The sequence below is a fragment of the Chiloscyllium plagiosum genome, unplaced genomic scaffold, assembly GCF_037043375.1.
Source record: "Chiloscyllium plagiosum isolate Xiang-an unplaced genomic scaffold, Cpla_swu_hap1 HiC_scaffold_30, whole genome shotgun sequence".
Lineage (NCBI taxonomy): Eukaryota > Metazoa > Chordata > Chondrichthyes > Orectolobiformes > Hemiscylliidae > Chiloscyllium > Chiloscyllium plagiosum.
Window position 1 is genome coordinate 54,764,785 of NW_028270168.1, and position 60,948 is coordinate 54,825,732.

The 60,948-nt window shown below is 43.4% G+C and overlaps 1 protein-coding gene and 1 long non-coding RNA gene across 13 annotated transcripts; one reads left to right on the forward strand and one right to left on the reverse strand.

Moving 5' to 3' along the window:
* Positions 1 to 7,505: 7,505 nt before the first annotated feature.
* On the reverse strand, positions 7,506 to 27,349 carry LOC122563765 (uncharacterized). Of its 6 annotated transcripts, XM_087976954.1 has the most exons (7): positions 27,256 to 27,349; positions 22,247 to 22,389; positions 21,236 to 21,371; positions 12,574 to 12,657; positions 11,692 to 11,983; positions 8,848 to 9,013; positions 7,506 to 8,728 (listed from the first exon to the last, which is right to left on the reverse strand). In XM_087976954.1, the coding sequence occupies exons 4-7, from the start codon at positions 12,636 to 12,638 to the stop codon at positions 7,554 to 7,556; spliced, it is 1,698 nt and encodes a 565-aa protein (XP_087833080.1). In that variant the 5' UTR covers positions 12,639 to 12,657; positions 21,236 to 21,371; positions 22,247 to 22,389; positions 27,256 to 27,349; the 3' UTR covers positions 7,506 to 7,553. The 6 variants fall into 6 exon arrangements, with proteins under 6 accessions (XP_087833080.1, XP_043573906.2, XP_043573905.2 ...); XM_043717971.2 differs by having other exon boundaries at positions 21,236 to 22,389; XM_043717970.2 differs by having other exon boundaries at positions 20,651 to 22,389.
* On the forward strand, positions 27,151 to 36,788 carry LOC148142196 (uncharacterized). Of its 7 annotated transcripts, none has more exons than XR_015752183.1 (2): positions 27,151 to 27,399; positions 34,139 to 36,788. It is a non-coding gene; the product is annotated as an uncharacterized LOC148142196 (long non-coding RNA). The 7 variants fall into 7 exon arrangements; XR_015752181.1 differs by having other exon boundaries at positions 27,151 to 27,394; XR_015752184.1 differs by having other exon boundaries at positions 27,397 to 27,442.
* Positions 36,789 to 60,948: the final 24,160 nt, after the last annotated feature.

A 60,948-nucleotide genomic window follows, 5' to 3' on the forward strand; every position in this document is an offset into this window, starting at 1 on the left:
TACCCATTTATTATCTAAACATATGACCGTACTAGCTGCTTGCTACCTCTTGTTATCCAGAAAACAGTAAAGATCACATAATTAGATCACAGCTAAAAGTCATATTACACTTTATTTATAGGTATGAAATTACAGACAACCACAACAAGGAACATTACAATACTTAATTTACACAATACTTAAAACCGTCCCAAAGTATTAAAGTATCCAAAATCTTGGCATTGTGGAATTTGGTTGTAATGATTGAGTTGCTTCATAATCCTGACAATAACAATAACCAACCTCAAGAGAAATAAACTCACTTTGACTGGAGCTGTTCAAAGTGAGTGTATTTCTCACTTTGAACAGCTCCAGTCAATTGTTCAGTCTCTCCTCTTAGCCTCTCCATTTAAAACAGTGACTTAAACATTAATTTACATAGTTTAACCCCATTCACAGTGGGAGTGAGGTGACTAGTGTCACCAAACAGTACTGACCAGCAGTTTGGTAAAATATAAAATTATCAAATCCATCCTGGATGCTAAACAGGGTCCTGTACTTTACATAGCAGCTCTAACATTCCTTGCAGTGAATGGTGCAGGGAACCAAGGGTACGAGAGTGCTCTTGCTCTCCAGCCTGTGGTACTCATTGTAATTTCTGCAAGTGGCACACGTTCTGCAAGAAACACACATTCTGCAAGAAACAAAGTGTTTTGCTCATGGTTTAAAGTACATTGCATAAACCAGGGTAGCAGATGGGTAAAAGCGGGAGGAATAATGTACAAATTTTAAATGCAAATGTTTCAAATGAAGGACAAACAGTGATAGTCTGCCACCTGCAGGATTTAAATGGTTCCTCGAAACTATCATAAAGGTTGTGGGAAGAAAGCACAATAGCACAGGAATAGTAAGACAGCAGCAGCACCTGGCCATCCAGTCATACAGCACTGATACAAGTAAACCATAACACACAGACAGGTCAGGTATATCACACTGAAGGTAGGGTGTAACACACGGATCCTGGTTTGGAGTTCCACAAAAATGTAAGAATTGAGAGTTGGGATACTGACCCTGGGACAGGAGTGGGAAAACATGATTAGTCTTGAGCTATGCAATGACAGTATCACACTGATCCTGGGACTAGGAATGGGGAATATCACACAGATTCTGGCACAGTGCGGAGAGAATATCAAACTGGGACCAGGAATGGAAAGTATCACAATGACGGTGTGACTGGGAGCAGGAATTATAGGAGGGTATCACACTGACCTTGAGGCAAGGTATGGGGAGGGTATATCACGGACCATGGGTCAGGGGTGGGGGTTGTATCACACTGACACCAGAGCAGTGTGTGGGAAGTACCACACTGACCCTGGAAGTAGTAATGGGGAGTATCACAGTTAGAAGCGGGAATAGGGACCATTGCACTCATCCTGGGAATGGGAACAGGTAATATCAGACTCACCCCAGCAGTGGAAATAGGGTGTCTTCCACTGACTCTGGGAGCAGGAATAAGGAGTACTGCACTGACACCATAACTCTGAGTGGGAGTGGGAATTCTAACACTGACACCGGGAGTGAGAGGAGTATCGCAGTGATCCTGGGACTGGATATTGAGAGTATCACACTGACCCTGAGGCAGGAAGTGGGGTATTTTGCAAGAACTCTTCAGGCAGGGATTGGGAATATCATTCTAAGCATAGAATGTCACACCAGTCCTGTGATTGGGAGTGAGAATTATAACACTGACCTTTTGACTGGGGAGTATTTGGAACTGGACATTAGGAATATCACACTGACCTTGTGAGTGCTAATGGGACAGGGATTGGGAATATTACAATGATCATGGCTCTAGGCATAGAAAGTCACACCGATCCTTTGACTGGGAGTGGAATTATAACACTGACCTTTTGTCTGGGAGTACTTGGAACTGGGCATTGGGAATATCACACTGACCTTTTGAGTGGTAAAGGGGCAAATGACACTGATCCTGATCAGAGTATTGGGGTGTCTACACTGACCCTGGGACAGGCTATTGGAAGGGTGGTTTCACACAGACCATGGGGCAGTTTGGTGGGGAGTATCACACTGAACCTGGGACAGGGTATTGGGGAGGCGGCGGCGGGGGGGGGGGTATACCACTCATCTTGGGGAATATGAGGAGTATCACAGTGACTCTGGGGGTGGGAATTGGTAATATTATACTGACCCCTGGGTGCAGATGTAGGGAGTATTACACTGACCCTGGGAGCTGGAAGAGGGAGCATTACACTGACTCTGTGAGTGGGAATAGGGTGTATTACATTGACTCTGGGAACAGTATAGAGTATCACACTGACCCTGGGAACGGGAATAGGGAACAGGGAATAGGGAACATCGCACTGACCCTGGGAGCAGGAATAGGGCATATCACATTGACTGTGCAGCAGAGCTTAAGTGTCCAAAGGCACTATAGTCACTATGACTTGTCAGTGATTCAGACTGGCAACAGGAAACATTTCTTCTTTCCGTGTGTAAAATAAATGTTAACTGTTGTACTACAATTCAAGTAAATTGTCATAGTCCTAGAAGACCACAGGCTGCTATTTTATCAGATAAAAATGAGTAACGCTTACATTGTCAATTCAATCCCCTTCAGAAGGTTCTGAATAAGACTCATTCGACCCGAAATGTTAACTCTACTTTCTCTTCACAGATGCTGCCAGACCTGCTGAGATTTTCCAGCAATTTCTGTTTTTGTGTCTGATTTCTAGTTCTTTTGCAAAGAAGGCAGTGCTGGGGGTGGGGGGTTCATTGAATATTTTTAATGATGTGGAGGAGCCAGTGTTGGACTGTGCAGAAAAAAGTTAATAATCACACAACACCAGGTTATAGTCCAACAGGTTTATTTGGAAGCACTAGCTTTTGGAGCACTGTTGCTTCAGCACATAGCTGTGTAGTAGACCATAAGATACAGAATTTATAGCAAAAGATTACAGTGTCATGTTACTGAAATGGTATATTGAACAAACCTAGATTGCTAACCCTAACCGCAATCTAGGTTTGTTCAATATATCAGGTCAGGCAGCATCCAAGGAACAGGAGAATCGACGTTTCGGGCATAAACCCTTCTTCAGGATTCCTGAAGAAGGGCTTATGCCCGAAACGTCGATTCTCCTTTTCCTTGGATGCTGCCTGACCTGCTGCGCTTCCAGCAACACATTTTCAGCTATGATCTCCAGCATCTGCAGTCCTCACTTTCTCTCTTGTTCAATATATCATTTCAGTTGCATGACACTGTAATCTTTTATGATAAATTCTGTGTTTTATGGTCCTGCTCCACAGCTACCTGATGAAGGAGCAGGACTCCGAAAGGTAGTGCTTCCAAATAAACCTGTTGGACTATAACCTGGTGTTGTGGAATATTTTTAAAGCAGAGGTAGATAGATTCTTGGTAGGCGGGGGATCAAAATTATTGGGGTAGATGGAATGTGAAATTTGGAATACTAACAGATCATCTACGATCTTATTGAACGGCAGTGCAGGTACAAGAGGGTGAATGGTCTATTTCTGTTCCTAATTCCTATGTTCTAGGCCTGAGTGGCTAATGGCACAACATCTAATAATGGGTGAAACTAGGGTGGTGGGGAGCATAGGCATGTGTACATAGAGTACAAGGCTGTCAGAGATTACAGAGTTAGGGAATGCAAGATCATATTTGAGACTAAAGCAGAGAGATTTGAATTTTAAGTTTGAGTAATTGGGATTGGGAAGCAAATTTAAGTCATTGAGAACAACAGTAACTTTATCTTTTGTGATTTGGGAATGTGAGGGTCACTGGCCAGGCCAAAATTTACTTCCCATCTGAATGGCCCTTGAGAAGATGGCAGGTGAAAAGGGTCTGAGTAGCCATTTGGATACAGTCAAAGTTTGGATGAAATGATGTTGATAATGGATGGAGACTGGAAGGCTGGTCAGTAGAACACTGGAGCAACAGAAAAACAAGAAGTGCTGGAGAAATTCATGGCTGGCAACATCTGTGGAGAGAGAAAAAAACTTAATGTTTTGAGTCCAAAATGATTCTTCTTCAGAGCCCTTCAGCTATGAGAGTTTCTTTAGCACTTTTGGTTTTTATTTCACATCTCCAGTATTCACTTTTACTTAGAGCACTGGAACAGGTGATTCTAAAGAGAATAAAGGTATGGATTAGAATTTCAGTAGCAGGCGTCTTCAATGGTAGGCAGGTTTATGGGAGAGGAGGTAGGTGGTTTCGTGATGGGTGAGATGGGATTGTGATGTCCATTTCTTAACTACACCAAGAATGTGCAAAGTATATTTAAAGGTACTTCCAAGAAAAATAAGACTTGTATTTAAAAAGTGATTTTTAAGACCACTGGATGCCTTTTGGAGTATATCTACAGATGTACTGTAGGAAACACACCAGACAATTTGTCCACAACAAACTTGTCCCAAGTTTGTGATAACAATTAAGAGATGAACATTGACCAGAACACTGGGTATAAACCCCTTGCTGTACTTCAAATAATGCCATGGGATCTACTTCATCCACCTGAGAAAGCACATGGGCCCTCAGTTTAATGATTCATCTGAAAGAGAATACCTGTAAAAATGTTATGCTGCTTCAGCACTGTACTGGAGTGTCAAACTGCAATATAACTCAAGAGTAATATTATTAAAGCAGTTGATAAGATTTAGTTACATATCAAAGGAGCAGTGTAGTTGAGATTAAACCAATTTAGACATAAGACGGTCAATTATGTTGGCAAAAGATCAATAGATACACTTAGATGAGAAGAAGACATTTACCAAAAAAGACTGTTCAGACATTGGGCCATTGTAACTTACTCCCAACAGTAGGAGGCAGAGTGGCTAAGTTATAGCCAATCTTGAAATGGTGTGACAGTTCCTGGACTTAGACAGTGTGTGAAATGCTTCTATCACACTTTAAAATCATGTAAAAATAGCAATTCTCAAAGGAACAGAAAACATGACCTGTCTACTAGGAATCAATATATTTGACCTTCCTAAAATATCTACAACTAAATTGGGAATAATTCATGAAGTTGTAGTCAAAAATCATAAGAAAGGTGGATGAGAATATACTGACCGGAACAGCGGTTAATGATAGTTAAGGTGCAGAGATCTTAAGTGTATGGCTGAGAGATCAGGACAGCAGAGTGGATTCACAATGGGTTTAGAAATGTAAATATTAATCCTGTAAATGTTCTCCTGAGGCAAACAGGGGTTTGGAAAGGATTGTGACACGGGGATGTCGGAATGCATGTGGATCAAAAACATAAAAGAGCATTCTGAATGTCTGTAATACGTGCAAAGTGGGATCAAGGATACAAATTAGAAAAAAATGAAGGTTCAAGCTGTTAAAAACATGGACTAAATGGAAGCTTAGTGCAGTCATAGAGTCTTACTGCACAGAAACAGACTCTTTGGCCCAACTAGTCCACATCAACCATGAACTAGTCCCATTTGTCCGCGTTTGGCTCAACACTGTCTAAACCCTACCTGTCCAAATGTCTTTTAAATGTTGTAAGTCTGGTAGCTCGTTCCATATACATACCACACTCATAGAATCCCTACAGTGTAACCCACCCAGAGTAACCCACCCAGACCCATTCTCCCACCCTATTAGTCTGCATTTACCCCTGACTAATGCACCTAACTGACACATCCTTGAACACTCTGGGCAATTTAGCATGGCCAATTCACCTAACCTGCACATCTTTTGTCTGTGGGAGAAATCCGGCGCACAAGGAGGAAACCTGTGCAGACATGGGGAGAATGTGCAAACTCCACACAGTCGCCCAAGGGCTGGAATCAAACCTGGGTCCCTGGCACTGTGAGGCGCTGTGTGAAAATGTTGCTTGTCAAGTCCCACCTTTCTCCTCTCACTTTAACTCTATGCCCTCTCATTTTGGAGTCCCTTATCCTGAAGAAAAGACCTTGACTATTCACCTTATCTATGTCTCTCATGATTTTATAAACCTCAAAAGTTTACCCCTTAGTCTCCTCTGCTAAGGGAATAAAGTCGCAGCTAAACAGCCTTTTATCATTTCAAACCTTCCAATCTTACCACATTTTTGAAAAATTTATTGTTATTTTTGTGGTACAAACTCAGGACAATTGCATGTACAGTACTATTATTCAAACAGAAACTTAAGCCATGTGCTGATCCGCCCATATTCTAGCACTAAGCCTCACTGAAGTTCACTGAAATCTATTTGTTTGAGGCCACCAGACATGGAGCAATGATTCCAGGAACCGATGCTTCCATCATATTGAGGCTCACACAGAACTAAGTTCTGAATCTTCATTACTCTGAAGATGAGCTGAGACTGGGAGATGTTTAAGGCTGACGAGGGACAGGAATTTCGTCAGGTTTCTGGTATTGGAAAGCTTTGTAGAGGATGGGATATTGTTCTGCAGCTTTTCTCCATGGACATTCCTTTTGTTTCTGACAGCTTGAGGAACAGAGAGATCCCAAAGATACCCAGAATTCCTTTGTTTTCCATTATGTTTATGGAATAAGAGGCGAGGATGGAGGAAGAAGATTGAGGCAGCTTCTGAGCAGTGTATTTCCTTCCTCTTAAATAATTTACAGACTTAATGCAGATATGAGCAAGGAACACTGTGAAATGAGTAACCTTCAAAAAGCAGACGGTAAAAGAACAACAAAAGGTGCTGATTGAAGACCTGCGGCTAAAATTAGGTGTCCCAGGTGGCTGTCTGTAGCTGAGAAAATGATAACTCAACTTTTGAGTTGTCTCAACTCAGTCACATTTGGCAACCAGAGGATCAGTGTAATGTCACTTAATTTGGCATCAACATGGCTTTGTAAGTTCCCATGATTATCAGTTACCTTCTCTGCCAGTGACAAACCCGTGAGCTTTCATACCTTCAACGTCAAAATCATGTACAACAGTATGCAAAAGAATTCTCCACAGGAGACATGTATGAAGTTGCCATGATGAATTAATTAATTGCCATTGTTGTTCAACAATAATGCCAATAATAGCTTTGAGGGATATTGTCTAACCTTTGCTGCCATAGTTAATGACCTCACTAAGAGGTATCGGAATAATGAGGATCAATATACCAAGGTCTGCACTTTTACCGGAATGGTCACTGAGAGGACCACTAGATCTCAGGGCAGTAGGTCCAGCATGCTCCAGCTTGTATGCTCCATATACTTAAAACACAGCAATCTAAAACATTAGACTTGGACATTGACAGCCACATGCCTGGGAAGTTAGGCTTGGTTGTTCTGGAGGCAGAGCATTATGGAGGAGAGGATCTGACTGACCTTCACTATAAGGACTCCTCAATGATCACACAAACTGAGTTTTCATCCTCTCATTGGAGGATAGCATCATTGCCGCAACCTCAAGAACACCTCCATACTCCTCTCCATCTTCAGACAAATGGTAAATTCATTGCTCTGGTACCCATCCTTTGTTTGCTCCACATGACCATCATATCTTATTTGATTGAATATCTCAGTACAAAGAAAGTGCACAATCTCTTTTATTACAAGCAACCTATACATTAAATAGATCATCCTACTTCCTTTTCATGCACGGTTTTCCCGGAGTAGTTAAACGGGCCTTTCTGTCTCCTATTCGACTGTTTCTCCTCGGTGCAACCTGAGTATCACACGAGGGCATTGGTAGTTCCTGTGCTGCAAAAGGCTCATGGGACTGAGGTGGTCCACCACCTAGGGCAGCTTGTTCCTGACAGGGAGTTGCCACTGGCTGTATCTTGTGGGTTTCTGTATGGGCAGTCTGGTATTGCTTCCTAAATTCTGCTGACTTGATGCTATGAGAGGATAGGTCAGAGGTCTGCCACATGTGACTGTCCTGAGAACCAGCTGTTCCAGGTAGGTTACCTTCAAACATTGGCATTGCACTAGGTCCTTTATTTGCATTCCCATTGACCAATGGAATAGTTGGTTTAATGGCAGCTATAAGATCCTGAAAGCCGTGAGACACAGCAGCTTGGATCCCAGCTCCAAGAGTTTGAAAACCAACACGTAAGGTGCTGTCTATTCTCTCCCCAATTACTGCCAATGCAGCATTTTGCACATCTGAGGGGGTGGGGGCATGGACTGGTTCCTGTGCACTTCTGAAGTGGGGGCGTGCTGCAGATTCTAATGAAGCTGCCACGTGTTCCATTGATGACTGCAGTGAAGTGAAAGCTTCTTTGATGCTGTTGCAAATGAGGGCTGTAGACTCCAAAGTCACAGCTGTCAGATGCTGCACATCTTCAAAGACTGAGCGCAGAGCATGCACATATGTATGATGCTCATTGAACATCCTTCTCTTCGGGCGAGTACCCATGAAATCAGATTCCCAGGGCTCTGAGTTTCGGGGCATTCTTCTCCTTGGCCTCCTCTGGGGAAGTGGTATGTCCTCACCCATTCCCCACTCATCCGATTCCCTGACACCTTGGGAATCACCTCGTGCCACTTCCTCACTAACACCGTCTAACCGTGCCCTGGTGACCATATCAGAGCTGGACTGAGGGAGTGAGAAGGCCAGGGATGCAGGGGGTGAAATTGAGGGTATGGGGACAGTGGAAATTGGAGCTGCATCAAGCTGCAGGGACTCACGATCTGGCTTGTTCTCATCATCCACTTCCTCATCATCATAATTAACGAGGAAGCATAGCTTCTCCTCTTCTTCATCATCATCATCGTCGTCGTCATCATCCTCTAACCCCCACTGCTGTGATGGCTCTGCAGGACAAAGAGGACAAGTTCAGAATCTCTAAACATAATCCCCAAAAGATTAGGGAGTCAGCTTGTGGCTGGAGCACTGGCATTTTATTCTGCCTAACCACATATATGAAACTAACCTGGAGTCTGTACTGTTACACCGATTTCTCCATCTGCCACCACGGCAAGACCACACTGCCTGCCCAGCAGCTGCACGGCCTGTTCCTCATAGGGGGTGAGCTCCTTAATGTTGGGAATGCCCCCTCTGCACTCCTGCCTTTCGCGGGCATTGTGCATTAGCTTCTCCTGTAAAAAGAAATAAGTTATTAGGTTTCAGTCAGCAGCTGAGAACATTCTTCCAGATAGAATCAAACAACTGAATCAGATAGTTAAAAGTCAAGGACATCTAAAGTTATATGTGAGGAATTAACATCAGGTCATTAAAATACATATTATGAGATCTCAAATTAGTATCATCACCTCTCCTTTACTGCAGTGGCAGTATAGATATTTTCTAAACAACTTGTTCAGAAATGTTAATTACACACCTCTGGAGCAGAACGGACATCAACCTGCATCTCCTGGCTCAGTGATAGGGACATTACTGCTCCAAAAGAGTCCTTAAAACACAACTGATATACAATTAACCTCTGCTGGGATGAACATGAATGTGAATGAATCATGTGCATGATATGTTATTTTAAGCTGTCTGTTTGGTCGCTGAGCTGGTGGGTTTGTTCTCAGATGTTTCGCCACCATACTAGGTAACATCATCAATGAGAATTGACGTTTCGGGCCTGAGCCCTTCTTCAGGAACACTACCAATATGCCACAAGTGCACAGCGGCAGTGCAGGAGCAGTTATGCAGTTGTTAACTTCTTCAGGGCTCATGCCCGAAACGTCGATTCTCCTGCTCTTTGGATGCTGCCTGACCTGCTACGCTTTTCCAGCAACACATTTTCAGCTCTGATCTCCAGCATCTGCAGTCCTCACTTTCTCCTAACATCATCAATGAGCCTCCAATGAAGCATTGGTGTTCTGTCCCGCTTGCTATTTATATGTCTTGGTTTGTTGTGGTGGGTGATATCATTTCTGGTACTGTTCCTGAGTTTGGAAAATGGGGTCCATATCTATATGCTTATTAATGGAGTTCCTGTTTGAATACCAGGCCTCTAGGAATTCCCACAAGTGTCTTTGTTTGGCCTGTTCCAGTTTGAATGCATTGTCCCATTCGAACTGGTGTCCCTCTGCATCTGTGTGTATGGAGACTAGTGATAGTTGGTCATGTCTTTTGGCAGTCAGTCCATGCTCACATATCTTGTTAGCTAATTTCCTGCTGGTTTGTCCAATATAAGGTTTGCAGGGTATTTTGTACATTACATTCATTCTGCTGGCTGTGCGAATCGGATCCTTTAGGTTGGTATTAGGTTTGTGGTAGGAAGTAGCTCAGCGAACAAACTGATAACCTGAGCTACAAACTTTATCCAAAATCTCATACACTATTTTAATCACAGTGTGCAGACATGTTTTGACACACCAGCGGGGTATGTGTGACTTGAAACCAGAACTGCTGACTCAGAGGTAGGAACACTACCATTTTGCCACAAATGCACAGTGGCAGTGCAGGAGCGGTTATGCAGTTGTTAACTTCTAGTGTGTGTTATAGAAGCAATATACTGTGAATACTGGAAACCTGAACTAAAAACCAAATGTGCTTTAAATACTTAGAACAGGGTGGCATCTGTGAAGAGTGGCACAGAGTTAACATTTGAGATTGATGACCCATTTAGGGAACTAGAAAAGAGTTTAAACATAATCGATTTTAAGGGAAGGTCTGTGATGGGTGAATACGTGGATTCAGATCAGTAAGCCATCTTGTCTCTTAACAAACACAGAGATTAGTGGAGAAACACAGCATGTTTGGCCGCTCAAGCCTGGTCAGCCAAAGAATAAGATTGTGGCTGATCAACTGCACTTTCATGCCTACACCCACACCCTCTGACTCATTTGTTAGTCAAGAATTTATCCAAGTCTGCTTTAAAAATATTCAATTATTCTGTCTCCACTGCTCTCTGGGAAGAATTCCAAAAACCCATAAGCATCTGAATACATTTTTTCTCTCCCATCATAAATGGAAGACCCCGAATGTTTTAACTGTGCCCTTAGTTCCACTTTCCCCCACAAGTGTAAATATCTTTTCAGCATTCACCTTGTTAAGTTCCCACAATGATCTGATATGTCTTAATAATATAATTTATCATTCTTCTGAACTCCAATGGATTCAGGGTCAACCTGTTGAACCTTTTTCATAAAATAATGCTCTTGCTTGTAAAACAAACAAGAATAAGAGGGCACAAATCTAAAGTGATCTGCAAAAGAAGCAAAGGTGAAGTGGGCTTTTTTAATCTCAACAAGTGATCAGGTATGGAATGCACTGACTTGAAATGTGATGGAGGCTGGTTCAATTGAGACATTCAAGAGGGCTTTGGGTGATCATTTTGATAAAAATAATGTACACGGAACGTGGAATAAGCAGGAAACGGCTCTGGGTAATGATGATCATTCAATGAGCCAGTGCATGTACAATTAGCTGTATGGCCTTCTTCTGAACCGGCAAACTTCTGTAATGCTGCAGTAATCTCTTCAGCCCGGTCAGAAAAAATAAATTGCAGAAGTGTTAATAGGACAAGTCAAAGTGAATGAAAATGGAACAAGTTAAAAAAAAACAGAAGATATGCATGACATGTGAATGGCAGAATGTTCTTTCAAAGCAAAATAAGACAGGAAGTTTGCACTGAAAGCAAAATCTGCAACAAAAATCAAAGCAAAGATTCGTTTGATCTGGAAATTGTAAACTGAGTTCAACGTTTCTGTCATTTCCATCCTCCTTGACTTCACATTCACTTGTTAGCATTCTTCACTTTTTCCAGATTAAAAATCTTCAACTTTAAATGTTAACTGCGTTTCTCTTGCCAGTATTTTACCTTGCCTGCTCTTGTCAGATCATTGAACTTCTTCCGGCACTGGTCTGCAGTCCTGGAGGTGAGAGAGGTGGCATTCAGTGCCATTGCCACTTCCCTCCACATAGCACGTGAAATAGGCTTTTGAGGTTTCCTGCCATGCACACCAAGTAATCTGTACCTTCTTGGCTGCATTTCATTCAGAAGGGTTTGAAGGTCATTATCAGTGAAATTTTGAGCCCTTCTTCTCTGTCTTTTCGAGCTGCAATGCTCTCTTGTTTGGCTGTAGATTCCAGATCCTCCATTAGAACACATGCTTGAGAAAGATGCACAAGATTAACATGTCAGATAATTGTGACTACTATCTGACGGTCAGCAAGTTACTGCAACTCAAGCCGGAAGGTCTCAACTCTTTAGAGGGATGCAGCACTTCCAACACATTGCAAACAATTCTCCCATGATGCACACAATTCATGCAAAAGAAATACCAAAATGCCATGTGGGATTAGCACTAAGCAATCCTGGCTGAATGGGTACAGACTAGTGTAAACAACTGTGGAACTCCAATTATAAATATTTGCAATTCGGTGCACAGATATGTATATATACGTATAAATCTAATGTATTGAGAGGAAGTAAGTCTGCAGGGGCCATCAGTACATCAGTTTATCAGTACACCGAGCAATTATTGAGTTGGTTACAATGCAGGATGCCGAACAAACTGACACTCCCATATTCAATGTACTCGTGCTGATTCAGGAAATCTACCAAGATGATTCATATAGCAAATTACAAATACACGCTTACACTATCTAGTTATCATGGAAATCTCCTACACTGGGCAAACAGCACTGGCTATGTGTTGTCATCAAAGATGTCAATCACAAAATTGCAATGAGTACTTACCCATTTAAAAGGTCCACTGGCTTCAGGCAGTTTGTCAGCTGATCAAAACTGCCTGGAGTCTCCATTGGCCTTTTGCCCTGGTAACTACATAAGAAAATATATCAAGTTATACATATCCCTCTTTGGCAATTTCCTAAAGACTTCACACAGATTCAGGAGTTCCAACTTTGCATTAATTTTATTGCCCACTGTATGGTGCATGATCCCATACACTATATATGTTGGGGACTCTATGGCTAAATTCCTTTTATTGTACAATATCCACATAATTCTAAACAAACCCTGCCAGCTATCCATAATAAAAAAAACTGGAACTTAAAAGAAAAACAGAGACAAATGGGACATAAGGGGAGTGGAGTGAGGTTCAGAGGGGAAGCAAGTTATAAAATGGTTCAGTGTTAAAATAAAATAGCTTGAATTTATAAAAATTTAAGTATTGCTGAAAAAATACATTTCATTAAACATTTTTGTCTTGCACTCATCAGAACATTCACAACACTATTAATGTAAAGAGGACAATATTTTCTATACTACGTGTTGATTGGTTGGCATGGGGACTCTGATTGGTCAAGGTGAAGTAATAGTTAATACTGCATTTGTAAATGTTGATTACTAGTTTCAGTCAAATTTAAACCGACAGCTTGACTCTGACTAGTCAAAGCATTGCCCTGAAGAATGAATCAGAGACTGGCTGTAACCTATTTTAATTGAAACTGGCATAATATAGAACATAGAACAGTACAGCACAGAACAGGCCCTTCAGCCCATGACGTTGTGCCGACCATTGATCCCATGTATGCACCCTCAAATTTCTGTGACCATATGCATGTCCAGCAGTCTCTTAAATATCCCCAATGAGCTTGCTTCCACAACTGCTGCTGGCAACGCATTCCTTGCTCTCACAACTCTCTGTGTAAAGAACCCACCTCTGACATCGCCTCTATACTTTCCTCCAACCAGCTTAAAACTATGACCCCTCGTGTTAGCCATTTCTGCCCTGGGAAAAAGTCTCTGGCTATCTACTCTATCTATGTCTCTCATTATCTTGTATACCTCAATTCGGTCCCCTCTCTTCCTCCTTTTTTCCAATGAAAAAAGTCCGAGCTCAGTCAACCTCTCTTCCTAAGATAAGCCCTCCAGTCCAGAAAGCATCCTAGTAAACCTCCTCTGAACACTCTCCAAAGCATCCACATCTTTCCTATAATAGGGTGTCCTCAGGACCAAAGTTAAAAATCACACAACAACAGGTTATAGTCCAACAGGACCAATTGGAAGCACCAGCCCCCGAGCACCGCTCCCTCACCAGGCGGCTGTGATGAGGCAACCACCTGATGAAAGAGCAGCGCCCCGAAAGCTAGCGCCTCCAATCAATCCCGCTGGTCCACAATATATGTGTACTTTCTGTCTGGAAAGAACAGGATCCTGTGTTTGATAAATGTTGCTTCCAGTATAGACAAGTGTGCAAGCCCAACTGACAATCTTAAATTGGCTATTAGCATAATTGTTAGGATTCTTAGGATTTAGCAAATGTTGTCCAATCACATAATCATGACTAATGTTGGACCCTGCATTTTGAGTTTTGCAAGCATAGGTTGATTGGGTAAGGTTGATTGGGTGAGGATCTGCCAATCTTTGGGACATGCAGCCTATGTCACACTGGCACTGAAATTTATATACCATGTGTGATAGCAACATCTTATTGCCTTGATGGCAGCATTCTGTTAGTGGCAAATACCATGCATGTTACACTGCACATTAATCATCATGAGACAGTTAGCTTCACATGTGGCTCAAATGGTTGAGACAACATATAATCAACTCTTCTACTGCACTTAGGGTTGTGTGGGGGTTAAAATAAAAAAAAAGAAAAAAAAACATGCGATTATGTTTTGATCACACAGCATTAAAAAAAATTAATCGACTCTTGGATAGGCACATGGAAGAAAGTACAATGAAGGGCATGTAGAGTCTTAGATAAAAGGCCAACACAACACTGAGGGCCGAAGGGCCTGACTTGAGCTGTACTGTTCTATAGTCTATAATCAGAGCGAGATGGCACGTTTTCGTACTGCAAGTGGCAATCTTGGATCCATTCATGAGTTTGCACAACATACAGCAAGAAATCTGATCAGGATAGCATGATTCCACAGGGTGGCTTTGATGTATCCTCTTTCAGCAACAAGCTTCCAAGGTGAACTACAATTGAGCTACAATTGTTGATAAGGCCAATTTTGAACTGCAGGAATCTCAGTACATATTCTGACTAAAGAAGGTAGGCTTGCAGTAATCAGTGAGAGGGAACCCCTTTGACATGCTAGTTTACAAAAGGAAGCTAATTTGAGTGTTCCATTTGAAAAATGAATCTGAGCACATTAAAACATGAAAATAAATTCTAAAATGCAACTGTGGACACTAATCTGTCCAGCATATAAATTAGAAATGCAATGTGCTGAAAATATGTTGCTGGAAAAGCGCAGCAGGTCAGGCAGCATCCAAGGAGCAGGAGAATCGACGTTTCGGCATGAGCCCTTCTTCAGGAATGAGGAAAGTGTGCCAAGCGGGCTAAGATAAAAGGTAGGGAGGAGGGACTTGGGGGAGGGGCGTTGGAAATGCGATAGGTGGAAAGAGATTAAGGTGAGGGTGATAAGGTGAGGGTGATAGGCCGGAGTGGGGGTGGGGGCGGAGAGGTCTGGAAGAAGATTGCAGGTTAGGAAGGTGGTGCTGAGTTCGAGGGTTGGGAATGAGACAAGGTGGGGGGAGGGGAAATGAGGAAACTGGAGAAATCTGAGTTCATCCCTTGTGGTTGGAGGGTTCCTAGGCGGAAGATGAGGCGCTCTTCATCCAGCCGTCATGTTGCTATGGTCTGGCGATGGAGGAGTCCAAGGACCTGCATGTCCTTGGTGGAGTGGGAGGGGGAGTTGAAGTGTTGAGCCACGGGGTGGTTGGGTTGGTTGGTCCGGGTGTCCCAGAGGTGTTCCCTGAAATGTTCCGCAATTAGGCGGCCTGTCTCCCCAATACAGAGAAGGCCACATCGGGTGCAGCGGATGCAATAAATGATGTGTGTGGAGGTGCAGGTGAATTTGTGGCGGATATGGAAGGATCCCTTGGGGCCTTGGAGGGAAGTAAGGGGGGTGGTGTGGGCGCAAGTTTTGCATTTCTTGCGGTTGCAGGGGAAGGTGCCGAGAGTGGAGGTTGGGTTGGTGGGGGGCTGACGAGGGAGTCATGGAGGGAGTGGTCTTTTTGGAATGCTGATAGGGGAGGGGAGGGAAATATATCCCTGGTGGTGGGATCCGTTTGGAGGTGGCAGAAATGACGACGGATGATACAATATATATGGAGGTTGGTGGGGTGGTACATGAGGACCAGTGGGGTTCTGTCCTGCAGCACCACCTTCCTAACCTGCAATCTTCTTCCTGACCTCTCCGCCCCCGCCCCCACTCCCACTCCGGCCTATCACCCTCACCTTATCACCCTCACCTTAACCTCCTTCCACCTATCGCATTTCCAACACCCCTCCCCCAAGTCCCTCCTCCCTACCTTTTATCTTAGCCTGCTTGGCACACTTTCCTCATTCCTGTAGAAGGGCTCAAGCCCGAAACGTCGATTCTTCTGCTCCTTGGATGCTGCCTGACCTGCTGCGCTTTTCCAGCAACACATTTTCAGCTCTGATCTCCAGCATCTGCAGTCCTCACTTTCTCCTAGAAATGCAATATGCAAATTTCTGTGCAACAGTGATGCTAGGTATGTAGGCTATACTTTCCAAAAACTAGCAGATTATATCAAACACATGCACAAAAACAACAGAAAATTAATATCAGTTTAGAAATTTTAATTGTTCCACATTCCACTGGGTTTTGGGGACAGCGGGGTGGGGAAGAGTTTCAGATTTCCATTCTCCTTTGTTGACATTCCAGATTGGTCTACCTCACATTTCAAGTCTTTGTCCCCTTATAGACAATACGTACAAGAGTAGGCCAGCACCACCATTGATTATAATCATGGCTGATCATCCACAATCAGTATCCCGTTCCTGTCTTATCCCCATAACCCTTGATTCGACTATCCTTAAGAGCTCTATCCAACTCTTTCTTGAAAGTATCCAGAGACTTGGCCTCCACTGCCTTCTGGGGCAGAGCATTCCATATATCCACCACTCTCTGGGTGAAGAAGTTTCTCCTCAACTCTGTTCTAAATGGCCTACCCCTTATTTCTAAACTGTGTTCTGGACTCATCCCATTAGTGGAAACATGCTTCCTGCCTCCAGGGTGTCCAATCCTTTAATAATCTTATATGTCTCAATCAGATCTCACTCATCCTTCTAAACTCAAGTGTGTACAAGCCCAGTCGCTCCAATCTTTCAACATATGATAGTCCCGCCATTCCGGGAATTTACCTCGTGAACCTACGGTGCACTCCCTCAATAGCCAGAATGTCCTTCCTCAAATTTGGTGACCAAAACTGCACACAATACTCCAGGTGCGATCTCACCAAGGCCCTGTACAGCTGCAGAAGGACCTCTTTGCTCCTATACTCAATTCCTCTTGTTATGAAGGCTAGCATGCCATTAGCTTTCATCACTGCCTGCTGTACTGCATGCTTGCTTTCATTGACTGATATACAAGAACACTCAGACCTCATTGTACTTCCCCTTTACCTAACTTGACTCCATTTAGATAGTCGCTGAAAATGTGTTGCTGGAAAAGCACAGCAGGTCAGGCAGCATCCAAGGAAAAGGATGCTACCTGACCTGCTGTGCTTTTCCAGCAACACATTTTCAGCTCTGATCTCCAGCATCTGCAGTCCTCACTTTCTCCATTTAGATAGTCATCTGCCTTCCTGTTCTGGCCACCAAAGTGGATAGCTACACATTTCTCCACATTACACTGCATCTGCCATGCATCCATCCACTCACCAAGCCTGTCCAAGTCACCCTGTATTCTCATAACATCCTCCTCACATTTCACCCTGCCACCCAGCTTTGTGTCATCAGCAAATTTGCTAATATTACTTTTAATACCTTCATCTATATCATTAATGTATATTGTAAACAACTGCGAACCTTGTTGTACCCCACTGGTCACCGGCTCCCATTCCGAAAGGGACCCGTTTATCACTACTCTTTGCTTCCTGTCAGCCAGCCAAATTTCAATACAATTTGCCCCCAATACCACGTGCCCTAATTTTGCTCACTAATCTCCTATGCAGGACTTTATGAAAGGCTTTCTGAAAGTCCAGGTACACTACATCCACTGGCTCTCCCTTGTCCACCTTCATAGTTACATCCTCAAAAAATTCCAGAAGATTAGTCAAGCACGATTTCCCCTTCGTACATTCATGCTGACTCTGACCTATCATGTTACTGCTATCCAAATGAGTCATAATTTCATCTTTTATAATTGACTCCAGCATCTTTCCCACCACTGACGTCAGGCTAACTGGTCTATAATTTCCTGTTTTATCTCTCCCTCTTTTCTTGAAAAGTGGAACAACATTAGTCACTCTCCAATCCGCAGGAACTGATCCTGCATCTATAGAACATTGAAAAATGCCTTAATCTGGCTTTCTGCAACCATTTTATCTCTGACTGTTCTATCAAATACTTCAATCATAAATGTATTGGCATCGCTAAAAATAAAGACATACTGTTGATGTTTTGTCTTGCATATATTTTACAAGCACAATACTGAATTTTAAACGGAGCGACAATTCTTTACTATATGTGAAGATGTTGATTGGTTGGCAAGTTAATTCTGAATGGTCAAGGCATTGGAATACCATAAGAAACAGCTGTCTCCTAAGCTTTTGTTCAGTTGATAAAACACAATGCCTGGACATGTTCTTTCTGTCATCAGAGGACAGTGGCCTGCCTAGTAATATTGCAGTTTGTAGCACACGTAAGTGAGTACTGCAAGCCTGACTATTGGTTTCAAAATTGTTTGTTAGTAAAGGTTTTAGCACAATCAAGATTGCATTATAAGTATGGAATCACATCAGATGTTACACACTCTGTGTTCAGAGTTTTGCAAGTCTGAACTGGTTGAGCATTATCACTATTCTGCCTTTTGTGAACTGTTGAAGAAAGGTGCTGTTTGGTATTGTCCACCAATTGCTGAGGTGTTCGACCTACATGTCTAATGTGGCATAAGTACTGTAGGAATCCCAAAGCGTATGTTTACCATTGAAGGTAGGTTGCGGTAGACAGTAATAGATAGAGAATCCATTACATAAGTCTATTTGCACTGGTCAATATGCATTGGGATTCCTACAATACCATCCACTATAAGGTGACTTCAGGTAACCTCATAAATAAAGTCCAAGCTATTTGCCCATTGTGCAAACTTAATGCTGAAATAAAATATATCAAAGCCATCCTGTAGGAGAATGGCTACCATAATCAGATCACTGATCATTGTATATTGCACAAACTGATAAATGGGGCTGAAAAGTGCCCAATACATCTCAAATTTAGTAAGGTGCTGTAAACATTTGAGCCAAGGAAAAAGCCAGCTGATTTTCTGTTGTTATACGATATTATTAACATGAGTTGTATTCCTCACTAACAGGATGCTGCTGTCAAGTCAGAAACATCTCTGTCCATCTCACAAATGAATAATGTCATATGAATTTTAGTATCAATATGATGCCGGGTATGTGGGCTGTATGTCCCAATGACTGGTGGATCATATCAAACAGATTCCCTTTTGGAGTTCACAATAGACAGGAAACTGAGTGTAAACAAGTAGCCATTTCTTGCAAAACCTAATGGTGTCCAACTATAGATGTGAATCATAATTGGACAGTACTTTCTAAACAATCCAGATTGTGCTCAGAGTTAATTAAGAGTAGCAGTTGAGCTTGCAATGTAGTTCACTTACATGTGTTAGAAAAGCTACATATATTCACAAATAAGGCCCTGCATTTTGCCAATAGAAGTAAAATATCTAGACATTACAACATTTTACTAAACAAAAGCTTAGGGACAAATGTTCGCTGGTGAATTCTTAATGATAATGTCTCTATCAAACAGCACCCTTTTCTCATACATTCTAAACAGTTGCTCCCTTTGAAATTGGCATTCTTGTATCTGTCTTGGTGAATACAATAAAAAATTTCAACAGCATATTTCCTTTTTCCACCAATACCTACTGCATTTGGTTAGACGTTAGGATATGGAAAGGAATTTACTTCAGGGAGACCTGAAAAATGTAATAGAGGTGCTAAGCCAAGTTAAAATGAACCATAAGAATATTAAGATTCATAGAAAATAGCTAAGAAGATCTAGAAATGGCTCCACAAATTAGAATTCACAGGAAATTGAAATAGATTGGTCCACTGCAATCAAGTAGTGCTGTGATAAAGTGCTGGGAGATGCACAATGACTTTAATCATGACATCCCATTGATGAAAACCAGGAGACTCAAATCAGGTCCATAACATAGGATTTTGGGAATCGAAAGTTTGTAAATATGTAAGGAATGTAAATACAAAATGAGGAGCTTTCCCGTGACAATGTACAGACAATGAAAATGAAGTATAATAAAGTCTGACTGTAGATAATGTTCATCAGTGACAAAGACTGTATGGGATGCACTGGATGATGCTGAGGCAAGTAACAAAATTCAGACAGGGAAAGGCCTCAATCTTCCTCTGATACAGAAGTGTTGCCAGAGTAGCAGAGAATTACAAGTGTTACACATTGTTCAAAAAAAAGAAGAGTCTAAGGAAATGTTTTAAATAATGATGATCTGCTTCAAAATTAATAGTTACATGCAAACATGAAGGAAAGCCTGCACAAATCTGTTAAGAACAAATCATGTTTAACAAATATGATTTGAGTTTTTTTGAAGCGATAACAAAGGAAGTTGATGAAGATAAAACTGCTGATGCAGTGCACATGATTTTCAACAGGCACTTGATGAACTTGGTAAGCTTATCAGTAAAGTTAGAGCTCAAAGAACACAAACTCAGTGCAATGAAAGGAAACAGAGAATACAGTTGTGATGAATTATGTTTTTCAGAATGAAAACAGGCTTACAGCGGTGTTCTCAGGGGTTAATATACCAGGACTGCTGCTTACCTCCATATACATTAACCATCAAGTCCGAGGCACAATTTCAAACTTTGGAATTAGCTTGAATATTTGAAGTATAGTAGGTTCCTGTTTTGAGTTGCCCTGCTTTAAATTGATCCTTTTAAATGTGTGCAGTTTGAAAACCAATACTTGTGCTTTATCTCTTTAGTTTTAAGTTAACTTTTCATTTGCATCTACTGCATCATTTTGTAGCGTGGTGCATCGCCAAGCTGCATCTTTCCGAAGTGAGTGTGACCAGGAGGCAGTCATTCACACTCCTAGGAACTGTGATTTCTTTTCCAAAACACACTGAAGTTCTCAATGCAAAATATTCAATAATCAGGTTGTTTCATGCAAGAAGATCCCGAAGCTGGGGTTTCTCAATTCTGTGCAGAAAGGCCTGGTTCTTGACTCTGCAAGATGACTCTTTCAACTCTGAAGCTCAATGAGTGCCTGCTTTGCACTGTTATCTTTGGTGAGGCAGAGGTACCATTTTGAGGTCTGTGGTCTGGGCATTCCCTATTGTGCACAGATTAACAGCTTTCCTTGTCTCAGGGTTTTTGCGTGATGAATATAGGGTGCAGTACTTACCTTCACAAGCCCAACTCCGCAATCCTCTGATTAATTTCGGAACCCCAATTCAGGTAGCTTTTCAACTTTACAGCAGGAGGCAGAGACGCCATTTTGAAATCCTTTGAGGTCCTAATGCAGCTGGAGATTCAATATGCTGAAAATGAAAAATGTGATGAAATACCACCCCTTGAATTTTGTCAACAGTTTGACAACTGATATAGGAAGCAAGGAAAAACTTCACAAAGACTGCGATACCAAAGTCAACTGGATGATCAACTGGGTGAAGATAAAGAAAAACATTGAGCAGACTTTGGATACATTTTTAAAGCTTGATGTGATCCTGCTTCTTCATTCCATTAATTCATCCAAGACTTGGCTATTCAACCTATGTCACCTTCAATTCTAAAACAAATTCAGTCATTGAGCTTCTGTATTCAGAAGACATTTACAATTCCACTCACTCAGAAAACGAGAGAGAAAATGGGTGTTTCATTAACAACACTTAGAAAGTAAAGTTTCTGTTCTAGGTGGCATTCATGCATGCTGTGTCCCATCAATTGAGTTCAAGTTGGATTCTCCATATGTTACAAGCTCCCTCTTGATGAAAGCAAACATTGATATAGAAATTCATTAGTGCTGCCCAACATATCAGTTCAGCCATTGGGTGACTCAGGATAGAAAGACTAAAGTACCGAGATCACAAACCCAAGACTTCACCAGACAACAGTAATCTCTGGACTCGCACCAATGAGTCAGGGTTGGCATAACCTGCAAAATACCCTCCAAATCTAGTTCAATCAAGTTAGTCCAGAAGAAAGGTTTTCTCCAGAGCCAACATTCACAACATCCAGGCACCAACTCCACTGAAAGGTTTTAATGATGTCCTTAAAGTATCCCTGAACAGATCAAATGGTTCCATCAACAAGGGAGAAAGTTCATTCGGGAAGATTCCGAACACAAAATGACTCTGTCACGAAAATGCACAGGTGAAGTCAAAGCAGTGGGCAGAATGTAAAAGTAACTCCAAACCATTCATCTGACTGATCCTCCAAGCTACACCTGACCCACAAATACAGTAGTAGAGTCAGCAGATCACGCATTGGCTTTATCAGCCATCTCAGATCCCATCGAACCAGAATGGAAGCAAGTCATCTCCGAACACAAGAGATTACCTAAGAAGAAAGAAAAACTGGTAAGTGTTATTTAATTATATGTTATATAGCATTTTTTATACTCAATGATTTTTTCTGCTTTATCGGGTTGTGTAATTCTCTTCCCCAGAGAGCTTGCAAGGTGGGGTCACTGAATATTTTAAAGTAGACTTGTAGTTTCCTGAGGATGGAGGCAGGGATGAAGGTGATAGGTTGGAGAGGAGGGTGGAGAGGATAGGTGGGAAGCAAGATTAGCAGGTAGGACAGGTCAGGAGGATGGTGCTGAGCTGGCAGGTTTGAACTGGGGTAAGAAGATGAGGAAACTGGTGAAGTCCACACTGATGCCATGGGGTTAAAGTGTTCTGAGGCGGAAGATGAGGTGTTCTTCCTCCAGTCATTGGGTGGTGAGGGAGTGGCGATGGAGGAGGCCCAGGATTTGCATGTCTTTGGCAGAGTGAGAGGGGGAGTTGAAATGTTTGACCACAGGACGGTGGGGTTGATTGGTGCGGTGTCCCGGAGATGTTCCCTAAAGCGCTCTGCGAGGTGTCCAGTCTTCCCAATGTAAAGGAGACCGCATTGGGAGCAACGGATACAATAAATGACATTGGTGGATGTGCAGGTGAAACTTTGATGGATGTGGAAGGCTCCTTTGGGGCCTTGGGTGGAGGTGAAGGGGGAGATGTGGTTTTGCAATTCCTGCGGTGACAGGGGAAGGTGCCAGGAGGGGACGATGGGTTGTTGTGGGGTGTGGACCTGACCAGGTAGTCACGGAGGGGACGGTCTTTGCGGAAAGAGGTGGGAAGGGAAATATATCCCTGGTGGTGGGGTCGGTGGGGTGTTCTGTCCTTGTTGCAGTTGGAGGGGTAGGGTTTGAGGGGTGAGGTGCGGAACATGAACAGGTATGTTGGAGGGCATCTTCAACCATGTAGGAAGGAAAATTACAGTCTTTAAAGAAGGAGGCCATCTGTTGCGTTCTATGGTGGAACTGGTCCTCCTGGGAGCAGATGCAACGTAGGAATTGGGAAAACAGGATAGTATTTTTGCAGGAGGTCGGGTGGGAAGAGGTGTAATCCAGGTAGTTGTGGGAGTTGGTGGGTTTGTAAAAAATGTCAGTGTTAAGTCGGTCGTCATTGATGGGGATGGAGAGGTCCAGGAAGGGGAGGGAGGTGTCAGAGATGGTCCAGGTGAATTTAAGCTTGGGATGGAATGTGTTGATGAAGTTGTTAAACTGCTCAGCCTCCTCACAGGAGCACGAGGTGATGCCGATGCAGTCATTAATGTAGTGGAGGAAGAGGTGGGGTGTGGTGCAGGTGTAACTACGGAAGCCAACAAAGGGACAGGCATAGCTGGGGCCCATGCGGGTGCCCATGGCTACCCCTTTCATCTGGAGGAAATGGGAGGATTTGAAGGAGAAAGTGTTAAGGGTGAGGACCAGTTCAGCCAAACGAATGAGAGTGTCAGTGGAAGATGTTGGTGGGGACATCGGGAGAGGAAGAAACGGAGGGCTTGGAGGCCCGGGTCATGGCAGATGGAGGTGTAGAGGGATTGGATGTCCACGGTGAAGATGAAGTATTGGGGGCCGGGGAAACGGAGGTGAAGTGGGTGGTGTCTCGAACGTATGCGGGGAGTTTCTGGACTGGGGGATAGGACTGTATGCAGGTAAGTGGAGATGAGTTCGGGTGGGGCAGGAGCAGGCTGAGACAATGGGTTGGCTGGGGTGGTCAGGCTTGCGGATCTTGGGAAGAAGGTAGAATCGGGCAGTGTGAGGTTCCCGAACTATGAGGTTGGATGCTATGGGTGGGAGATCTCCTGAAGTGATGAGGTTGTGTATGGTCTGGGAGTTGATGGTTTGGTAATGGGGGGTGGGGTCATGGTCAAGGGGGCGGTAGGAAAAAGTGTCTTTGAGTTGGCGCCTGGCTTCAGCGGTGTAGAGGTCAGTGCGCCAAACTACCACTGCACTCCTCCAACCCCTTGCCATCATGGTAGCCCACAAACCTACCAACAACAAAGAAACAACTACTGATGAACTTAAAGGACCCTATACTAACAACCAGCAAAATGCATGTCATTTACAAAATACCATGCAAGAACTGTAAAAAACACTACATTGGACAAACAGGCAGAAAACTAGCCACCAGGATAAATTAGCCACCAAAAGACATGACCCACTATCACAAGAATCCTTACACACAGAAGAAGGACACCACTTCAACTGGGACAACACATCCATCCTGAGACAGGCTAAACAGAGACATGCATGGAGATTCCTAGAGGCCTGGCTCCATCAATAAATACATTGATTTGGACCCTAGTTACCAACCTCTGAGAAAAAGAACCGGAAATGATATCACCCACCTTAATAGGTAGAAATAGAAATAGAAATAAAAATAAATAGAAAGTGGGAAAGAACACCAGCTCCTCACTGGAGGCTCACTGATGATGTCACCTAGCATGGTGATGAAACACCTGAAAACAAATCTGCTAGCTCAGCGAACAAACTTACAACCTGAACCACAACCTGAGATACAAATCTTCTCAAAAATCACAAAATATCTTATCAAATGGCAGAGTAGACACCAATGGGCAAAATAGCCACCTTCTGGACCTAACAGATGTTCAAATATATTATATACGTTGTTTTGGCTGAGAATGCACAGAGCTGCACATGTATTTCAACTTGTACATTGTCTTCTCAGGTAAGAAGAGACTGAAATAATTTAACTACAACTTTGTCTCCTATGGGAACCTATAATTCAATTGAAGTTGTAATTTTAGCAAGGACTTGCTGTGAGAAACTACAATTTTAATGAGGACTTGCTGTATTTAGATTAGATTAGATTTAATTACAGTGTGGAAACAGGCCATTCGGCCCAACAAATCCACACTGACCATCCGAAGCGCAACCCACCCATAGCCCTACATTTACCCCTTACCTAACACTACGGGCAATTTAGCATGGCCAATTCACCTGACCTGCACATCTTTGGACTGTGGGAGGAAACCGGAGCACCCGGTGGAAACCCACGCAGACACGGGGAGAACGTGCAAACTCCACACAGTCAGTCGCCTGAGGCGGGAATTGAACCCGCGTCTTCGGCGCTGTGAGGCAGCAGTGCTAACCACTGTGCCACCGTGCCGCCCAAGGAAAACAACCCCAGTCTGTTCAATCTTCCTTCATAGCTCAGTTTGTCCAATTCAGGCAGCATTCTGGAAAATCTCCTCTGTGCTCTCTTTCCCATGAACATATCCTTCCTATAATGTTATGAACAGTACTCCATTTGTGATCCAATCACTATTTCATTGTGGACTGTGAGAACAATACTGGTGGAGTTCAAGAGAACATAGACTGCTGGAATGGAAAGGACATAGAGAATACATTTGAAAATAAAATGTATAATTTTAAGTGGATGTGGAACAGAGTTGGAATCTGGGGTACATTGCATAAATTAGTGAAGGTGCCCAAGCAGGAAGTGAAAGTCTTAAATGGCAAATAGGATCCATAATTTATAAATAGTTTTTAAGATTACAAAAGAACCCAAAGAACCTTTAAAAAAACACCTGCCTCATAGGAGGTATTGTGTTCAATTCTGAGTATCACAGCAGAATCACAGTTATTTAGCTAGTTTCTACTCCCTGAGTTATGAAAGCAATGATTAAATCAGCTCCTTGCACCTGCTGAGGCAGTGCATTCCACATTCTGAGCATTCGCTGTATATTAAAACATTCTTCATATCACTAGTAAGTTTTTTTGGCTTAAATTAGTGTCCTCTATCAGACAAGAAAGGATTTAAGTGAAGAAACATCTCCATTTGTATGATACCTTGCACAGACACCACACATCTCACAAAACTTTACAGTAATTGAAAATACAGTACACATTTGAAGTGTAATAATTAATGTAATGTAGAGAACGCAGCAGCCATTTTGTGCACAATAGGCTCCCATACACAGCAATATCATGAAATAACAAGATCATCTGTTTGAGATATTGATTAAGGGATAATTATTGGCCAGGATCCTTGGGAAGACTCCCCTTTTGTTCTTCAAATCAAACAATTGCATGTTGAAAAGGAGGGGCATTAGCATCCTTTTTGAAAGGTGAATGACAAGCGCCTTTTGCTTAGGATGGGAGAGTTCAAAACTTTGAAGCTTATTTTTGAGGTGAGAGGAGAAAGATTTTTTTAAAAAGACTCTTTTTACACAGACAGTGGTTTGTGTGTGGAACGAACTGCGAGAGAAAGCTATAGATGTAGGTACAATTACACAGTTTAAAACTCATGATTTGGAGATGCCAGTGTTGGACTGGAGTGTACAAAGTTAAAAATTACACAAGTTCAACCTGGTGTTGTGTGATTTTTAACATTTTAAAAGACATGTGGATACGTTCATGAACAGGAAAGGTTTTGAGGGATATGGGCTATGTGCAGGCAGTTGGGAGTAATTTGGTTCGGAACATGGTCAGCGTACATTGGTTGGACCAAAGAGTCTGTTTCCATGCTGTCTGACTCTATGACAATTCAGCATTCCTTCAGTACTGCATGGGGATAGATTTTTTGTGCAATACCATTCTATCTAATACTCGATACCGCAATGTTGTGAGAGGGAGGAAAGACAGGGCCAGGGACAGCACTGTACAGGACTATGGTGATGATGGAAAGATGAGGCTGAGGGAGTGATTCGGAGGGGCACACAGTATTGGGTGAAGGGGCTCTGTGGGGTGACGGGGGGGGGGGGGGGATGAATACAGTATGTGGTGAGGCAAAGCTGAGAGAACACGGGGAGGCTCGGAGAGAGAGTGGAGCTACTAATGTTAGAGGCGGAAGCCGGGTGCCGCTGGAGGCGATAGGGAACAGGAGGGCAGCGGGTACGAAGCGAACATGAACTCACGTGGAACGGCGGCGCGGGCCGGACCGTCAGAGCCCGGGTTAAAGGTCACTGACCCACGGAGATGAAGCGCCAAAATGGCGGCGGCAGTCAGCAGCTCCGATAGGCAGAGCGCATGCGCTGGTGTCATGGCAACGAGCAGGTGAGGTAGGCCTCAGGATGAGATCAAAGCCGCGGGAAGTATTTTGCGGTGCGTACAGTATTACGAGCAGAGGGCATCAGTTCAGTCTTTTCACATTCACATTACCTATACCCTTGAATATCATTTACTAACAAATATATGGGTGGATGGCACGGTGGCACAGTGGTTAGCACTGCTGCTTCACAGCGCCAGAGACCCGGGTTCAATTCCCGCCTCAGGCGACTGTCTGTGTGGAGTTTGCACGTTCTCCCCGTGTCTGCGTGGGTTTCCTCTGGGTGCTCCGGTTTCCTCCCACAGTCCAAAGATGTGCAGGTCAGGTGAATTGGCCATGCTAAATTGCCCGTAGTGTTGGGTAAATGTAGGGGTATGGGTGGGTTGCGCTTCGGCGGGTCGGTGTGGACTTGTTGGGCCGAAGAGCCTGTTTCCACACTGTAATGTAATCTAATCTAATCTAATATCTTAACTTTCGATATGGAAAATAAAAATAAACAATGTCGGCAGTATTAGTCAGATCTGGTATTAATTGTGGGAAGATCTGTAACCTGGGGCAGGGTGACTCTAATCAAATGCTATCACAACATACTGCTGCCGGAACTATACCCATACGAAGAAATTAGATTAGATTACAGTGTGGAAACAGGCCCTCCGGCCCAACAAGTCCACACTGACCCGCCGAAGCGCAACCCACCCAGACCCCTATATTTACCTCATACCTAACACGACGGACAATTTAGCATGGCCAATTCACCTGACCTGCACATCTTTGGATGCACCCGGAGGAAACCCACGGGGAGAACGTGCAAACTCCACACAGTCAGTCGCCTGAGGCGGGAATTGAACCCGGGTCTCTGGCGCTGTGAGGCAGCAGTGCTAACCATTGTGCCACTGTGCTGCCCTTCAAATGTGCTGGCATTTGGTATGTCCACATTCATTTGTCTTCCACCATCAAGCCAGAGTGTGGTGAATCTCATGAACTCATTGCTACAAGAGGATGTGGAGGCACAGTCATTAAGTGTGCAGTGCAGAGATAAATAGATAACTTCTTGATTGGTAAGGACATGAAGAGTTATGCAGCCCAGCTATGTTATATTCTCCCAGCTCAGCTTCACTACATATTCATCCCCTTCCCGCCCCCTTCACCCAATATTGTGTGCCCTCCAAACCACTCCCTCAGCCTCTCTTCCTCATCCTTCCATCCTCACCAAAGTCATGTACATCACTCTCCCTGGCTCTGTCTCTCCTCACTCTCAGCATTGCAGAATGAGCTCTATTCCTGATGAAGGGCTTTTGCCCGAAACTTTGATCTTCCTGCTCCTCGGATGCTGCCTGATCTGCTGTGCTTTTCCAGCCCCACTCTGATCTAAAAATTGCCGAATAAGAATTTAACAACCATGATACATGGCCCAGTTGTGTTCCTATATCTTATGGTCTTATCCTCCTGCATCCACAGTAGCTTTCTGCAACCATTCTGTGACATTATTAGCCAACTACTCCAAAGTCAAACCCTCTACTGTCCTCCACTTACAAAAAAATTAATAATACATGGCAATGAGTGTACTGGTTCTGCTGGTTCCCAGTTTAAAGTTTGGAAGTGCAAGTATAGGATCAATTATTAAAATGGCTTTCAGCTTTTCAAAGTAGACAAAAGGAGGCTGGAGGAACACAGCAAGCTATCATTACCTCATGATTCTGCTACCTCTCTCACCACTCCAACCACCCCCTTTATCTGTCGCTTCCCTTATCCCTACGTCCAGTCCTGAAGAAAGGTTGTACCTGAAAAATTGACTTCTACACCTCCTGATGCTGCCTATCTTGCTGTGTTCTTCCAGCTTCCTGTTTGTCTACTTTGGATTCTAGCATCTGCAGTTTTCAGAAACTGTTTGGCATTTCTCAGTCCAAATGACATTTGCTCTATTTTGCAGTAAGGCATCTGCTTTGACTTCAAGCTGAACATTCAGTAGAAAGTTAAAAAAATCACACAACACCAGGTTATAGTCCAACAGGTTTATTTGAAAGCACTAGCTTTCGGAGTACTGCTCCTTCATCAGGTGGTTGTGGAGTATAAGATGGTAAGACACAGAATTTATAGCAAACGTTTATAATGTGATGTAACTGAAATTATCTATTGAAAAAGACCTGGATTGTTTGTTCAGTCTCTCATCTTTTGGAATTAACATGTTGGTTTCAGTTCTTTCATATGTAAATTGCAGAACTTTTTTAAAGTTGCATTCTCAAGTGAACATTGGTGTCATGTTGGCCAAGATAATGCATTTAAAGTGTGAGGTGCCCTGTGTGACATTGCCTGTGCCACAATATTCAGACTGATTCTAATCTAAAAAACAGATTTATAGAATTTTACATGGATTCATGATGTTTTTAAGCAAAATAAAATTGCATGCCCACCATTGTTAAAGTTTACTTGAGAGTGTAAATTTAAAAAAGTTCTGCGGTCTACATATGAAAGAACTGGAACTAACGTGTTTATTCTAAAAGATGAGAGACTGAAACTATCCAGGTCTTTTTCAGTATATAATTTCAGTTACATCACGCTGTAAACCTTTACTATAAATTCTATGTCTTATGATCTTATACTCCACAACCACCTGATAAAGGAGCAGCGCTCCGAAAGCTAGTGCTTCCAAATAAACCTGTTGGACTATAACCTGGTGTTGTGTGATTTTTAACTTCGTACACCTTTGGCATCTCTAAATCATTCAGTAGAAGCGACACATTTACGAGAACCTCATGATTTTCCATTTTGTTATAGGAATGAGGAACTATTCAACTGTTTGTGTCTTTGCAACCCTAAGCAGTACTTATCCTGGTTCAATATGTGTTCTAGATATGTCACTGAGACCATAGTGAAGTCGCTCTTTGTGAGTTTGACCACTAGGTCAGTTCACTTTATTTTCTGGAACAGGGCTTCCAATTTATCTAAGTGTGTTTCCCAAATGTTACTGTACACAAGGAGGTTGTCTAGTTACACTATCTAGTTTAATATGTGGGATATAAATGAATTAATGTTATTTCTGCAAGTATAAATTCTGATACAGGACAGGAATGAGAAAATACATATTCAGCAAAAAGAAAGGATATGTTAGCATGAGACATGAATACAGAACAATGGTGGATATATGGGCAAACAGGAAAACATCTGTTCTCCTCGCTTGTACAGAGACACAGGAACAAACCCTAATTAAAGAGGTCAAAGTGGCCTCTGGATGGAAATAGATGGTGATAGAAGAAAAGATATGCCTAATAAATAATCTACAATAGACTGACGTCAAACACCCTTATGGGAGTCAGAGATAAGAGTTTGTCATGGACAAGACAGGATAAACAGAAGTTGTGGGATAAGTCTTAAGGAAATGAGTGACGTAAGCGAAGCAGGGAACAGACAATGGAATAAGGAAAACATATGGTATAAATTGTGAGGGTTTTTTGGATATAGTGTGCATTTTGTCATTACCTTACTAGGTAATTAGACAAAGCACCCATCTATAGGTGTACAAATAAATGGCTGATCAGAAATAAGTCTCGGACTGAAATTATTAAAGTGAGTGAGCTTTTGTTTCTCACAATTGGGGGCTCGTGTCCGGGATTTTCTTCCATCACCGGGGGGAGTGGCTGGCCTTGGACACTGGGAAGACGCGTCCCGTTCCCCATTGAGGAGCGGTCTCGTGTCCCGGTTTGGTCTGCTCCCTTGCGTGACTGATGTGAATCCTATAAGAGAGACATCTGAATCAGACAGTGATAGGAGCTCGATAGAAAATACGGTGACAAAAGGGGCCAGGCAACTCTGTGCACAGACCAAGGTAAGAAAATTAACTTTTAAGTATTGCCTTGGTGGCCGGGATTGAGTTTTAGTAGTTAATAAGGGACTAACGAAGGAACTCAATATGGCTTGCGCTTTGGGTAAGAAAAAAGCCTCCGGGGAAACAAAGTAAGGACACGGCAATGGAAATGGAGGCGGGGTCCCTTACAGCATTCCTCCGGAAAGTCCTTTGGGCAGGATGTTGTGGAAATTGGCAAAATAATACTTGTACAAGGGAGAAAGATGATTAAATATTGTTGCTTTGTATGGACTAAGGACTCCATTCTTCGTCCCGCTGTCTTCTGGCCAAAGTACAGATCGGACGAGGACTGGGTTTGTGAATATCTGAATTTATATGTCAATGTGCGAGAGACCGAGAGAGAATGTAAAGAGCTGTACAGCTGGTAGGAAGTTTAACCCTTTGTGATTTGGTTTGAGTGAACATTTGTTTGTTGGTGATTGAATGTTTGTGTTTTATTCCCTGGAGCTTGTGTTCCAGGACTGTTTTGAATCTGATTTTGTTATGGAAACTTAACATGATTTCTTTTAAGGTTAAGGATTCTATTGTGATTATGAAGAAAAAAAAAGGAATGATAACTCCTGTTCTTTTTACAGATCATGACTGCCTTACTATCAGTTTCTAACTAATCTCTTTTATCTTTACATAACAGCGATTTATGGAGGACAGTTGAAGTTTCAGTTCAACATTAGATTGTAGTAAAAGCAAAATTCTATGGTTAATATCTGTGACCTTGGATTCAGCCATTGTTCATGCATTAGAAATTTTTTTTTAAAAAAAACTTGAGTAGACAAATTCTTTTAAGGCAAACTCTGATTATTTTACGACCTATAGTATTGTAATTGAGCAATGATTGGTCAGGACTATTTAAGGAAACTAATTCTGGATCTAAATTAAAGGACTAAAACTGGGTAATTACAGTGAATTGCAAAATTGGGAACTGTATGCATTTTGCATTTTAACTATTAAATACTGAAGAAATGAACGTAAATATATATAAATATATTTATAAGTTAGGAACAGGCTTTGAAGGTTAGTCAAGCATGAATTGATGAATTGGTGTTTGAAGTTATGGGGAGCTAGAAATATTGCAATATTTCTTTTAAAAAAAAAGAAAAAGGGGAAAAACGTAACGACTTATCCCCTTTGGGAGGTACCCACAGGGGACAAGGAGATTGGGTTTGTAAGTGCCCCCCTCACCAGTGGGGAGGTCAGAACATTTGAAAAGGAAATGGAGGTCCTGGTTGAGGATCCGGTGGGGTTGTCTGAACAAATTGATCAATTTTTGGGGCCCAGTCTGTATACCTGGGCTGAATTAATGTCTGTTTTGAATATATTATTTACTGGGGAGGAAAGGGGACTTGTACGAGGAACTGCCATTAAAATATGGGACAGGGAACACCCGATTGGAGATGGGGATGCTGGACAGGGAGAGGTGAAGTTTCCCCTCAGAGACCCCCAGTGGGAAAACCAAAACCCGGAGCATAGAGAAGAAATGAGGGAATTGAAAGACCTGATTCTAAAAGGAATAAGAGAGGCAGTTCCGAAGTCACAGAATTTGATTAAAGCCTTTGAAATTAGACAGGAGAAAGATGAGACTCCCTCAGCTTTCTTGCAAAGATTAAGGGACTCAATGCGGAACTACTCTGGAATGAACCCTGAGGACCCAGTGGCACAGGGTCTTTTGAAAGTACATTTTGTGACAAGAGCATGGCCAGACATACAGAGAAAGATACAGAAGATAGAAGGATGGAGTGAAAAACCATTAGATGAATTGTTGAGAGAGGCACAGAAAGTGTTTGTAAAGAGGGAGAGGACAAGGGGGAACATTTGATAGAGGGTTTGAGCGACAGGGGCAGAGATGGAAGTCTCCACAGGCAGGATGCTATTATTGTGGAAAGATAGGGCATTTTAAGCGGGAGTATCCTGATCTACAAAGGGAAGAAAAGGCAATTCCGCTTATGAATTATGATGAAGAATAGGGGTGTCAGGGGTTCCTGCCCTCAGGGGCCCACCAGGAACCCTTGACAAACTTGAAAGTGGGACCGTGTCGGGAGGAGGTAATCTCCCTAGTAGATACGGGGCAGCACGGTCATCGCCGAATTTTAAACCAAAGAAAGTAGAAATGTTTACACGGTCAATTACTGTTTCGGGGGTGAAAGGGGAAGGATTTACTGTTCCAGTATTTGAACCTATGATGATAGAAGGTCCTAAAGGTAGGGTTACAGGGGAACTGCTGTATATCCCTGATATAGGAAGTAACTTACTGGGGAGAGACCTAATTATCCTTTTAGGACTGGAGATTGAAATTCAGGAAAAAGAATTAGTTGTACAACTGGCAATATTGACAGAGGATGCAGAGAGAGAGATAGACCCAATAGTATGGGCTAGAGAAGGGAATCGTGGAAAACTACAGATCCCTCCCCTTTTAATAAATTTAAAACGGAAAGGGGACGTTGTCTGTGAACGACAATACCCTATTTCCATAGAAGGTAAACGAGGACTGCAGCCAGTAATTGAGGGACTGATTAGAGATGGTTTGTTGGAGCCATGTATGTCTCCTTATAATACCCCAATTCTACCAGTGCGGAAATCTGATGGAACTTATCGATTGGTGCAGGATTTGAGAACATTAAATCGAATAGTACAGGTCAGGCACCCAGTGGTGCCAAACCCCTACACGTTATTAAGTAAGATCCCTCATGATTACAGATGGTTTAGTGTGATAGATTTAAAGGATGCCTTTTGGGCTTGTCCCTTGGCGGAGGAAAGATTTGGGACTATCCCCCTATGAAATCTTATTTGGATTACCTTATCTGGGAACGAATGGAGAATTGCCAATTCCCGAAACTAAAGATTTGTTTTTAAAGAAGTATATACTGAGCTTGTCGTCCTCTTTATCTTTCCTCAGAAAACAGGGTCTATTGGCACAGACTCCGCCCCTTGAATTTGCTGTTCATCCCATCCGGCCAGGAGATTGAGTCTTAATAGAATCATGGACAGAGACTAAGCTGCAGCCAGACTGGGAAGGGCTGTACCAGGCTCTTTTGACTACCGAAACGGCAATAAGGACGGCGGAGAAAGGCTGGACTCACTACATTCGGATCAAAGGGCCAATGGACCCTCCAGTTGAGGAACCAGTCTGGACAGCCGAATCAACGCAAGACCCGCTGAAACTCAGACTAAAGAGACTTTGAGTAATTGACTATACAGTGGCGATGCGGGCGCGGGATTATTTCTGTAAGATTGTATATTAAGCCTTTTTGTGTTTTAGCATAATGATTAGAATACTGGGAATGCTTAGAGTTATGATGCTAGCCCTCTTGGTATTAGGATTTTGTCACATATCATTTTCATATGTATTATTAATGGTTCCTGAGTCTGATAATCCACAAGTAATAGACACTGATATATGTAGCTTAGTAAATTGTGGGAATGTAGCTAATCAGAGACAATACCGCAACTCAGAGATACATCTTAAGTCCTATGGGGATGGCCTCGGGGATGGTACCTGGTATAATGGTCTTGTCACAATACACCGGGCCCCCTTTCGACCAGCACCGATTGTCCCGATAAAAAGTGTAACCCCATATATTTAACGATAAGAAAAACCACATGGCACGAAGCAGTTTTGGGAGGTGGCACTTATGAGGTACAATTAAATGAAACATTTGGGATTGAAATGAAAGCAAATAGGAAGGAGTTTGTGGGCTGTTGTTTTCGAATTAGCATAGGACAGGGAAAAATGGGTAGAATTACTGGGTAATGAGATACAACCTTTCACCCCTCCCAATGATCCTACAGTAGTAAACATTATAGAGGTAAAGGATTTGAAACAGACCATCGAGATAGAGACTGAGTAAGGGGATGCAAATGCCTGGGTTGAATGGGTAAAGTATACTGTAAAAAGTCTGAACAAAAGCAATTGCTATGCATGTGCCTCAGGTAGGCCAGTGGCCCAGGTGGTTCCCTTTCCGCTCGGGTGGAAGCGAGACAGGAAGGGCATGAAATGTATGATAGCCCTGTACCAGGATGAGACTGCATGGAATGATAGGAATTGTACCTCCCTATCTCTGATGTTCCCTCCCTTGGAGGAGAAAGATGCAAAAGTTCCCCCCACATTTTCCGCCGCAGTTGGAAATCACACGTCATGTGTGCACAGGCGAGGTACGTGTCGGTCGAGAGATTTGGGGGAGCTGAAATTATGTACAGAGATTAAGAATGTTACCGAAACGGAGAAGGGAGGGAACTACTCAGCACTAAAGGTTCCCCGAGCGGATCTGTGGTGGTACTGTGGAGGAAAAATATTGAGACCCACACTACCTCCGGATTGGAGAGGGATATGCGCAATTGTACAATTGGCAATTCCATTTACCTTGGCATTTGAGAAGGAGAAGATAGTAGGGAAAAAGGGAAGGGTAAGAGATTACTGTTAGATACTTCTTTTGATGACAGGATTTATCTCGATTCGGGAGGAGTCCCTAGGGGAGTACCTGAATTCAAGGCTCGTAACCAGATTGCAGCAGGCTTTGAGTCAGCTCTCTTTTGGTGGGCAACAATTAATAAAAATGTAGACTGGATAAATTACATTTTTTATAATCAACAGCGATTTATAAATTATACAAGAGAGGCGGTTAAAGGAATATCAGAACAGCTTGATGCGACAAGTAGGATGGCATGGGAAAACAGAATAGCCCTTGATATGATTTTAGCAGAGAAAGGGGGTGGTGGTTTCTATCCTTACTTCCCTGATAGTAGTAGTCGGGGTATTGGTGGCCATTGGCTGTTGTGTCATACCCTGTATACGAGGGCTCACCCAGAGGCTGATTGAAACAGCCTTGATGAAACGAATGCCCCTGAGGGGACATTTGACAGAGGAACTTTATCAACTAAATAATAAGGAGATGAGTGAGACTAAGATGGATGAAATCTCTGAAATGATGCTTGCGAATTTTGGGAACAATGTTAAAAAAAAGAGACAAAAATGCAGAAGATAACAGATAGTAATGGAAAGAAAAAGGGGAAATTGTGGGATATAAATGAATTAATGTTATTTCTGCAAGTATAAATTCTGATACAGAACAGAAATGAGAAAATACATATTCATCAAAAAGAAAGGATATGTTAGCATGAGACATGAATACAGAACAATGGTAGATATATGGGCAAACAGGAAAACATCTGTTCTCCTCGCTTGTACAGAGACACAGGAACAAACCCTAATTAAAGAGGTCAAAGTGGCCTCTGGATGGAAATAGATGCTGATAGAAGAAAAGATATGCCTAATCAATAATCTACAATAGACTGACGTCAAACACCCTTATGGGAGTCAGAGATAAGAGTTTGTCATGGACAAGACAGGATAAACAGAAGTTGTGGGATAAGTCTTAAGGAAATGAGTGACGTAAGCGAAGCAGGGAACAGACAATGGAATAAGGAAAACATATGGTATAAATTGCGAGGGTTTTTTGGATATCGTGTGCATTTTGTCATTACCTTACTAGGTAATTAGACAAAGCACCCATCTATAGGTGTACAAATAAATGGCTGATCAGAAATAAGTCTCGGACTGAAATTATTAAAGTGAGTGAGCTTTTGTTTCTCACAAATACTACCACCACTATCTTATGTGTGTTGAAGTGACAGGCGACAAAAAGCTCAGGATCATTTTTGCGGACAGAACATAAACAGGTCGCCCAGTTGGTGCTTTATCTCCTCAGTATAGAGGCGACCATTGTGAACAGAAAATACAATAGACCAGATTGAGTAAAGTGCAAGTAAATCATTGCCTCACCCGGAACGCATGTCTGGGGCCTTGGATATTGAGGATAGAGGAAGTAAATGAGCAATTGCAAAAAGTCTGAGCATCCTGTTGCCTGCTACTTCAACACATCACCATGATCCCAAGCCAACATCTCTGTCTCAGGCTGGCTGCAATAATTCAATGAAGCTCAGCACAAGCTGAAATAACAGCATCTCGTTTTCTGCTTGGGGACCCTGCGACCTTCAGAGACCCTGCGACCTTCAGAACTCAGTATCAAGGTCAACAATTTTGGGGACTGACCATGTCCTTCGCCTAACCCCCTCACATGGGCTGCTACCACAAACAACCTTTTGTCAGCCACTAACGGTCTCCATTAGCAGTTATCAATTCTTAAAGGCTGACCTTTACCCATTTCTTTATCTGCCCAATTGTTTTTCTGTCTCTCCATATCTACCTATTGTTTATTCCTCACCTTCCTACCACCCAGCTTCAGAATATATATCAACCTTTTCCTAGCTGAAGCAGGGTCACCAGAACTGAAACATTAACTTTTCTTTCTCTCCACAAATGCTGCCAGATGTGCTGAGTTTTTCCAGTGATTTCTGTCTTTGTTTCTGATTCAGCATCCACAATTCTTTGGCTTCGATACAATCTTCCAGCTGTGGTGGTATTGGGCTTTGTCGACTTTGGTCACTGCATTAACCTTTAGAGTCAGAGAGTTTTATATTAGAAAAGAAGGCCTTTGGCCAACCATGTCCATGTCGGTCATCAAATACCTATCTACTCTTCTCCCATTTTCCATCACTTGGTAATCAAGAATCTATCTACCTCTGGTTTAAAATATTTAAAGATTCTGCATCTAATACTTTTTAAAGAAGGGAATTCCAAAGACTATCAGTCTTCTGAGAGAAAAATTGTTTCCTCATCTCTGTCTTAAATCTCATTCTCATCAAAGTCCATGGAGGTACACATTAATAAGAGATGCCAGCACAGTAATACAAGGGCAACCTTTGATACCAGTCCAGGAGCATGATCAAAATCAGGGGTCTGAGAAGAGTGTTTTTGTTAAAAAAGGTCCATGTCACTACAGTCAGGGGAATTTGTCATGGCTAACATGTCCTGTGGCTCCATAGTGGTCAGTCTAGATGATAGAACTGATGTCGTCATGTAAAGGATTCAGTTATGGATATCGGTTTTTCACAATCTGGGCTATCTGGTTGATCTCTCATGGGGTAGCCCATGATCAGTCTGTTAGATTCGTCCAGACAAACTTAGGGTAAAGGCACATGGGAGGCCAGAAAGGGGATTGGGCAGAAATGGTCAAAAGATGGGACCTTGGGGACCTATTCTTCAGGATTGGTTGCTGCAGGCAGAGGGGAATGGGGATGATAATTGTGAAAGAGGTCATTATATTTGTAAGCTGGGATACAGTAAAGACTGAATTAGAACAGGGTCATGCAGAAAGGGGTTTGTTCATGTTCAGGAGTAGCTTGGCTTCAAGGGGCATGACCTCATTTTTCAGGGGCTATGGGGGAATCATTGGGTTGTGCAGACTCATGTAAATGGGTTGAGCCAGGTAAAAACAATGACTGCAGATGCTGGAAACCACATTCTGGATTAGTGGTGCTGGAAGAGTACAGCAATTCAGGCAGCATCCGACGAGCAGCAAAATCGACGTTTCGGGCAAAAGCCCTTCATCAGGAATAAAGACAGAGAGCCTGAAGCATGGAGAGATAAGCTAGAGGAGGGTGGGAGTGGGGTCCTTGTTACAGTTGGAGGGGTGGGGTCTGAAACAAGGTCAGAACGCCCCTGGTGCTCACCTTCCACTCTACAAACCTCCGCATAAACCAAATCAACCGCAAACATTTCCGCCACCTCCAAAAAGACCCCACCACCAGGGATATATTTCCCTCCCCACCCCTTTCCGCCTTCCGCAAAGACTGTTCTCTCTGTGACTACCTGGTCAGGTCCACGCCCCCCCTACGACCAACCCTCCCATCCTGGCACTTTCCCCTACCACCGCAGGAACTGTAAAACCTGTGCCCACACCTCCTCCCTCACCTCTATCCAAGGCCCTAAGGGAGCCTTCCACATCCATCAAAGTTTTACCTGCACATCCACTAATATCATTTATTGTATCCGTTGCTCCCGATGTGGTCTCCTCTACATTGGGGAGACTGGGCGCCTCCTAGCAGAGCGTTTTAGGGAACATCTCTGGGACACCCGCACCAATCAACCAAACCACCCCGTGGCCCAACATTTCAACTCCCCCTCCCACTCTGCCGAGGACATGGAGGTCCTGGGCCTCCTTCACCGCCGCTCCCTCACCACCAGAAGCCTGGAAGAAGAACGCCTCATCTTCCGCCTCGGAACATTTCAACCCCAGGGCATCAATGTGGACTTCAACAGCTTCCTCATTTCCCCTTTCCCCACCTCATCCTAGTTTCAAAATTCCAGCTCCACACTGTCCCCTTGACCTGTCCGGACTTGTCCGACCTGCCTAGCTCTTTTTCCACCTATCCACTCCACCCTCTCCTCCCTGACCTATCACCTTCATCTCCTCCCCCACTCACCTATTGTACTCTATGCTACTTTCACCCCACCCCCACCCTCCTCTAGCTTATCTCTCCATGCTTCAGGCTCTCTGCCTTTATTCCTGATGAAGGGCTTTTGCCCGAAACGTCGATTTTGTTGCTCGTCGGATGCTGCCTGAATTGCTGTGCTCTTCCAGCACCACTGATCCAGTAAATGGGTTGAGCATTGACCTGTGGAGGTGTGAGTCTTTGGAGTTCATGGGGTGGGCTACCAGTAAGGGAATCTGGTTTCTCAGGACTTCATCAAGATGTAGAAGTGGAGGCCTGTAGGACATTTACTCTAACCTTACATTGTGCTGGAAATCAAATGTATGTAATGGTGAAACAAATGGCTCCAATTATACCCAGAGTGGATGGGGTAAGAGAATTGTGAAGGAGGGAGCTGCAGGACAAGGAGCGTTAGGCTCTTTAAAGGTTACAACTGACCATGCACTGTTCAGGACACGGTCCCTAAACCCTGGCCATCCTAATTCATTTGCTCCCTGTACTTGATGCACATCTCCCTGCCCCAGACATGACTGACCAACTTATTCACAATATCACTTCTAAACAGAAATGCCAGGGACAAAAAAGGGATCTTTGACCAAGATGGGTCAATAGGAGTCATTGCCCTATAAGGCTCCTCCTTCCTTCCAAATTCTGCCCTAGGCTCTCTACACACTAATACATCCTGTGTTAGACATTGTGCTAGCACATTACATTTGGGCTATGCAGAGGGTCAAACAAACAGATGTGGAGTCAAAACTCCATAATTTAAAGAAGTGTAACAAACAATACATAACAAACAGAGCCATTCTCACCCATGTCACCAACATACCCTCATTAAGTTTTATTATTCATCTGCCTCCTACTTTGTTTTAACGCCACCCCTGTTTCTGAGGCTGAGATTGAGGGAGCCTGCTCAGCAGTGAAGGCCATTGATCCTGGAGGTTTGGTGGTGTGACCACATGGACAACTTTGTCTGGATGAGCTAGACATGTGGAGGGACTACTTGCCAGAGGAAAGAGAAGCTTCCACAGCTGCAACCTCCAAGATTAAGACAGGGGCAGGCTGGGTGGCGATGGATGGTGTGGCCACCTCTGAAGTATCCTGAGGTTAGACTACTGAGAGGCCTCTGTGTGAGTCCTCCTTCGGCACCACCCTGTCTCTTCATGAAGAAAGGGCATTCGGATTGTTTGTCAGGTTCCCTATTACTGTGTCACCATGCCTTCAGTCTTGAGAACTACTATCTGAGGCAATGGAGTCCATGTACAATAGACCCTGAAGGTGCTATACCTAGCCCTCAATGACAGCCGCAACCTGTTCATGGAAGCAGCTCGACACTTGTATGACTCACTGCACTGCTGTAGCTCTGGACAATCAGGACCATTGCATCTCAGATACCTATCTGCCTGTCTTGTTGTTTCTGTGCATATGTGAGAAGTCCCTCATTGCTGATACCACAGAATCCTCCTTTGCCTCGGGCTGTGTCCCCAAAAGCCTGAGTGCCAGTGGCCTAGGGCACTTCTTCTTCAACCAACTGCTCTTTTAATTCCAATACCTGTACCAGTTTTGAAGAATCATTTAGCAGGGTATTAATAGATTGTATGAGGTCCCAATTTGGCCTCATCCCAGGACTGGGAACCAATATCTTCAAACAATAATGGATGATTCCACAAGATTCCCTGAATCAGGGACTTTTGGAACAATTACTGCAAAACGTAGTAGTGGAATAGTGGTAGCAGAGATTTTTGCAAAATATGGATCACCCAAAAAAATGCAATCAGTTCGAGAATTCAAATTTACATCACATGTATGGGAAGAATAGCTGACAATTTGGCAATAGAGCAATTTAATCTTCTTCTCACCACAATCTAAAAGTGCATTGGAAAGATGGCATCAAATCTTGAAGACCACAGTTACAGCTGATTGCCAAAATGTTACTAGGATTGGGGGGTTTGAACTACAGGGAGAGGCTGAATAGGCTGGGGCTATTTTCTCTGTGGCATAGGAGGCTGAGTGATGACCTTATAGAAATTTATGAAACCATGAGGGGTGTGTACAGGGTGGTGGAGTCCAAAGCCAAAGGGTACAGGTATAAGGTGAGGGGGAAAGATTTAACAGGGACCTAATGGGCAACTTTTTCACACAAAGGTGCATGTATTGAATGAGCTGCCAGAGGAAGTGGCGGAGACTGCTACAATACAATATTTAAAAGACATCTGGACAGGTCTTTGAATAGGAAGGATTTCGAGGTAAATGGACCAAATGCTGGAAAATGGGACAAGATTAATTTAGGATATCTGGTTGGCATGGACGAGTTGAACCGAAGGGTCTGCTTCCCTCCTGTATATCTCCATAAGTCTATGTCCTGACTGCCATGAGGGATTCTCTGAATAACTTTACAATATTTAGTCATTATGAAACAATACATGAATATGGGATGAAAGGAGCACCTAAATGATTTCAAGAAAAGTTGAATAAACCAAAGCTCGGAAATGATGCATAATTTGTCTTGAATTTCTGATCGATATTGACAAAAGCATTTGAGTTGGCTAAAAATAAACTTGAAGGCTGCTCAAGAAAAGATTAAAAATACAACAAATAAATAGGCAAAGTTTGACATTTGTAGTTAATGTGTTTATGTTATTACCCATTTTTGGAGGACCATTAAAAGCAAGATTCACTGACTGTTATCAAATCTGAACAATCTCAATAATATAAATTATGTATAGAGTATGCTAGTCAAGAGAAATGATCAGCAAGTGTGTCACTGGAGATTGTTGTCAAGTGAACAGACCTGGGGGTGTAAATGCACAGTTCCTTGGAAGTGGTATCGCAGGTCAACAGGGTAGTGAAGAAGGTGTTTGGTACACTTGCCTTCATTGGTCAGAGCATTGAGTACAGGAGTTGGGACGTCGAGTTGTGGCTGAGCAGGACATTGGCGGGGCCACATTTGGTGTTCTGTGTACAGTTCAGGTTCCTGCAATAGGACGGATGCTGTTAAACTGGAAAGGGTGGAAAAACATTCACAAATTACCAATACAAGAGGGTTCGAGTTATAAGGTGGGGTGGATAAGCTGGAATTTTTCTCTGTAGCATAGGAGCCTAAGGGGTGATGTTATAGACGTTTATAAAATCGCGAGGGGCGTAGATAAGGTGAATAGCCAACGTCTTTTCTCCAAGGTCATGGAGTCCAAAACTACAGGCTTAAGGTGAGAGGTGAAAGATTTAAAAAGGACCTGAGAGGCAATGTTTTCACACAGATGGTGGTGCGTATATTGAGTGTTCTGCCAGAGGCAACGTTTAAGAGACATTTGGACAGGATCATACAGGAAAGGGATGTGGGCCAAATACAGGCAAATGAGACTGTTTCAGTTGAGGAAACCTGGTTGGCATGGATGAGTTGGGCCAAAGGTCTGTATACTCTATGACTGTAAGTTAATATGTTGAAAAGATATTATAACAGAGATGGTCACTGACGAGTATACTCATGGTACCAAAAGAAAAGGGAATAAAGTATAAACATCAGATCAATTGGAGAATGAATCAGAAATGGAAAATTCAAAAGGTGACCCTCCAATCATCAGACAGAGGTGTTTAAAATGTTGGACCTTGTGTTGTGTGATTTTTAAAAATGTTAGATAGCAGCATGTTTTACTTCCATAAGACTATAAATGCGGCTTACTAAATTAGAAACAATAGTTTTAGCTGTTCATGATGTTAATGTGGGGTACACGTTACCTATAAAGTAACATACATACAGACTCATTCCTGAGAGATTGGCTCACGTGAGGGAAGATATTAAGTTCATGATGGACATTGACATTATTGATTGAGTCATAGCAGCTGAGTCTCACCTATCATGGGTTTTATTGATCATATAAAGTCAATGTGGTAACAAGAGCAGAATCATATCCTGTTTCTAGATTAGAGGATTGTGTTTAAAGAATTGGAACTATACAATGTGCCACAAATCTCACTTGCTAAAGGATATTATCAGTTTCTGTTAACTGAAAGAACAAAAGAGATATCAGCTTTTGTCGCACTTTATCAGTGAAAAGTCATGCCACTAGGATTGAAAATAATGCACCATCGACATTTCAAAGATTAACAAATAAAATAATGAACGAACTGTGTTATTGTATGGTGATGATTTGGTTGTTTTTAGCCACACCTGAGAACAGTATTTATACTATTGAATGGATTGTATGATTGGATACAAAAAGCTAATTGGTGATAAATTTGACTTAAGAGTGAATTTGCCAAGATCAGGGTAAATAATTTGGGCCACACTGTGGGATAGCTGGAAAAGCGCTGCAGGTCAGGCAGCATCCAAGGAACAGGAGAATCGACGTTTCGGGCATATGCTTTTCCAGCAACACATTTTCAGCTCTGAACTCCAGCATCTGCAGCCCTCACTTTCTCTCACACTGTGGGATAGGACCAAGTAACATCTAGAGAAGCAAAGTACAGGCTATTTAGGATTTTCCCATACCAAAAACAAAATGTGGAATTTTACACTGTGCTGGCCTAAGTGGTGATATTGCAAGTTTGTTATAAAATGCAGCACGGTTGTTGCACCTTTAACAAAGTTGTTGGGAAAATAGTAGAAATTTGAATGGATGCAAAGTGCCTTTAAAAATTTGAAGGTATGCTGACAACCATACTAGTTTTAAGTTAAAAATCACACAACACCAGGTTATAGTCCAACAGGTTTAATTGGAAGCACACTAGCTTTCGGAGCGATGCTCCTTCATCAGGTGATAGTGGAGGGCTCAATCACTATCACCTGATGAAGGAGCGTCGCTCCGAAAGCTAGTGTGCTTCCAATTAAACCTGTTGGTCTATAACCTGGTGTTGTGTGATTTTTAACTTTGTACACCCCAGTCCAACACCGGCATCTCCAAATCATGATAACTAGTTTTAGCCATGGTACATTATAGTACATTGGCTGTTGATGCCAGCGATATCAGTGTGGAGGCTGTTTCACTGCAATGTGATGAGATGGAATTGAACAACCTGACTCCGCATCATTTTGAAATATATGCCAGCAACAACAATGATTAAAAACGTTATTCATTCACACCAGAATCCTGTAATTTTCTAATAAAAGTTCTGGGACAAGAACTTATCATTACTTTGATGGAGCTTAATTCTCCAACAGTATAATTTGAAAATTGTTCGTATGCTTGTAAAAGACAATATTATTCGCACATTTAATTGGGAGGATATATGAAGGATTCTGAGTGATGAGGTGTTACACCTCTTCCCACCCTACCTCCTGCAAAAATGCTATCCCGTATTCCCAATTCCTCCACCTCCGCCATATCTGCTCCCAGGAGACCAGTTCCACCACAGAACACACCAGATGGCCTCCTTCTTTAGAGACCACAATTTCCCTTCCCACGTGGTTAAAGATGCCCTCCAACGCATCTCGTCCACATCCCGCACCTCCGCCCTCAGATCCCACCACTCCAACCGTAACAAGGACAGAACGCCCCTGGAGCTCACCTTCCACTCTATCAACCTTCACGTAAACCAAATCATCCGCCGACATTTCCGCCACCTCCAAACGGACCCCACCACCAGGGATATATTTCCCTCCCCACCCCTTTCCGCCTTCCGCAAAGACCGTTCCCTCCGTGACTACCTGGTCAGGTCCACGCCTCCCTACAACCCACCCTCCCATCCTGGCAACTTCCCCTGCCACCGCAGGAATTGCAAAACCTGCGCCCACACCTCCTCCCTCACCTCCATCCAAGGCCCTAAAGGAGCCTTCCACATCCATCAAAGTTTTACCTGCACATCCACCATAAATATCATTTACTGTATCCGTTGCTCCCGACGTGGTCTCCTCTACACTGGGGAGACTGGACGCCTCCTAGCAGAGCGCTTTAGGGAACATCTCTGGGACACCCGCACCAATCAACCACACCGTCCTATGGCCCAACATTTCAAATCCCCATCTCCCACTCTGCCACCCCCTCACCACTGCTCCCTCACCACCCGACGCCTGGAGGAAGAACGCCTCATCTTCTGCCCCGGAACACCTCAACCCCAGGGCATCAATGTGGACTTCAACAGTTTCCTCATTTCCCCTTCCCCCACCTCACCCCAGTCCCAAACTTCTAGCTCAGCACTGTCCCCATGACTTGTCCTACCTGCCTATCTTCTTTTCCACCTATCCACTCCACCCTCCTCCCTGACCTATCACCTTCATCCCCTCCCCCCACTCACCTATTGTACTCTATGCTACATTTCTCCCCACCCCTATCCTCCTCTTATTTATCTCTCCACCCCTTCAGGCACTCTGCCTGTATTCCTGATGAAGGGCTTTTGCCTGAAACGTCAATTTTCCTCGGATGCTGCCTGAGCTGCTGTGCTTTTCCAGCACCACTAATTCAGAGTCCATGGCATCATGTAAACTGTGTTTGCTGTGTAACTCATTGCACTTTTACTATCAGTAGGTTACTAATGTTACTGTGTGTGGGAAAAGACCTGCAAGCCTGCCTACCCATAATAGGCCCACACAGAACATAGGAAAGAAAACTTGGCCAAACTATACCAAAAAACACCCAGAATGCCTCAGCAGGGACCAAGCAGGCTGACAAGTGAAACCAGACAGCACTTGCAGACAAGGGAACACTTCCCAAAACCCACTAACAATACCAGATCAACCGCAGCTGTCCCAAAGCCCAGAGGGCAGTCTCATAACACAGCAATACCAAGGCCACACAAAGAACAGGTCAGACAGAGAGGCAGCACAAGGACATAGCTCCCAGGACAAGACAATGGAAGCACCTTACTGTTTCAAAAGAGACATTCTCACCTACCTGCAAAGAGACCTGGAATCTCCTGGCCCATTGATGCTGTCAGGATGTTGCATTGCATCGAGAATCAGGACATTCATATATTTGAGCGGGAGCAGCGGCCGAGTAAAGGCGAACCCGGGAGACGACAGCTATGAAAGTGTACAGTCATGGCAGCGCAGGCGGTGAAATGTTCCTCCTGCAGGATGTTTGAGGTAGGGGTGACCACCGATACTCCTGCCGACTTCGTCTGCAGGAAATGCAGTCAGATCCTGATCCTCACCGAACGAGTTAGAGAACTGGAACTGGAGTTGGATGAACTGAGGATTATTCGAGAGGCTGAGAGGGTGATTGATAGAAGCTACAGGGACATAGTTACGCCGGAGAACAGAGGTAGCTGGGTAACAGTTAGAGGTGGGAAGGGGAAGAAGCAGGCAGTGCAGGGTTCCCCTGTGGTCGTTCCCCTAAAAAATAAATATACAGCTTTGGAAACTGTTGGGGGGGACAGCGTTGCAGGTGTAAGCTGCAGTGAAGGGGTCTGTGGCTCTGAGACTCAGAAGGGAAAGGGGGAGAGGAGGAGAGCGCTAGTTATAGGGGACTCTCTAGTTAGAGGGACGGACAGGCGGTTCTGTGGACATGGGCGAGACTCACGGATGGTTTGTTGCCTCCCGGGTGCTAGGGTCCGAGACGTCTCAGAATCCTTAAGGGGGAGGGTGTGCAGCCAGAAGTCGTGGTGCACATTGGCACCAACGACATATGTAGGAAGAGGGGTGGGGAGGTCATTCAAGAGCTCAAGGAGTTAGGCTGGAAGCTAAAAGCTAGGACAGACAGAGTCGTCATCTCTGGGTTGTTGCCGGTGCCACGTGACAGTGAGGCAAAGAATAGGGAGAGAGTGCAGTTGAATACGTGGCTGCAAGGCTGGTGTAGGAGGGAGGGCTTCAGATATTTGGACAATTGGACTGCATTCTGGGGAAGGTGGGACCTGTACAAACAGGACGGGTTGCACCTGAACCAGAAGGGCACCAATATCCTGGGGGGTAGGTTTGCTAGCACTCTTCGGGGGGGTTTAAACTAATTTGGCAGGGGGATGGGATCCGGACTTGTAGTCCAGCAAGTAGGTTAGCTGTTTGTCAGGATGCCCAAGACTGTAGGGAGGCTGTGGAGAAGGTAGCACTGACAGGGACTACTTGCGGACACAGAGATGGGCTCAAGTGCGTATACTTCAACGCAAGGAGTATCAGAAATAAGGTGGGTGAACTTAAGGCGTGGATCGGTACCTGGGACTACGATGATGTGGCCATCACGGAAACGTGGATAGATGTGGGACAGGAATGGCTGTTGGAGGTTCCTGGTTACAGGTGTTTCAGTAAGATTAGGGAGGGTGGGAAAAAAGGAGGGGGGGTGGCATTGCTAATTAGAAATGGTATAACGGCTGCAGAAAGGCAGTTCGAGGGGGATCTGCCTTTGGAGGTAGTATGGGTTGAAGTCAGAAATAGGAAAGGTGCAGTCACCTTGTTGGGTGTTTACTATAGGCCCCCCAATAGCAGCAGAGATGTGGAGAAACAGATTGGGAAACAGATTTTGGAAAGGTGCAGAAGCCACAGGGTCGTAGTCATGGGCGACTTCAACTTCCCAAATATTGATTGGAAGCTCTTTAGATCAAGTAGATTGGATGGGGCGGTGTTTGTGCAGTGTGTCCAGGAAGCTTTTCTAACGCAGTATGTAGATTGTCCAACCAGAGGGGAGGTCATATTGGATTTGGTACTCGGTAATGAACCGGGACAAGTGGTGGGCTTGTTAGTGGGTGAACATTTTGGTGATGGTGACCACAATTCTGTGACTTTCACCTTGGTTATGGAGAGAGATAGGTGCGCACAACAAGGTAGATTTTATAATTGGGGGAAGGGAAATTACGATGCTGTAAGGCAGGATTTGAGGAGCATACGTTGGGAGCATAGGCTGTCAGGGAAGGATGTGGTGGAAATGTGGAACTTTTTCAAAGAGCAGATACGACGTGTCCATGATATGTATGTACCTATCAGGCAGGAAAGAAATGGTCGTGTGAGGGAGCCTTGGTTGACGAGAGAGGTTAAATGTCTGGTAAAGAGGAAGAAGGAGGCTTACATAAGGTTGAGGAAACAGGATTCAGACAGAGCAGTGGAGGGATACAGGATAGCCAGAAGGGACCTGAAGAAAGGGATTAGGAGAGCTAAGAGAGGGCATGAAAAATCGTTGGCGGATAGGATCAAGGATAACCCCAAGGCATTTTATGCGTATGTGAGAAACCTGAGAATGACGAGAACGAGGGTAGGTCCGATCAAGGACAGTAGTGGGAGACTGTGTATTGAGTCGGAAGAGATAGGAGAGGTCTTGAACAAGTACTTCTCTTCAGTATTTACGAACGAGAGGGACCGTATTGTAGAAGAGGAGAGTGTGAAATGGACTGGTAAGCTAGAAGAGATACCTGTTAGGAAGGAAGATGTGTTGGACATTTTGAACAACTTGAGGATAGACAAGTCCCCCGGGCCTGACGGGATATATCCTAGGATTATGTGGGAAGCAAGAGAGGAAATTGCAGTACCGTTGGCAATGATCTTCTCGTCTTCACTGGCAACGGGAGTGGTACCAGGGGACTGGAGAGTAGCGAATGTTGTGCCCCTGTTCAAAAAAGGGAATAGGGATAACCCCGGGAATTACAGGCCTGTTAGTCTTACTTCTGTGGTAGGCAAAGTAATGGAAAGGGTACTGAGGGATAGGATTTATGAGTATCTGGAAAGACACTGCTTGATTAGGGACAGCCAGCACGGATTTGTGAAGGGTAGGTCTTGCCTTACAAGTCTTATTGAATTCTTCGAGGAGGTGACCAAGCATGTGGATGAGGGAAGAGCAGTGGATGTAGTGTACATGGATTTTAGTAAGGCATTTGATAAGGTTCCCCATGGTAGGCTTATGCGGAAAGTCAGGAGGCATGGGATAGAGGGAAATTTGGCCAATTGGATAGAAAACTGGCTAACCGGTCGAAGGCAGAGAGTGATGGTAGATGGTAAATATTCAGCCTGGAGCCCAGTTACAAGTGGAGTTCCGCAGGGATCAGTTCTGGGTCCTCTGCTGTTTGTAATTTTTATTAATGACTTAGATGAGGGAGTCGAAGGGTGGGTCAGTAAATTTGCAGATGATACGAAGATAGGTGGAGTTGTGGACAGTGAGGAGGGCTGTTGTCGGCTGCAGAGGGACTTAGATATGATGCAGAGCTGGGCTGAGGAGTGGCAGATGGAGTTCAACCCTGCCAAGTGTGAGGTTGTCCATTTTGGAAGAACAAATAAGAATGCGGAATACAGGGTTAATGGTAGGGTTCTTAGTCAGGTGGAGGAACAGAGGGATCTTGGGGTCTATGTACATAGATCTTTGAAGGTTGCCACTCAGGTGGATAGAGTTTGTAAGAAGGCCTATGGAGTATTATCGTTCATTAGCAGAGGGATTGAATTCAAGAGTCGTGAAGTGATGTTGCAGCTGAACAGGACTTTGGTTAGGCCACAGTTGGAGTACTGTGTGCAGTTCTGGTCGCCTCACTTTAGGAAAGATGTGGAAGCTTTGGAGAGGGTGCAGAGAAGATTTACCAGGATGTTGCCTGGAATGGAGAGGAAGTCGTACGAGGATAGGTTGAGAGTTCTCGGCCTTTTCTCGTTGGAACGGTGAAGGATGAGGGGTGACTTGATAGAGGTTTATAAGATGATCAGAGGAATAGATAGAGTAGACAGTCAGAAACTTTTTCCCCGGGTACAACAGAGTGTTACAAGGGGACATAAATTTAAGGTGAAGGGTGGAGGTATAGGGGAGATGTCAGGGGTGGGTTCTTTACCCAGAGAGTGGTGGGGGCATGGAATGCGCTGCCCGTGGGAGTGGTAGAGTCGGAATCATTGGCGACCTTTAAGCGGCATTTGGATAGGTACATGGATGGGTACTTAATCTAGGTTAGAAGTTCGGCACAACATCGTGGGCCGAAGGGCCTGTTCTGTGCTGTATTGTTCTATGTTCTATGTTCTATGTTCTAACTATTTTTCAGCTATCATTATTGTAACTAGATTACTCCATTTCCAAATACATTTTACCTTTCCCTATTTTAATTAACCTTATTGTACAAGATTCCTATAAAACCCGGCTTCATCTTCAGCTCAAGGAAGAGAATTCTCGGCTACCTGGATAGACTGTCTGTGCTGTTTCAGCTTAGTCAATTTCTTGTCCGCGATATCGCCGTACTAATAAACTTTATTTGTCCGTTTCACTTTGAACTGTGCTTTGCGATCTCTGATTTATTGGGCTAATTTCTCTGACACTGTGACGTAGCATTGGTGTTAAGAACATTTTTATGAGTCACAAAAATACCTGTTCAAGAAACGTTATCATTCTTCTCTGGGTGGCAAGTGCATGATTTGTATAAATTTTAAGTTTTCTTTAAAAATGTTGATATTTGAATTTTTAAGTAGTGAGTTTTTTTTCTGTGTGTCTGAAAGGTTTAATGATTAAACTGTTAAGTACTGGTGTAGCCATGGTGATTTTCTTTACAACACTTGGTAGCTATCAATTTATTTAATTTTTGTAAGCTTAGGAGAGATTGCAACCAAGCGAGGTAAAGATTATGCATCAGGGTTTATGTGAGAAATTTCTGGACTTTTCTTAAGTTTAGATGAAACACCAGAAAATAAAGTTTCTCTTAAAGTTTCAGTTTGGGGCAGTTCAACAGAGGTCTTTGGGTGAAGATGTCTTTGTAAAGCAATACTCCCGAGAAAGAGAGTAAGCAATAAAAATAGATTTGTTTAGAGCAAGGATTTTAGTAATAGTTTCAGACCAGTAGTTTTTGAATAAAACTTTGAAGAGGTTATTTGAAGCTGAGACCATTCCTAACTGGAAAATAAAGTCACAAAAATTAAACCAATCAACGCGTTTGTGGGAGAGATTGTTCTCTGCTGTGAAAACTATACAAAATGTATTTTGGGAGGTCTGTAAAAGATTATTTTGGGATTAGTAGGATTATGTTTTAAATTTGTTTCAAATAATTAGTGTTCTATGTAAATAGTTTGGGTTTATTCTATTTTATTATAATTTCTTGCATGAAATAAGCTTCTGTTTTATTGTTAAATCCAAATCTGAAACATTACTTTTTCTGGGCTGTCGAGCTCTATGACTATGACTACAATAGCTGTTAAATTTGAATGAAGGAAATTGTGAAAGCATGAGGCTAAATTGGCTGAACTGGTTTGGAAAAAAGGCATAACTGTACATAAGCAATGCACAGTCTTGAAAGAACGACTACATGGCTCACGGCAACTATATGTTCTATAATGTTGTAAAAACGTCAGTCGCGTATGGCTGACAAAAAAAATGTTAAGGATTATATAAGATTAAAAAAATGTATAAATTGGCCAGAGATATTAATAAAATTAAGGATTTGACAATGAGCCAGAGTATGAAGTAGAACTGTGGAGTGGTGCAGCCCTGAGCCAGTGTGACGCGATGCTATTGGAGAGAGAGGTTGAGAGTGTGCATGGACACAGCAAGAGCAGCTGTCTGTGGAACGTGGCTGAGTGCCATCTCCCAGGTACCTTGTCAACTCTTCCCCTGAACCATGACCTCATCATGGAACATCAACATTGTATCAACTATGGTCACTGACCTCATTTCATCTGGTGATCTCTCCCCACCACCTCCAAGTTGATAGTCCGCAGTCCTGCACAGCTCGCTTCTATCTCCTGAAAATTTCCAAACAGGACTGCCCCGACAGACCCATTGTTTCAGCCTGTTCCTGTCCCACAGAACTCACCTTTTTCCACCTTGATTCAGCCTTTTCTCCTTTGGTCCAAACCCTGCCTACATACATTCATGATTCCTTTGATGCTTTTTCACCAGTTTCAGAATTACCAGTTTGCAGGCTGCAACTGTCTCCTTTTTCACCATGGACATCCATTCTTTTTATACATCCATCCTCCACCAGGATGGTCACAGGGTTCTCTGATTCTTTCTGCAGCAAAGGCCTGAACCATCCCCACCCACCACCACCCTCCTTCGCTTGGCCAAGCTTGTCCTCACCCTCAACAAACTTCTCTTTTAACCCCACTCATTTTCTTCAGGTCAGTGGGGTAGCCATGGGTCCCCGCGTGGACCCTAGTTAAGCCTGTCTCTTTGTGAGGTACATGGATCATTCCTTTTTCCAGTCCTATTCCAGCCTGCAGCCACAACTTTTCTTCAATAGATCAATGATATTATCAGTGTGCTTCCCTGTCTCATTTGGGAATGGAAAAGTTAATCAATTTCGCTTCCAATTTCCACCCTGCCCTCACTTTCATCTGGTCTATCTCTGGCTCCTCCCTTCTCTCCCTTAACCTCTCTGTTTTCATTTCTGGGGATAGTCTGGCCACTAATATCCATGATAGACTCTCATGGCTACCTGGACTGTATATCCTTGCACCCTACTTTCTATCAAGACTCCATTCCACTCTCCCAGTTCCTCCATCTCCATTGCATGTGCTCTGATGAGGGAGCCTCTCACATGTCCGCTTTGTTCCTCTACTGAGGATTACACAGCACCGTTGTCGACAGGGCCTTCAACCATCTGCCACACTTCTGCCCTCATCCAGAACAGTAATAGGGTTCGTCTTGTCCTTCCCTACCATACCACCAGCACTACACCCAGAAGGTAATCACCCACCATTTCTGCTATCTCCAGCGAGATGCCATCACCAGACACATATACCCCTCCCCTCCCTTATCCACCTTTCTTAGGGAGTGTTCTTCTGGGACACCCTTGTCCACTTTCCCTTTACCCCCAACACCAACCCCCGCAATCCTCTGGCATCTTCCCCTGCAACCGCTGAATATGTAACACCTGTCCATTTACCTCCTCTCTCCTCAGTATCCAAAGGCCCAAACATATCTTCCAGATGAAGCAGCACTTTACCTGCACTTCTCACAATCTTGTCTCCAGCATTCGCTGCTCGCAATGTGATCTCCTCTGCATTGGTGAAACGAAGTGTAGACTGGGTGATTGTTACACGGAACATCTACATTTTGCCCAAAAAAAAGACCCTGAGCTTCCAGTTGCCTGCCGCTTCAACACACCACCCTGTTCCCTGGTCAACCTCTCTGTCTCAGGCTTGCTGCAATGCTCCAGTGAAGATCAGCGTAAGCTGAATGAACAACACCTCATATTCCTCTTAGGGATACTACAGCCCCCTGGGCTCAGTATGGAGTTCAATAATTTTAGGACCTGAACTCTCCCATGTCCTAGCCCCCTATTGCAACCAGGCCTTATTATCACATAGTCTGCCATTACATACTACCTACCATTAGCCACTAACAGTCTCCATTAATAGCTACTCACCCTCCCAGCCCGAACCTTACCAATATCGCTGGACATTGGAGTGCGTCTGGGAAAATTAACAAAAAATGAAATTCACAACTAATCTTGGACGAATCTGTTTTGGGAGGTCACAGCACAGAAACACATAAGTGAATATCTTAAGTGTGGCTTTACAAAAGTCTGCAGTATTGTGTCGAGTGGATTCTTTCTTGATTATATGTTATATTGAAATATGTCTCTCGATTAAACTTAAAAATATAATCCATAAGCATTAAGTTAACCTGGAGCAGTGTTTTGTAGAGGAGTAAGTCAGTGCTAGTTTCTGGGTCTGGAGATTGAAATAAGCAAAAATGGCCTTCAGTAGAGTGATATGCTCTTCTTGTCGGATGTGGGGGTTTCGGGAGAGTTTACGTATTACTGAGGATTAAATGTGCAATAAATGCTGTTGGTTGGGAATTCTATCAGATCAAATGGATCAGTTAGAGAGACAGTTAGAGGCAATGAAGAATTAACAAGAGCAAGGGGATGTGATGGATGGCAGTTATAGGAAGGGGGAAAAGTCGAAGATACAGTCACATAGATGGGTTAATTCTGGGAAAGGTAAGAGAGATAGGCAGGTAGTGCAGGAGTCTTCTGTGGCTATCCCCATTTCAAACAAGTATCCTGTTTTGGAAAACGTAGGGGGTGCTAGATTTTCAGGGGAATATAGCATGAACAGGCAAGATTCTGGTATTGAGACTGGCTCTAATGCAATGAAGGTTACTTTGGGTTCCAAGAGATCAATTATGTTTGGGGACTCTCTAGTCTGAGGTACAGACAGATGTTTCTGTGGCCAGCAACGAAAAGTCAGAATGGTATGTTGCCTCCCTGATGCCAGAATCAAGGATGTCTCAGAATATTCTCAAGGGGGAGAGGGGATAGCAGGAGGTCATTATACACATTGGAACCAATGATATGGGAAGGGAAAAGATTGAGATTCTGAAGGGAGAATACAGAGAGCTAGGCAGGAATTTAAAAAGGAGGGTCCTCGAAAGTAGTAATATCTGGATCACTCCCGGTGAGGATAGGAACAGGAGAATAGAGCAGATAAATGTGTGGTTGAGGAGCTGGTGTATGGGAGAAGGATTTACATTTTTGGATGATTGGAATCTCTTCTGGGGTAGAAGTGATCTGTCCAAGAAGGACGGATTGCACCTGAATTGGAAGGGGACTAATATACTGGCAGGGAGATTTGCTAAAGCTGCTCGGGAGGATATAAACTAGTAAGGTGGGGCTGTGGGACCCTGGGAGATAGTGAGGAAAGAGATCAATCTGAGGCTGTTACAAATGAGAACAAAGGCAAGCCAAACAGTCAGGGCAGGTAGGAACAGAGCAGAGTACAAGGTAGGACTGATAAATTAAACTGCATTTATTTCAATGCAAGAGGCCTAACAGGGAAGGGAGATAACTCAGGGCATGGTTAGGAACATGGGACTGGGATATCATAGCAGTTACAGAGACATGGCTCAGGGATGGACAGGACTGGCAGCTTAATGTTCCAGGATACAAATGTTACAGGAAGGATAGGAAAGGAGGCAAGAGAGGAGGGGGATTGGCATTTTTGACAAGTGAGAGCATTACAGCTGTACTAAGGGAGGATATTCCTGGAAATACATCTAGGCAAGTTATTTGGGTGGAAACGAGAAATAAGAAAGGGATGATTATCTTATTGGGATTGTATTATAGATCCCCCAGTAGTCAGAGGGAAATTGAGAAACAAATTTGTCAGGAGATTTCAGTTATCTGTAAAAATAATAGATTATATTACTTACAGTGTGGAAACAGGCCCTTTGGCCCAACAAGTCCACACTGACCTTCCACCCACCCAGACCCCTACATCTAATGCTACGGGCAATTTAGCCTGGCCAATTCACCTAACCTGCACATTTTTGGCTTGTGGGAAGAAACCAGAGCACCCGGAGGAAACCCACACAGACACTGGGAGAATGTGCAAACTCCACACAGAGAGTTGCCTGAGGCGGGAATTGAACCCGGATCTCTGGTGCTGTGAGGCAGCAATGCTAACCACTGTGCCACTGTGCTGCCCGTATTTAAAAAAAAAATTTTTAATCCCAAAACTTAATCAGTTCAAAGTAAATGGTGTTTCAAATGAGGTCACCATGAACTGGGAGGCAAAGTGCAACACTAAATAGGGAGCAGATAAGCACAGGGTGAACATAATCCACAGCAAGATGGCTTTCCCTCAATTCTCTCCAAGAACAGTTCAAAAATGTGGGCTTTTAGACAGAACAGATTTTAAAAATCATTTAATCATTAATTTTACAGTATAATTGTAAAACATGGGTCATCAAACAATAAACTTTGTTCAGTATACATTAGTTTCCTTCCAATGTTACTACCAGTTATACAACAGCTCTGCTAATGAGATGCAACTCTTCCTTGTGTACAGAGGGCACTACTCAGTGTGCACAAAGGAGTCTTGGCTTGTGGTTGCGGTAGGAGATTTTAACTTTCCAAACATAGACTGGGACTGCTATAGTGTTAAGGGTTTAGATGGAGAGGCATTTCTTAAGTGCGTACAAGAAAATTTTCTGATTCAGTATGTGGATGTACCTACTAGAGAAGATGCAAAACTTGACCTACTCTTGGGAAATAAGGCAGGGCAGGAGACTGAGGTGTCACTGGGGGAGTAGTTTGGGGCCAGCTTTAAAATAATGATGGAAAAAGATAGTCCAGATCTAAAAATAGAAATTCTAAATTGGAGAAAGGCCAATTTTGATGGTATTATGCAAGAACTTTCAAAAGTTGATTGGGGACAGATGTTCGCAGGTAAAAGGACGGCTGGAAAATGGGAAGCTTTCAGAAATGAGATAACGAGAGTCCAGAGACAGTATATTCCTGTTAGAATGAAAGGAAAGGCTGGAAGGTATAGGGAATGCTGGTTGACTGAAGAAATTGAGGGTTTGGTTAAGAAAAAGCAGGAAGCAAATGTCAAATATAGAAAAGATAGATCAAGTGAATCCTTAGAAGAATATAAAGGCAGTAGGAGTGTACATAAGAGGAAAATCAGGAGGGCAAAAAGGGGACATGAAATAACTTTAGCAAATAGAGTTAAGGAGAATCCAAAGGGCTTTTACAAATACATTAAGGACAAAAGGGTAACTAGAGAGAGAATAGGGCCCCTCAAAGATCAGCAAGGCGGCCTTGTGTGGAGCCGCAGGAGATGGGGGAGATACTAAACGAGTATATTGCATCAGTATTTACTGTGGAACAGGACATGGAAGGTATAGAATGTAGATGGTGACATCTTGAAAAATGTCCATATTGTAGAGGAGGAAGAGCTGGATGCCTTGAAATGCATAAAAGTGGATAAATCCCCAGGACCTGATCAGGTGTACCTTAGAACTCTGTGGGAAGCTAGGGAAGTGATTGCTGGGCCTCTTGCTGAGATATTTGTATCATCGATAGTCACAGGTGAGGTGCCGGAAGACTGGAGGTTGGCTGAAATGGTGCCACTGTTGAAAAAGGTGGTAAGGACAAGTCAGGGAACTGTAGATCAGTGAGCCTGATGTCGGTGGTGTGCAAGTTGTTGGAGGGAATACTGAGGGACAGGATGTACGTGTACTTGGAAAGGCGAGGACTGATAAGGGATAGTCTACATTGCTTTGTGCGTGGGAAATCATGTCTCACAAACCTGATTGAGTTTTTTGAAGAAGTAACAAAGAGGATTGATGAGGGCAGAGCAGTAGACATGATCTTTTTGGACTTCAGTAAGGCATTTGACAAGGTTCCCATGGAAGACTGGTTAGCAAGGTTAGATCTCATGAAATACAGGAAGTACTAGCCATTTGGATACAGAACTGGTTCAAAGGTAGAAGTTAGAGGGTGGTGGTGGAGGGTTGCTTTTCAGACTGAAGGTACGTGTATGGAATGAGCTGCCAGAGGAAGTGGTGGAGGGTAGTACAATTGCAACATTTAAAAGGCATCCAGATGGGTATATGAATAGGAAGGGTTTGGTGGGATATAGGCTGGGTGCTGGCAGGTGGGACTAGCTTGGGTTGGGATATCTGGTTGGCATGGATGAGTAGGACTAAAGGGTCTGTTTCCGTGCTGTACATCTCTATGATTCTGTAACTTCTTTGTCTGTCCAACTGTTCGTTTGTCTGGGGTGAATAGATGTGGCGTTGGGAAAACACAGCAGGCCAGACAGCGTCTGAGGAGCAGGAAAGTCAATGTTTCATGTCGAAACCCTTCGTCAGGAGTGAGGAAGGGGAAGGGAGCCCAGAAGTAAATAGAGGGAGTGGGTTGAGCTAGGGAAGTGTAGGTTGGATATAGGTCGGGGGTCATCATGATTGGAGCCAATAGATGAGACGGAAGATGGACAGGTGAGGTCAGGTCAAGGAGGCAAGGAAGAGGAGGAGGGCTGGACATGGGGTTATGCTGGAGGGATTTTAAAGCCAAAATATGAAGTGTTGTTCCTCCAGTTTATGTGTGGCCTTGCTTTGACAATGGAGGAGGACATGTCATCAAGGAGTGGGAGCAGGAATTGAAATGGATGGCTACTGAAGGGTCAGGTGGTTGACACTCCATGGATGCTCTGCGAACCAGTCCCCTCGTCTGTGTTTGGTCTTCCCAATATACATGAGGCTACATTAGGAGCATGGATGCAACAAATGAAGTTGAATGAAGTGCAGGTGAATCTCTGCTGGATTTGGAAGGATTGTTCCGGGCCTTGGACGGAGATGAGAGGGAAGGTGAAGGGGGCAGGTGTTACATCTCTTGTGGTTTCTGGAGGAGTTACCTGCTGTAGACGAGAGGTTGGTAGTGGGTGTGGAGTTGATGAGGGAGTCACAGAATGAATTGTCCATGCATAAAGCAGACAGGGGTAGGAAAGGAAATATGTTTTTGGTGGTGGGGTCTTATTGTAGGTGGCAGAAATATTGGAGGATGATGCATTGGGGTTCAGAGGTTGGTGGGATGGTATGTGAGGACTGAGGTGACTCTATCCTTATTGTTATTGGGGGAGGAGTTTTGAGGCCAGAAGTGCAGGAGATGGTGGAGGGCATCTTTGATTACCAGGGATGGGAAACTATGGACCTAAAATAGGAGGATTTCTGGGATGCAGACTAGAAACAGAGACTTTATGGTGCGACCGTTGATGAACGGTCAAAGAAATTTTTCAAAATGCTCAATAAAAATATTCTGGTAAGAGGAGGGGTAATCTGCCATGGGTGTCTCAGGAAATAAGGCAGGCTATCAAAGTGAAAGAGAAGGCATATAAAGTAGCCAAAAACAGCAAGAATCTGGAAGATTGGGAAAACTTTTAAGGTCAACAGAAAGCCACAAAAAGAGTTATAAAGAAAAATAAGGTAGAGTATGAGAAAAAATTAGCATAGACTATAAAGACAAATAGCAAAAGTTTCTATAAATATATAAAACAAAGACGAGTGGCTAAAGTAAATGTTGATCCTATAGAGGATGAGAAGGGACAGTTAATTGTGGAATATGATGAAATGGCTGAGGCATTGAACAGGTACTTTGCATTGGTCTTCACAGTGGAGGATACCAATAACATGCCAGTAATGTTGAAGAGATGAAGGCAGTTGAGGACATGGAATTAATTATTATTATGGAAGAGCTAGTGTTGGGCAAGCTAATGGAGCTAAGGATAGATAAACCTCCTGATGGAATGCATCCTAGGGTACTTAAAGAGGTAGTGGGAGAAATAGTAGCTGGACAGGCAGTAATTTTCCAACATTCACTGACTCTGGAGCAGTCCCAGCAGATTGAAAAATAGCAAATGTGACGCCACTGTTTAAAAAGGATAGTAGACAAAAGGTGGGAAATTATAGACCAGTGAGCTTGACCTCTGTAATGGGGAAGATGCTTAAGTCTATTATTAAGGAAGAAATAGTAGGGCAACTCGAAAGAGATTGTTTCTTTGTATAGATGCAGCACACGTTCATGACGGGCACGTCATGCTTCACAAATCTTTTGGAATTCTATGAAGACATTTCAAGCAAGGTGGACAATGGGGACCCAGTGGATGTGGTGTACCTAGATTTCCAAAAGGTCTTTGACAAGGTGCCACACATGAGGCTGCTGCATAAGATAAGGATGCATGGTGTTCGGGGTAGGGTATTAGCGTGGATAGAGAATTGATTGACTGACATAAAGTGGGGATAAATGAGTCCTATTCTGACTGGCAATCAGTGACTAGTGGTGTGCCTCAGGGATCGGTGTTGGGACCACAATTGTTTACAATCTATATAGTTGATTTGGAGTTGGGGACCACATGTACAATGTCAAAATTTGCCGGTGTGCAGAGGGCTGTGAAACTGCAGAGGAACATACATACATTGAGTGAGTGGACAAAGTTCTGGCAGATGGAATACAATTTTCGTAAATGTGAAGTCATACATTTTAGTAGGAGTAACAGCAAAATACATTATTATTTGAATGGTAAAAAGTTGCAGCATGCTGATTTACAGAGGGACCTTGGTGGCCTTGTGCATGAATCAAAGGTTGGTCTGCAGATATAAAAAGTAAATGGAATTTTGTCCTTCACTGCTAAAGGGATTGAGTTTAAAAGCAGAGTGGTTATGTAGCAGTTGTACAGGCTGCTGGTGAGGCTTAACCTGGAACACTGTATGCAGATTTGGTCTCATTAGTTAAGAAAGGATGTACTGGCACTGGAGGGGTACAGAGGAGGTTCACTCGGTTGATTCCAGAGTTGATGGGGTTGGCTTATGAGGATAGGCTGAGTAGACTGGGATTATATTCATATAATCAGAATTCAGAAGATTATCTTATAGGTATATCTTCAGGTATCTTATAGAAACATAAAATTATGAAGGGAATCGATAAAATAGAAATAGATAGGATGTTCCACTGGTAGGTGAAACCAGGACAAGAGGGCATGGTGTCAAGACCATAAAAGAAGCAAGTTTAGAACTGAACTGAGAAGGAACTTCTTCATCCAGAGGGTTGTTAATCCATGGATTTCCTTGCCCAGGGAAGTGGTGTGCCGCTACTTCAGTAATTGCTTTTAAAGCTAAGGTAGATACTTTTTTGAAAAATAAAGGAATTAAGGGATATGGTGAAAACGTGGGTAAGTGGAGCTGAGTCAATGAAAAGATTAGCCATGATCTTATTAAGTGATAGAGCAGACTCGAAGGGCCGGACGACCTACTCTTGCTCCTAGTTCTTATGTTCTTA

Coding starts and splice junctions, on each gene's coding strand:
- LOC122563765 (XM_087976954.1), bottom strand. CDS start 12,638: ATGGAGACTCCAGGCAGTTTTGATCAGCTGACAAACTGCCTGAAGCCA. Junction 11,984..12,573: donor CCAGTGGACCTTTTAAATGG/GTAAGTACTCAT, acceptor ATCTTTCTCAAG/CATGTGTTCTAATGGAGGAT. Junction 9,014..11,691: donor ATCTGACAAGAGCAGGCAAG/GTAAAATACTGG, acceptor TTCTTTTTACAG/GAGAAGCTAATGCACAATGC.